General features: G+C 47.6%; 5 protein-coding genes across 10 annotated transcripts; 4 read left to right on the top strand and 1 right to left on the bottom strand.

Annotated features, from left to right (window-relative positions):
• Positions 1–24,308: 24,308 nt before the first annotated feature.
• LOC100285112 (polygalacturonase) lies at positions 24,309–28,584 on the top strand. The gene is made up of 7 exons (NM_001158007.2): positions 24,309–24,928; positions 25,045–25,175; positions 25,832–26,149; positions 26,567–26,687; positions 26,780–26,954; positions 27,055–27,125; positions 27,641–28,584. The coding sequence occupies exons 2-7, from the start codon at positions 25,158–25,160 to the stop codon at positions 28,369–28,371; spliced, it is 1,434 nt and encodes a 477-aa protein (NP_001151479.2). The 5' UTR covers positions 24,309–24,928; positions 25,045–25,157; the 3' UTR covers positions 28,372–28,584.
• A 1,285-nt stretch (positions 28,585–29,869) lies between these two features.
• LOC100272576 (putative cytidine/deoxycytidylate deaminase family protein) lies at positions 29,870–32,576 on the bottom strand. Its single transcript, NM_001147041.1, has 5 exons — positions 32,481–32,576; positions 31,356–31,415; positions 30,997–31,187; positions 30,329–30,433; positions 29,870–30,241 (listed from the first exon to the last, which is right to left on the bottom strand). The coding sequence occupies exons 1-5, from the start codon at positions 32,494–32,496 to the stop codon at positions 30,053–30,055; spliced, it is 561 nt and encodes a 186-aa protein (NP_001140513.1). The 5' UTR covers positions 32,497–32,576; the 3' UTR covers positions 29,870–30,052.
• A 4,853-nt stretch (positions 32,577–37,429) lies between these two features.
• LOC100193647 (Haloacid dehalogenase-like hydrolase (HAD) superfamily protein) lies at positions 37,430–51,083 on the top strand. 4 transcript variants are annotated; one of them, XM_008655648.4, is made up of 8 exons: positions 37,430–37,831; positions 49,304–49,366; positions 49,447–49,512; positions 49,617–49,714; positions 49,818–49,943; positions 50,067–50,351; positions 50,437–50,502; positions 50,585–51,083. In XM_008655648.4, the coding sequence occupies exons 2-8, from the start codon at positions 49,321–49,323 to the stop codon at positions 50,738–50,740; spliced, it is 843 nt and encodes a 280-aa protein (XP_008653870.1). In that variant the 5' UTR covers positions 37,430–37,831; positions 49,304–49,320; the 3' UTR covers positions 50,741–51,083. The 4 variants fall into 4 exon arrangements, with proteins under 4 accessions (XP_008653870.1, XP_020398946.1, NP_001132215.2 ...); XM_020543357.3 differs by having other exon boundaries at positions 37,432–37,831; positions 49,295–49,346; positions 50,585–51,066; NM_001138743.2 differs by having other exon boundaries at positions 37,628–37,831; positions 49,295–49,366; positions 50,585–51,050.
• A 329-nt stretch (positions 51,084–51,412) lies between these two features.
• LOC100284921 (50S ribosomal protein L18) lies at positions 51,413–53,766 on the top strand. 2 transcript variants are annotated; one of them, NM_001157816.2, is made up of 3 exons: positions 51,413–51,692; positions 52,006–52,167; positions 53,318–53,766. In NM_001157816.2, exons 1-3 carry the CDS (start codon positions 51,507–51,509, stop codon positions 53,465–53,467), a joined length of 498 nt encoding a protein of 165 aa, NP_001151288.2. In that variant the 5' UTR covers positions 51,413–51,506; the 3' UTR covers positions 53,468–53,766. The 2 variants fall into 2 exon arrangements, with proteins under 2 accessions (NP_001151288.2, NP_001400149.1); NM_001413220.1 differs by lacking the exon at positions 52,006–52,167.
• A 5,863-nt stretch (positions 53,767–59,629) lies between these two features.
• On the top strand, positions 59,630–62,416 carry LOC103644285 (mannan endo-1,4-beta-mannosidase 3). Of its 2 annotated transcripts, XM_008667488.4 has the most exons (5): positions 59,630–59,719; positions 59,802–60,184; positions 60,302–60,496; positions 60,592–60,714; positions 61,056–62,416. In XM_008667488.4, the coding sequence occupies exons 2-5, from the start codon at positions 59,831–59,833 to the stop codon at positions 61,824–61,826; spliced, it is 1,443 nt and encodes a 480-aa protein (XP_008665710.1). In that variant the 5' UTR covers positions 59,630–59,719; positions 59,802–59,830; the 3' UTR covers positions 61,827–62,416. The 2 variants fall into 2 exon arrangements, with proteins under 2 accessions (XP_008665710.1, XP_008665709.2); XM_008667487.4 differs by lacking the exon at positions 59,630–59,719 and having other exon boundaries at positions 59,797–60,184.
• The last annotated feature ends 7,555 nt before the right edge of the window (positions 62,417–69,971 follow it).

The following is a 69,971-nucleotide window of genomic DNA, read 5'->3' as shown; positions in this document are numbered from 1 at the left end:
ATTGCCCAACACAAATTGATGAACTAACTAGTTTGCTCTAGATTATACGCTCTACAGGTGCCAAAGGTTCATCTATAACTATACTAAATCGACTGTCCGGAATACCGTAGATTATTCCGGACAGGAGAAGCTTTTTGGAAATACAGGCCAAGCGCGGACCGTCCGGGCCCTTGCGGCGGACCGTCCGCGACACAAGGATATCTCTCGGACAGAACCAATGCAAAAACACAAGTTTCCACTACAGACTGTCCGGAGGAAAAGCGAAGACCGTCCGAGCCCTCGCGCGGACCGTCCGGCCTCAGGCGCGGACCGTCCGGTCGGTAAGAAACCGAAAAACCCGAAGGTAACGGGTTCGGAAAAATGAATTATAGGGGGCCTCGCGGACCGTCCGGGGTGCACGACCGGACCGTCCGCGACTGACTCAGTCTGACATCTGACGACGCATTAAATGCAATATAGCCGTTGATATAGCCGTTACTGCTGACCGTTGCGTTTTCAGCCGTTGATCTACAGGGGCGGACCGTCCGGACCTGGCTCGCGGACCGTCCGCGCTCGGCAGAATGGCCCAACGGCTAGGAAGTGGTTGGTGGCTATAAATACAACCCCAACCACCTCCATTCACTTCATCCAAGCATTCCAACCTTCAACATTCAATACAAGAGCTAGCAATCCATTCCAAGACACATTCAAAGCCTCCATCTCTCCAAGTTTCACTATTGAGATAAGAGATCATTAGTGATTAGTGGCTTGAGAGAGAAAGTGATCCGTGTGTCATTTGTCGCTCTTGTTGCTTGGCTTTTTAATCGTGCTTTCTTGATTCTTTCATTGCGATCAAACTCACTTGTAATTGAGGCAAGAGACACCAATCTTGTGGTGATCCTTGTAGGAACTTTGTGTTCCAAGTGATTGAGAAAAGAAAGCTCACTCGATCCGTGGATCGTTTGAGAGAGGGAAGGGTTGAAAGAGACCCGGCCTTTGTGGCCTCCTCAACGGGGAGTAGGTTTGCAAGAACCGAACCTCGGTAAAACAAATCCGCGTGTCACACTCTCCATTTGGTTGCGATTTGTTTTCCACCCTCTCTCGCGGACTCATTTCTTTATTACTAACGCTAACCCGGCTTGTAGTTGTGTTTATATTTGTAAATTTCAGTTTCGCCCTATTCACCCCCCCCTCTAGGCGACTTTCAATTGGTATCAGAGCCCGGTGCTTCATTAGAGCCTAACCGCTCGAAGTGATGTCGGGAGATCACGCCAAGAAGGAGATGGAGACCGGCGAAAAGCCCACTACAAGCCAAGGGAGCACTTCATCGGAAGAGTCCCACACCAAGAGGAAGGAGAAGAAGAAGGACTCCTCCAAACGGAAGGAGAAAAAGTCTTCCTCTTCACACCACAAAGAGAAGAAGGAAAAATCTTCTTCTCACAAGCCGCATCGGAGAGGAGACAAGCACAAAAGAATGAGGAAGGTGGTCTACTACGAGACCGACACTTCATCAACATCAACCTCCGACTCCGACGCGCCCTCCGTCACTTCTAAGCGCCAAGAGCGCAAGAAGTATAGTAAGATCCCCCTACGCTACCCTCGCATTTCCAAACATACACCTTTACTTTCCGTCCCACTAGGCAAACCACCAACTTTTGATGGTGAAGATTACGCTAGGTGGAGCGATTTAATGCGATTTCATCTAATCTCGCTCCACAAAAGTATATGGGATGTTGTTGAGTTTGGTGCACAGGTACCGTCGATAGGGGATGAGAACTATGATGAGGATGAGGTGGCCCAAATCGAGCACTTCAACTCACAAGCAACGACAATACTCCTCGCCTCTCTAAGTAGAGAGGAGTATAACAAAGTACAAGGGTTGAAGAGCGCTAAGGAGATTTGGGATGTGCTCAAAACCGCGCACGAAGGAGATGAGCTCACCAAGATCACCAAGCGGGAAACGATCGAGGGGGAGCTCGGTCGGTTCCGGCTTCGCAAAGGGGAGGAGCCACAACACATGTACAACCGGCTCAAGACTTTGGTGAACCAAGTGCGCAACCTCGGGAGCAAGAAATGGGATGACCACGAAGTGGTAAATGTTATTTTAAGATCTCTCATTTTTCTTAATCCCACTCAAGTTCAATTGATTCGTGGTAATCCTAGATATACTAAAATGACTCCCGAGGAAGTTATCGGGCATTTTGTAAGTTTTGAGTGCATGATAGAAGGCTCGAGGAAAATCAACGAGCTTGGCGACCCATCCGAAGCCCAACCCGTTGCATTCAAGGCAACAGAGGAAAAGAAGGAGGAGTCTACACCAAGTAGACAACCAATAGACGCCTCCAAGCTCGACAATGAGGAAATGGCGCTCGTCATCAAGAGCTTCCGCCAAATCCTCAAGCAAAGGAGGGGGAAGGACTACAAGTCCCGCTCCAAGAAGGTTTGCTACAAGTGTGGTAAGCCCGGTCATTTTATTGCTAAATGTCCTATATCTAGTGACAGTGACCGAGGCGACGACAAGAAGGGGAGAAGAAAGGAGAAGAAAAGGTACTATAAGAAGAAGGGCGGCGATGCCCATGTTTGTCGGGAATGGGATTCCGACGAAAGCTCAAGCGACTCCTCCGACGACGAGGACGCCGCCAACATCGCCGTCACCAAGGGACTTCTCTTCCCCAACGTCGGCCACAAGTGCCTCATGGCAAAGGACGGCAAAAAGAAGAAGGTTAAATCCAACTCCTCCACTAAATATGAATCGTCTAGTGATGATAATGCTAGTGATGAGGAGGATAATTTGCATATTCTCTTTGCCAATCTTAACATGGAGCAAAAAGAAAAACTAAATGAATTGATTAGTGCTATTCATGAAAAGGATGACCTTTTGGACTCCCAAGAGGATTGTCTAATTAAAGAAAACAAGAAACATGTTAAGGTTAAAAAGGCTTATGCTCTAGAAGTAGAAAAATGTGAAAAATTGTCTAGTGAGCTAAGCACATGCCGTGAGATGATTGACAACCTTAGAAATGAAAATGCTATTTTAAATGCTAAGGTTGATTCACATGTTTATAATGTTTCGATTCCCAATCTTAGAGATGATAATATTGACTTGCTTGCTAAGATTGATGAATTGAATGTATCTCTTGCTTGCCTTAGATTAGAGAATGAAAATTTAATTGCTATGGCTAAAGATTTTGATGTTTGCAAAGTTACAATTTCCAATCTTAAAGATAAAAATGATATTCTTCATGCTAAGATTGTGGAACTTGATTCTTGCAAACCCTCTACATCTACCATTGAGCATGTCACTATTTGTGCTAGATGTAGAGATATTGATGTTAATGCTATTCATGATCACATGATCTTAATTAAGCAACAAAATGATCATATAGCTAAACTTGATGCTAAAATTGCCGAGCACAACTTAGAAAATGAGAAATTTAAATTTGCTCGTAGCATGCTCTATAATGGGAGACGCCCGGGCATTAAGGATGGCATTGGCTTCCAAAGGGGAGACAATGTCAAAATTAGTACCCCTCCTAAGAGATTGTCCAACTTTGTTAAGGGCAAGGCTCCCATGCCTCAGGATAACGAGGGTTACATTTTATACCCTGCCGGTTATCCCGAGAGCAAAATTAGGAGAATTCATTCTAGGAAGTCTCACTCTGGCCCTAATCATGCTTTCATGTATAAGGGTGAGACATCTAGCTCTAGGCAACCAACCCATGCTAAATTGCCTAGAAAGAAAACTCCTAGTGATCATAACATTTCATTTAAAACTTTTGATGCATCTTATGTGTTGACTAACAAATCCGGCAAAGTAGTTGCCAAATATGTTGGGGGCAAGCACAAGGGCTCCAAGACTTGTGTTTGGGTACCCAAAGTTCTTGTGTCTAATGCCAAAGGACCCAAAACCATTTGGGTACCTAAAGTCAAGAACTAAATTTGTTTTGTAGGTTTATGCATCCGGAGGCTCGAGTTGGATACTAGATAGCGGGTGCACAAACCACATGACCGGGGAGAAAAGGATGTTCTCCTCATATGAGAAAAACCAAGATCCCCAAAGAGCAATCACATTCGGGGATGGAAATCAAGGTTTGGTCAAAGGTTTGGGTAAAATTGCTATATCTCCTGACCATTCCATTTCCAATGTTTTTCTCGTTGATTCTTTAGATTACAATTTGCTTTCTGTATCTCAATTATGTCAAATGGGCTACAACTGTCTTTTCACTGATATAGGTGTCACTGTCTTTAGAAGAAGTGATGATTCAATAGCATTTAAGGGAGTGTTAGAGGGTCAGCTATACTTGGTAGACTTTGATAGAGCTGAACTCGACACTTGCTTAATTGCTAAGACTAACATGGGCTGGCTCTGGCATCGCCGACTAGCACATGTTGGGATGAAGAATCTTCATAAGCTTCTAAAGGGAGAACACATTTTAGGACTAACAAATGTTCATTTTGAGAAAGACAGAATTTGTAGCGCATGCCAAGCAGGAAAGCAAGTTGGCATTCATCATCCGCATAAGAACATAATGACGAACGACAGGCCACTGGAGCTCCTGCACATGGATCTATTCGGCCCGATCGCTTACATAAGCATCGGCGGGAGTAAGTACTGTCTAGTTATTGTGGATGATTATTCTCGCTTCACTTGGGTATTCTTTTTGCAGGAAAAATCTCAAACCCAAGAGACCTTAAAGGGATTCTTGAGACGGGCTCAAAATGAGTTCGGCTTAAGGATCAAGAAAATTAGAAGCGACAACGGGTCGGAGTTCAAGAACTCACAAATCGAAGGCTTCCTTGAGGAGGAGGGCATCAAGCATGAGTTCTCTTCTCCCTACACTCCACAACAAAATGGTGTAGTGGAGAGGAAGAATCGAACTCTATTGGACATGGCAAGGACCATGCTTGATGAGTACAAGACTTCGGATCGGTTTTGGGCGGAGGCAGTCAACACCGCCTGCTACGCCATCAACCGGTTGTATCTTCACCGAATCCTCAAGAAGACATCATATGAACTCCTAACCGGTAAAAAGCCCAACATTTCATATTTTAGAGTCTTTGGTAGCAAATGCTTTATTCTTGTTAAAAGAGGTAGAAAATCTAAATTTGCTCCTAAGACTGTAGAAGGCTTTTTACTTGGTTATGACTCAAACACAAGGGCATATAGGGTCTTTAACAAGTCCACTGGACTAGTTGAAGTCTCATGTGACGTTGTGTTTGATGAAACTAACGGCTCTCAAGTAGAGCAAGTTGATCTTGATGAGATAGGTGAAGAAGAGGCTCCATGCATCGCGCTAAGGAACATGTCCATTGGGGATGTGTGTCCTAAGGAATCCGAAGAGCCTCCAAATGCACAAGATCAACCATCCTCCTCAATGCAAGCATCTCCACCGACTCAAAATGAGGATGAAGCTCGAGTTGATGAAGTAGAAGATCAAGCAAATGAGCCACCTCAAGATGATGGCATTGATCAAGGGGGAGATGCAAATGAGGAAGACAAGGAGGAAGAAGAGCAAAGACCGTCACACCCAAGAGTCCACCAAGCAATCCAACGAGATCACCCCGTCGACACCATCCTCGGCGACATTCATAAGGGAGTAACTACTAGATCTCGGGTTGCTCATTTTTGTGAACATTACTCCTTTGTTTCCTCTATCGAGCCACACAGGGTAGAGGAAGCTCTCCAAGATTCGGATTGGGTGGTGGCGATGCAAGAGGAGCTCAACAACTTCACTAGAAATGAGGTATGGCATTTAGTTCCACGTCCTAATCAAAATGTTGTAGTAACCAAATGGGTCTTCCGCAACAAGCAAGACGAGCATGGTGTGGTGACAAGGAACAAAGCACGACTCGTAGCCAAAGGGTATTCACAAGTCGAAGGTTTGGATTTCGGTGAAACCTATGCACCCGTAGCTAGGCTTGAGTCAATTCGCATATTGTTAGCCTATGCTACTTACCATGGCTTTAAGCTTTATCAAATGGACGTGAAAAGTGCCTTCCTCAATGGACCAATCAAGGAAGAGGTCTATGTTGAGCAACCTCCCGGCTTTGAAGACAGTGAGTATCCTAACCATGTCTATAGGCTCTCTAAGGCGCTTTATGGGCTCAAGCAAGCCCCAAGAGCATGGTATGAATGCCTTAGAGATTTCCTTATTGCTAATGGCTTCAAGGTCGGAAAGGCCGATCCTACACTCTTTACCAAAACACTTGAAAATGATTTGTTCGTATGCCAAAATTATGTTGATGATATTATATTTGGGTCTACTAACGAATCTACATGTGAAGAGTTTAGTAGGATCATGACACAGAAATTCGAGATGTCTATGATGGGGGAGTTGAAGTATTTCTTAGGATTCCAAGTGAAGCAACTCCAAGAAGGCACCTTCATTAGCCAAACGAAGTACACTCAAGACATTCTAACCAAGTTTGGGATGAAGGATGCCAAACCCATCAAGACACCCATGGGAACTAATGGGCATCTCGACCTCGACACGGGAGGTAAGTCCGTGGATCAAAAGGTATACCGGTCGATGATAGGTTCTTTGCTTTATTTATGTGCATCTCGACCGGATATTATGCTTTCCGTATGCATGTGTGCAAGATTCCAAGCCGACCCTAAGGAAGCTCACCTTACGGCCGTAAAACGAATCTTGAGATATTTGGCTTATACTCCTAAGTTTGGGCTTTGGTATCCTAGGGGATCCACATTTGATTTGATTGGTTATTCGGATGCCGATTGGGCGGGGTGTAAAATCAATAGGAAGAGCACATCAGGGACTTGCCAGTTCTTGGGAAGATCCTTGGTGTCTTGGGCTTCAAAGAAGCAAAATTCGGTCGCTCTTTCCACCGCCGAAGCCGAGTACATTGCCGCAGGCCATTGTTGCGCGCAATTGCTTTGGATGAGGCAAACCCTGCGGGACTACGGTTACAAATTAACAAAAGTCCCTTTGCTATGTGATAATGAGAGTGCAATCAAAATGGCCGACAATCCCGTCGAGCATAGCCGCACTAAACACATAGCCATTCGGTATCACTTTTTGAGGGATCACCAACAAAAGGGGGATATCGAGATTTCTTACATTAATACTAAAGATCAATTAGCCGATATCTTTACCAAGCCTCTTGATGAACAAACCTTTAACAAACTTAGGCATGAGTTAAATATTCTTGATTCTAGGAATTTCTTTTGTTAACTTGCACGCATAGCTCATTTGTATACCTTTGATCATATCTCCTTCATATGCTATGACTAATGTGTTTTCAAGTCTATTTCAAACCAAGTCATAGGTGTATTGAAAGGGAATTGGAGTCTTCGGCGAAGACAAAGGCTTCCACTCCGTAACTAGTTCAATTCTTGGGAGAAAAGCATGAGCATCAAAGAAAAGGACTTTGTCTTTGGGGGAGAAAGAAAGAAGCCCAAAGCAAAAGGACCGGACTTCGTCTTTGGTATAATCTTAACTCATTTATTTATGACCAAAGAAGAAGATAGCACTTAGAGGGCTCTAATGATTCCGTTTTTGGCGATTCATGCCAAAGGGGGAGAAAGTAAGAGCCCAAAGCAAACGGACCGCACCACCACCAATTTCAAAAACTTCGTGTTTCCAAGAATATTATCAATTGGTTTTCCTACTGTGTTCAAAAGGGGGAGAAAGTAGTATTTCAAAAATATATCAAAACCCTCTTGAACACTAAGAGGAGGATCTCATTTAGGGGGAGTTTTGTTTAGTTAAAGGAAAAGCATTTGAAACAGGGGGAGAAAATTTCAATTCTTGAAAATGCTTCTCAAAATCTTATTCATTTGCCTTTGACTATTTGCAAAAGAACCTTGAAAAGGATTTACAAAAGAATTTGCAAAAACAAAACATGTGGTGCAAGCGTGGTCCAAAATGTTATATAAGAAAGAAACAATTCATGCATATTTTGTAAGTATTTATATTGACTCAATTCCAAGCAACCTTTGCACTTACATTATGCAAACTAGTTCAATTATGCACTTTTATATCTGCTTTGGTTTGTGTTGGCATCAATCACCAAAAAGGGGGAGATTGAAAGGGAATTAGGCTTACACCTAGTTCCTAAATTATTTTGGTGGTTGAATTGCCCAACACAAATTGATGAACTAACTAGTTTGCTCTAGATTATACGCTCTACAGGTGCCAAAGGTTCATCTATAACTATACTAAATCGACTGTCCGGAATACCGTAGATTATTCCGGACAGGAGAAGCTTTTTGGAAATACAGGCCAAGCGCGGACCGTCCGGGCCCTTGCGGCGGACCGTCCGCGACACAAGGATATCTCTCGGACAGAACCAATGCAAAAACACAAGTTTCCACTACAGACTGTCCGGAGGAAAAGCGAAGACCGTCCGAGCCCTCGCGCGGACCGTCCGGCCTCAGGCGCGGACCGTCCGGTCGGTAAGAAACCGAAAAACCCGAAGGTAACGGGTTCGGAAAAATGAATTATAGGGGGCCTCGCGGACCGTCCGGGGTGCACGACCGGACCGTCCGCGACTGACTCAGTCTGACATCTGACGACGCATTAAATGCAATATAGCCGTTGATATAGCCGTTACTGCTGACCGTTGCGTTTTCAGCCGTTGATCTACAGGGGCGGACCGTCCGGACCTGGCTCGCGGACCGTCCGCGCTCGGCAGAATGGCCCAACGGCTAGGAAGTGGTTGGTGGCTATAAATACAACCCCAACCACCTCCATTCACTTCATCCAAGCATTCCAACCTTCAACATTCAATACAAGAGCTAGCAATCCATTCCAAGACACATTCAAAGCCTCCATCTCTCCAAGTTTCACTATTGAGATAAGAGATCATTAGTGATTAGTGGCTTGAGAGAGAAAGTGATCCGTGTGTCATTTGTCGCTCTTGTTGCTTGGCTTTTTAATCGTGCTTTCTTGATTCTTTCATTGCGATCAAACTCACTTGTAATTGAGGCAAGAGACACCAATCTTGTGGTGATCCTTGTAGGAACTTTGTGTTCCAAGTGATTGAGAAAAGAAAGCTCACTCGATCCGTGGATCGTTTGAGAGAGGGAAGGGTTGAAAGAGACCCGGCCTTTGTGGCCTCCTCAACGGGGAGTAGGTTTGCAAGAACCGAACCTCGGTAAAACAAATCCGCGTGTCACACTCTCCATTTGGTTGCGATTTGTTTTCCACCCTCTCTCGCGGACTCATTTCTTTATTACTAACGCTAACCCGGCTTGTAGTTGTGTTTATATTTGTAAATTTCAGTTTCGCCCTATTCACCCCCCCTCTAGGCGACTTTCAGCGGCGCCGGTCTGCCTAGACTGGTCCGACAAGCCCATCACCTTCGACCAGGCCGACCACCCCGACCATGTGCCGAGCCCGGGGAAATACCCGCTCGTCGTCGACCCCGTGGTCGGCGATGTCAGGCTCACCAAGGTCCTGATGGATGGGGGCAGCTGCCTCAACATCATCTACGCCGAGACCCTCAAGCTCCTGCGCATCGATCTGTCCTCCGTCCGAGCAGGCGCTGCGCCCTTCCACGGGATCATCCCTGGGAAGCGCGTCCAGCCCCTCGGGCGACTCGACCTCCCCGTCTGCTTCGGGTCGCCCTCCAACTTCCGAAGGGAGACCCTGACGTTCGAGGTGGTCGGGTTCCGAGGAACCTACCACGCCGTACTAGGGAGGCCATGTTACGCGAAGTTCATGGCCGTCCCCAACTACACCTACCTGAAGCTCAAGATGCCGGGCCCCAACGGGGTCATCACCATCGGCCCCACGTACAAACACGCGTTCGAATGCGACGTGGAGTGCGTGGAGTACGCCGAGGCCCTCGCCGAGTCCGAGGCCCTCATCGCCGACCTGGAGAACCTCTCCAAGGAGGTGCCAGACGTGAAGCGCCACGCCGGCAACTTCGAGCCAGCAGAGACGGTTAAGGCCGTCCCTCTTGACCCCAGTGGCGACACCACCAAGCAGGTCCGGATCGGTTCCGGGCTCGACCCCAAATAGGAAGCAGTGCTCGTCGACTTTCTCCGCGCAAACGCTGACGTCTTCGCGTGGAGTCCCTCGGACATGCCCGGCATACCGAGGGATGTCGCCGAGCACTCGCTGGATATTCGGGCCGGAGCCCGACCCGTCAGGTAGTCTCTGCGCCGATTCGACGAGGAGAAGCGCAGAGTGATTGGCGAAGAGATCCACAAGCTAATGGCAGCAGGGTTCATCAAAGAGGTATTCCATCCCGAATGGCTCGCCAACCCTGTGCTTGTGAGGAAGAAAGGGGGGAAGTGGCGGATGTGTGTAGACTACACTGGTCTCAACAAAGCATGTCCGAAGGTTCCCTACCCTCTGCCCCGCATCGATCAAATCGTGGATTCCACCGCTGGGTGCGAAACCCTGTCCTTCCTCGATGCCTACTCAGGGTATCACCAGATCCGGATGAAAGAGTCCGACCAGCTCGCGACTTCTTTCATCACGCCGTTCGGCATGTACTGCTATGTCACCATGCCGTTCGGTTTGAGGAATGCGGGCGCGACGTACCAGCGGTGCATGAACCATGTGTTCGGCGAACACATCGGTCGCACAGTCGAGGCCTACGTCGATGACATCGTAGTCAAGACAAGGAAGGCTTCCGACCTCCTCTCCGACCTTGAAGTGACATTCCGATGTCTCAAGGCGAAAGGAGTCAAGCTCAACCCTGAGAAGTGTGTCTTCGGGGTGCCCGAGGCATGCTCCTAGGGTTCATTGTCTCCGAGCGAGGCATTGAAGCCAACCCGGAGAAGATCGCGGCCATCACCAGCATGGGGCCCATCAAGGACTTAAAAGGCGTACAGAGGGTCATGGGGTGCCTCGCGGCCCTGAGCCGCTTCATCTCACGCCTCGGCGAAAGAGGTCTGCCTCTGTACCGCCTCTTAAGGAAGGCCGAGTGTTTCGCTTGGACCCCTGAGGCCGAGGAAGCCCTCGGCAACCTGAAGGCGCTCCTTACGAAGGCGCCTGTCTTGGTGCCCCCGGCGGATGGAGAAGCCCTCTTGGTCTACGTCGCCACGACCACTCAGGTGGTTAGCGCCGCGATTGTGGTCGAGAGGCAAGAGGAAGGGCATGCATTGCCCGTTCAGAGGCCGGTCTACTTCGTCAGCGAAGTGCTGTCCGAGACCAAGATCCGCTACCCACAAGTTCAAAAGCTGCTATATGATGTGATCCTGACAAGGCGGAAGCTGCGACACTACTTCGAGTCTCATCCGGTAACTGTGGTGTCATCCTTCCCCCTGGGGGAGATCATCCAGTGCCGAGAGGCCTCGGGCAGGATCGCAAAGTGGGCGGTGGAAATCATGGGCGAAACGATCTCGTTCGCCCCTCGGAAGGCCATCAAGTCCCAGGTGTTGGCGGACTTCGTGGCCGAATGGGTTGACACCCAGTTGCCGACGGCCCCGATCCAACCGGAGCTCTGGACCATGTTTTTCGACGGGTCGCTGATGAAGACAGGAGCCGGCGCGGGCCTGCTCTTCATCTCGCCCCTTGGAAAGCACCTGCGCTACGTGCTGCGCCTCCATTTCCCGGCATCCAACAATGTGGCCGAGTACGAAGCTCTGGTCAACGGGTTGCGGATCGCCATCGAGCTAGGGGTCAGACGCCTCGACGCCCGTGGTGATTCGCAGCTCGTCATCGACCAAGTCATGAAGAACTCCCACTGCCGCGACCCGAAGATGGAGGCCTACTGCGACGAGGTTCGGCGCCTGGAAGACAAGTTCTTCGGGCTCGAGCTCAACCACATCGCTCGGCGCTACAACGAAACCGCAGACGAGCTGGCTAAAATAGCCTCGGGGCGAACGACGGTCCCCCCGGACGTCTTCTCCCGGGATCTGCATCGACCCTCTGTCAAGATCGACGACGTGCCCGAGCCCGAGGCACCCTCGGCTCAAGCCGAGGCACCCCCGACTCAGCCCGAGGTACCCTCGGCCCCCGAGGGCGAGGCACTGGACGTCGAGGAAGAACAGAGCGGGGCCACGCCTAATCGAGATTGGCAGGCCCCATACCTGCAATATCTCCGTCGAGGAGAGCTACCCCCCGACCAAGTCGAGGCTCGGCGGGTAGCGCGACGCGCCAAGTCGTTCGTCCTGCTGGGCAATGAAGAGGAGCTCTACCATCGCAGCCCCTCGGGCATCCTCCAGCGATGCATCTCCATCGCCGAAGGTCGGGAACTGCTGCAAGAAATACACTCGGGGGCTTGTGGCCACCACGCGGCGCCCCGAGCCCTTGTCGGGAATGCTTTCCGGCAAGGCTTCTACTGGCCAACGGCGGTGGCTGACGCCACTAGAATCGTCCGCACCTGCGAAGGGTGCCAATTCTATGCGAAGCAGACCCACCTGCCCGCTCAGGCTCTGCAGACGATACCCATCACCTGGCCCTTCGCCGTATGGGGTCTGGACCTCGTCGGTCCCTTGCAGAAGGCGCCCGGGGGCTACACGCACCTGCTGGTCGCCATCGACAAATTCTCCAAGTGGATCGAGGTCCGACCTCTGAACAGCATCAGGTCCGAGCAGGCGGTGGCGTTCTTCACCAACATCATCCATCGCTTCGGGGTCCCGAACTCCATCATCACCGACAACGGCACCCAGTTCACCGGCAAAAAATTCTTGGATTTTTGCGAGGATCACCATATCCGGGTGGACTGGGCCGCCGTGGCTCATCCCATGTCGAATGGGCAAGTAGAGCGTGCCAACGGCATGATTCTACAAGGGCTCAAGCCTCGGATCTACAACGACCTCAACAAGTTCGACAAGCGGTGGATGAAGGAACTCCCCTCGGTGGTCTGGAGCCTAAGGACGACGCCGAGTCGCGCCACGGGTTTCACGCCGTTTTTCCTGGTCTACGGGGCTGAAGCTATCTTGCCCACTGACCTGGAATACGGCTCCCCGAGGACGAGGGCCTACACCGATCAAAGCAACCAAGCTAGCCGAGAAGAATCGCTGGACCAGCTGGAGGAGGCTCGGGACAGGGCCTTACTACACTCGGCGCGGTACCAGCAGTCCCTGCGACGCTACCACGCCCGAGGGGTCCGGTCCCGAGACCTCCAGGTGGGCGATCTGGTGCTTCGGCTGCGGCAAGACGCCCGAGGGAGGCACAAGCTCACGCCCCCCTGGGAAGGGCCATTCGTCATCGCCAAAGTTCTGAAGCCCGGAACATACAAGCTGGCCAACAATCAAGGCGAGATCTACGGCAACGCCTGGAACATCAAACAGCTACGTCGCTTCTACCCTTATGATGTTTCCGAGTTGTTCATATACCTCGCACCTGCGCAAAGTTTAGTCATCAAGGAAGGGTCGGCCTAGCCTCGGCAAAGCCCGACCCTCCCTCGGGGGCTAAAAGGGGGGAGACCCCCTCTGCGTCGAATTTTTCCTCGAAAAAAGATCTCTTTCTAGCAGGATTACTCTCGTGCTTCTTGACTACTTCGGAAAGCGGATCCTGGAAACGACGGAGTACACGTAAGCAGCCAAGGCTGACCGAGCCGAGGGACTCCTACGCCTCCGGGATACGGATACCTCACTCATCACCTTCTGCGATAAGTAACTCACGCTCGGATAAAGCGACTCCGTGGACCGAACAAGTATTCACGCTCGGAAGCTCTCCTGCCGAAGCAGTCCCTCAAGCTCTCTCGACTAAGTCGGGGACAGGGCCTCATGGACGGGTGAAAGTACATGTAAGCGGCAAGGCCGACCGAGCCGAGGGATTCCCACGCCTCTGGGATACGGATACCTCACTTGTCCCTTCCGCGAGAAGTAACTCTCGCTCACACAAACATCCCTGTTACCGACGGAGTCCAGATGCTCGAAACAAGAGGAAAAAAGACGCAGCTTCGCAAGCACGGCGAGGGTGTGTCTTCTGGCCTCGGCGGCCGCAGAAGGCACACGCCACAAGACGATCTGGTCCTGCAGGCTCGGGTCTTCACGCTGAAGGGAGCCGTAGCACCCTCGGCATCGACGGCGTCTTCAGCTACATCCGACCCAGCCTCGGACGGTGGCGCGGTCCAGGGACCCCTCCGGGAATCCGGCCCGAGCAGGCGGCTCGGCCGGTTACCCCTGGGGCCTCGGCCAACCGACTTCCAAGGGCGCCAGCCCGACCCGAGGCCTCGGCGGATCGACTTTGGCGTCGGCTCCGCTGACGGACAACACGACTAGGCTTCGGCCAACCAGGTTCCCATTCTCGAGCCAACTCCGCCTCTGTTCATACTGGTATCGCTACCCCTGGCCTCGGCTCATCGAAGGGCGGCCGAGAGGTCTCTTTAACTAAGCTAGAGGAGCCCCAGACAACGAGGCCGATCGGGCCGAGGGATTCCTACGCCTCCGAGATACGGATACCTCACTCGTCACCTTGACACGGGGCGACTCATGCTTGGTAAAGCGGTTCAGATAATCAACAGGCGAGACTTAGCGCTCGAAAATGAGGAAAAAACACGGCTCCGTGCCGAAATTACATACATGTTCAGGCCCCGACAGCCACAATGAACAAAAAACATTGGCATTCGAAATGCCATTACAAACGGAACTCCGGTTCCCCCTCCGCAGGTACGAACAACCCCACTCCGAGGGGGAAGGCCTGCGGAGAAACGGAAGGCCGACGAATGGCGCGCCGTCACCTGCCCCAGCAGCGGCGACGACGACGACGACTTCTGCTCCGGGGGGTCGAACAGCGGCAGCACTGACCCTAGGGCGGATGCTGCTGCCAGAAGGCCCCCGCCCACGACAAAACTCGTGAGGCAAGGACGGGCAGAAGGCCGTAGAGTTGGAGGTCAGTCCGTGGCCGGCCCCGGCTATCGCGCCGGCGGAAGAACCTCTTCCAGCTGCCGTGGCGGACGCCGGCGCCGCGAGCGGCTCCGAAGCCGCTCGCGTCTGAAGACCGGACACGCTGCAGCTGCCAGCGCCACGGACAACAACCGCTCCTCCCCCCCCATCACTGAGTGAAGGAGCGGGCCGCCGCCCACGCGGGGGCCGACCTCAACTCGGCGCACTCCCCTCCCCAGCCCTGGTGATGAAAATCCTTGAGGCTGAGGGAGGGGCAGAGGCCGCAGCCCGGCTCGCTTTCCCCCACCATCAAGCCGGAGGTCACCATCTCGGGTGACCGCCGGTGGAGGGGTGCAGCCGGGCTGCATGATGAAAATCCTTGAAGCCGAACGATGGCTGAAAGGTACCAACTCCCGTGGAATTGCGTTCCTCCAACGACGAGGCGGAAAGGCGGCGGATACCCCCCATCCGGGGGCTTGGAAGATGGAAAGACACGACACATAAGGGAGGAAGAAGACATGGTTGCCTTCTGAAAGGAGTCTCCCTCCTTTTAAAGGCAACTCTCCCTACGTGCGCCCCCAGACGCCGCGGGCTGAATCTTCTCCAACACACTCCAAGGCCCCCCCTGCGACTCGGGGGCTGGGTCCCGCATGTCATGCAAGCCAGCTCAGGGCAGAAGAAGCCAAACCGCCGCGCGTGGTGCGCACGACTGTCCAGCGGTTACAAGCGACCCCCCACTTTTGCCCAGACCAACGGGCGGAAGGGGCGGGCAGCCATGCAGACGGCATGCAACCGCGCCAGGTGGACGCGCCTCTCCGACTTCTGACACGCCAGCTTAGAAGCCTAGGCCCACGCGTCAAGCAACCGGCGCGCCAGTTGCTGCATGCAAGCAACCGCACCGCCACTTGCGCCACCGTCACGCCTCTTCGGTTGCGGAGCCTATGCCGCGACTCGAGGCGACCCAACAGCGCTAGCCTGGCGCGTTGGTCAAAGCGACCGAAAGTGGGCCAGCAGTAATGGCGGTGGCAGGCGGGCGGGCGCAGCAGTCACGTCGTCAGCCAGGCTCACGTCTCATCCTGGGGCAGCGAGAGGGCCTCCTCCCACGGCGTGAAGACGGTGCGCCCGTGGCCCGTTCCTCAAGCGGCTCGCGCACGCGTAACAGCCACCCCGCCAACCACTCGCCCCGTCGCATTAACTCCGCGGCGGGACACGCGGCGCCTCTGGCGGGAGAAGCGCGCGACGCTTCACCTTCGCCGTAATAACCGCGTCAAAAAGAGGTACGCCACGTCGTTCGATTTCGTTTCCTTTTCCTTTTTCCTCTTTCTCTATCTCTTGCAACAGGGACCGGGAAAGGGGGATACCCCGAAAAGGATCCTTTTCCGCAAAGGATCCTTTTCCGCAAAGGAACCGGGCTCCGAGCCCCCCCTACTGATCAGGGGTTCGAAGACTGGCCCCCCGAAGGGTTCAACAGTCGCCTCAGATCGCGTGGGCCCGACACCCACTACTGGTCAGGGGTTCGAAGGCCAGCCCCCCGAAGGGCTCCATGGCCGCCTCAGGCTACTCGGGCTCCGCGCCCATTACTGATCAGGGGTTCGAAGGCTGGCCCCCGAAGGGTTCACAGTCGCCTCAGACACCGAGCGAGGGATGACCAGGGGTACGTTCGATACATAACCGAGGCTCGGGCTGCGCTCCCAAGGTACCCTAGGACATTTCCGAGACCAGCGGGAACGATCTTGTAACGGAATCCCATCGGAGGGAGGCATCGAGCCCTCGGACCCCGTTGCCAGGGGACCGGGTCCGGCAAATCACCCGCAGGTACTTTTGGGCGAGCCTCTGGGCCCCTAGCCGACCCCCAACGAACGGGGCACGGACGTCCACTCGGATTACCCGCTTGCAGCTCACCGGAGACACCATGTTCGGTGCCCATCGAGGGTAACATGGCGCACTCCCCCCCTCCTCCTTGCGGAAAGGCGACGTAGGGGCGTATGTAAAAAGTCGAGTCTGTCCCTGATCGTCCTCTCGCCCTGTGCAGAGGCTCGGGGGCTGCTCTCGCAAAAACCGGCTCCGGCCAAACCGTTGACAGCGTCAACATACCAGCCCGAGAGCTTGGGCCCCGACCGTGCACCTGGGCTACGGCCAGTTCGCATGAGGGAACGACCAGACCAGCCGAAACATTACGCAAGGTATTAAGACCTCGAAGGAGTGTAACCACTCCTCCGAGGCCTCGGGGGCTACACCCGGCGGGTGCGCTCGCGCGCACCCACCCGAACAAAAATGCAACCGAGAAAGGCTGGTCCCCTTGCAAATAAGTGCGACGAAAGCCTCCAAGCGAGTGCTAACACTCCCTTCGAGGCTCGGGGGCTACTGTCGGGGACCATAATTAGGGGTACCCTCAAGACGCCTAATTCTCAGCTGGTAACCCCCATCAGCATAAAGCTGCAAAGGCCTGATGGGTACGATTAAGTCAGGGATCAGTCCACACGAGTGACTCGATCGCGCTTCACCCGAGCCTAGCCTCGGGCAAGGGCAGCCGACCTCGAGAGACTTCCGTCTCGCCCGAGGCCCCCCTTTTTACGGCGGACACATCACCGGCTCGCCCGAGGCCTTGGCTTCGCTCAGAAGCGACCCTGACTAAATCGCCACACCGACTGACCGAGTTGCAGGAGCATTTAACGCAAAGGGTGAGTCAGACAGACAGTCAGGCCTTGCCAAAGGCGCCACGGCGAACTCCGCTCCGCCCGACCCCAGAGCTCGGACTCGGGCTAAGACCCGGAAGACGGCGAACTCCGCTCCGCCCGACCCCAGGGCTCGGACTCGGGCTAAGACCCGGAAGACGGCGAACTCCGCTCCGCCCGACCCCAGGGCTCGGACTCGGGCTAAAGACCCGGAAGACGGCGAACTCCGCTCCGCCCGACCCCAGGGCTCGGACTCGGGCTAAAGACCCGGAAGACGGCGAACTCCGCTCCGCCCGACCCCAGGGCTCGGACTCGGGCTAAGACCCGGAAGACGACGAAACTCCGCCTCGCCCGACCCTAGGGCTCGGACTCTGCCCTGGCCTCGGCCAAACGGCCTCCGCCTCGCCCGACCCCATGGCTCGGACTCGGCCTCAGCAACAGAAGACAGACTCAACCTCGACTTCGGAGGAGCCCCCACGTCACCCCGCCTAGGCACAGACCCGCCATGTCAACAGGAAGCGTCATCATCGTCCTGCCCCGAATCGACTCGGGTCACGGAGAACAAGACCGGCGTCCCATCCGGCCAGCTCCGCCGGATGGGCAATGATGGCGCTCCACAAGCTCTGTGACGACGGCGGCCCCCAGCTCTCTTACGGAAGCAGGGCGACGTCAGCAAGGACTCGACCGCTCCAACAGCTGTCCCTCCGCCAGGCACCGTCGCACCTCCGACAGCCACGACATCACGCCAGCAAGGTGCCAAGACCTCTCCGGCTGCCACATTGGCATGTACCTAGGGCGCTAGCTCTCTCTCCGCTAGACACGTAGCACTCTGCTACACCCCCCATTGTACACCTGGATCCTCTCCTTATGACTATAAAAGGGAGGACCAGGGCCTTCTTAAAGAGGGTTGGCCGCGCGGGACCGAGGACGGGACAGGCGCTCTCTTGGGGCCGCTCGCTTCCCTCACCCGCGTGGACGCTTGTAACCCCCCTACTGCAAGCGCACCTGACCTGGGCGCGGGACGAACACGAAGGCCGCGGGACTTCCACCTCTCTCACGCTCGACTCCGGCCACCTCGCCTCTCCCCCCTTCGCGCTCGCCCACGCGCTCGACCCATCTGGGCTGGGGCACGCAGCACACTCACTCGTCGGCTTTGGGACCCCCCTGTCTCGAAACGCCGACAAACATAATTACTAATTTATTTCTATTCATTTTTCTTATATAAATGATGATAAATTGCAAATGTACCTTCGGCTTGAAGGAAAGTAAGGGTACAAGCGAGATGCCAATGCCAGATCAGCGTGAACAGTACATGACTACTGTTCATCTATTTATAGGCACGGGACGCAGCCCATGTAAAATTACATTAATGCCCTTTAATTTTATCAATAACCTTATAGTAATTCTTCGGGGGCTGATTTGGCTTTTCATTTTTAAGTCGGTTTCCCCTTTCTGTTGTCATGCCGAAGCTCCTCTGCACATAGCTTCGTGATAGTTTCATCCTTTGTCATGATCTGTTGTAGTATTAGAGAAATAAGTGACATGTTTCCTTCATATTTAAATAAATTAAATATTCTAATTCCGAATAAAACAAGCATATAACTCAGACAAATGCCATATGTAATTATAGCAGCAATGAACAGTAGCAATTCTAAGACATGTAAACATGTAAAATAGCTACACAGGTCCATTTGGAAATTAAACATGGCTTGCAGATGAAGAAGGCAGATTAAACAAATAAACATAATTGTTTATCTTAAAATATTGCTCTCAAAATAGCGGGTTGCTGTAATAAACAGCCCTCCAACGCTAATAGGTGATCAGAGATCCTCGACTAACGTGACAGTCCTATCTTACCAAATAAGGGTTTTAGATCAGATGTAATAAGCCTAATAATCAAATATAAATACTGATAGAAAGGAGTTGTTTACTTAATAAATTAACAAAATTTAACACAGGTAAACAGCCTTAACAAAGAGAGATTTAATTAGGCAAAAATAATATCAATGCTGAAAATGATAATACACTAAAACCCAGACTGTCACGTTGTCTCACTACACCGCTATCATCATCGAGCACACAAATCCGCCCACAACAGTGCAATCACACCCAAGTATTTAATACTAGCAGATTGCACAAAATTAAACAGTAAATAAAGTGAGGCAACGAATAACTCACAGCACGTAGATTGTCTACGTGGGAAGATCAGCTCAGCGAACACGAAGTTCTGTCCCAGAAAACCAATTCCGCCGCCCACGTCCGGGCCTGCACGGCGGGAGGTTGACGGAGATACTAGAGCCGCTGTCGGAGCCGAGGGAGACGTCCACAGCACCAGCCCGAGAAGTAGAACACCGCGCGGCAGGGAGCCCAAGCACCAGGCCACGGTGGACAATAACCAGATCAAACAGTGCACCAGTAGAGCACGCAGCACAAGCGCGGAGCCAACTCCACTCTCTCCCAATCGCCACCAGAGAGACGCACAGAATGCCAGGACCGATTGAATCGATCGAATGTGTGATTGGAATAGAGAGCAGGAGAGAGGAGCCAAGATTTCCAGTCTCTGGAACTCTAGCCTATACCGAGGAAGGGGAATCACCTCACATTTGTAAAGGAGACGAGCAGGAGCTTTTACCAGAGGCCGATCCATCGTGGGCGCAAGATTCGGTCGCCAGTTACACGGAGGAAGCGGATCGGCAGTTGGGCGCCGCCGCCGCCCGAGTCGCGGCTGAGCCTGCGCTCGTCCGCTCAGCCTTGCGGTCACCCAGGCACACTCGCTTGTGTGACCCCTGCCCATGCCCTACGGCCGCCCAGGCCTATGCTGGCTGCCCTGCTGGGCTGCTCGGCCCAACAGGCCTGGTAGCGGCCCAGCGGGTGGCCTTTTCCTTCCTTTTTTTTAATTTCATTTCTCATATTTTCCATAACGAAAATAAAGGGAAAATCCCTACAAAATGAACAGCATGATCGTCTTCCATTTCAGTCAAACTTCGTCTTGACCATGCCTCTGTATACCCGCAACCTGATTCCGAAGATACCTACTCGCATACTTAGAAAACATTGTCAAATCACGTTTTCGATGACCTTCGGAAGCTGAAAGCCCCCAACATATAATAACGACACTAGAGCACCATATGCTTTTAACTACAAACATAAAGTCCACGACCCTTCCAAAAAAGCAACCAGTAACAAAAAGCATCGAAAACCACAGGCCATCGTCATCCACATGCCAAAACAGAACAGCGGCTCTCTCTGCCTCCTCCCATGTACTACAAACAGTTCCTCTTCCTCCGACCGGTTTGGCCTCGGAGTTGGAGCACCAACTAGAAACCTACCTCGTACATGTACACATACAGTGCGACGGCGTTCCTCGTCCTCGGGCAGTCGGCATCGGATCCTTTCAGCGTCTGTGAATCTGGACGGAACAATGACATGGCACGCGTACGTACCATTTTTTGGTCACCTGAAATCGCCATCACGACGAGTGGAGAACACAGCAGCTGTCTGTCTGTTTGGGTGGCATCACTCCACAGTGAAAGCCTGCGGAGTGCAGTGCAGCAGTGCACGATGATCTCTCTCTCTCCCTCCCGGGCTCCCGCCCTACCGAACCATCATGGACAAAGCGTCACCTTGCCGGACTCTCGGTGTTAAGACTAACAGCTCTATCTTCCTCAGCTTGAACTGAAGACTACCATTATTAGGCGGTGACCATGATGGGCATGCGCTGCCTCAGCTTATTAGGTGCATGCTTTTCTGCCTCATTCGAAGACACGCGTGCGGTGCGCTCACCCCGGTGGCCGGCCGGCGCGCGGGCTGTGGTGGACAGTGGAAATGGTGGTGCCCGCCGCCTGCCTGCCTGCCTCCAGTGGCAAAAGTTTCAGCGCATTTGGCCTGCTGAGAGCCTGATGTGCAGCCCTCTGCAGTGCACGCAGGCCGTTTGGTTTGGCTCAACTATAAGAGAAGAGAACCCAGACGTCACGTACGCGATGGAAATGAGCGTCTTTTGGAGCCTGCCTGACATACACTCAGCCAGACAGCGACTTGTTGGGAACTGGACGGAGGGAGGACCAGAGGCCGGCCGGCCGGCCGGGCGGCGGCGTCTGTTTTCGTTCGCCTTTGCAGCTCGCAGTGCGAGACGAGGCGGCACTGGCGCCGGCCGCCGGGCAGCATGCACGAGCTAGCACGGCCGGGTGGCGAGTCCTTTCGCTCTTGTTGCATCGCATCGCAGAGCCAATTCTGAGAGAACGGGACAGGACATGCCCATACAAACACAGCAAGACAGAAAACGCCGTTTGGTCGTTTCCTTGGATGTTGATGTTCAGGAAAGAGAAGACTATGGCCTCTCCAGCTACAGCTACGACTACGAGCGAACCCGGCCGTTTTTTGGACGGTCCTGCCGTTGGAATCCGAACTGAAGATTCCTCGGCCAGTCACCAGTAGTATCAGCAGGCCACTCTTCCGTCCCTGTTTTCTTTTCTTTAAAAATAAAGTGCAAACCTGACGACGCGTTCACGTCTGAAATTAACATCGTTACCTTATACTCCCTCTATTTTAAAATATAATTCCTTTGATTTTTCTTCAACCCTCTGATCACTCGCCTTATTTAAGAAATTCATGAAAAATAAAAAAAAGTAAGTCATATGCAAATTTGCATATGTGATAATAAACAAAACCACAACAATTTTTTTTTGTTTTTTCTAATTTTTTGAATAAGATGAGTTTGTCAAACTTGTGATAAAAAGTCAAACGAATTATAAATTAAGACGGATAGAGTAGATCCAAATAGGGGTGTAACATGTCGGGTACCGGATACAGGTGGTTAAAATACCCTTTTCGGATACAAATTCAGGTTTTTTTTATATTTGGGACGGATACGGATAGTGCCTGGATAGTGCACCTTCGGATTTGGGTCGGATACGGAGTAAGAACTATTCAGTAAATACCCTAGATATTCGGATCAGATACGAATACTCATATTTCGGATACCTATTTTTCCTTTTTCTACACAATATTGTTATTGTTGTCAAATCATAACTTTTACCTATGAAATCGGATGGAGATAAAGTTTATATGAAAATCGAAGAGCTCAATGAGATCTACAACTTTGTAGTATATCACAAATTTTTGAACAAATCGTTACTTAGAAAATATTAAAATAATGTCCAGATTTATATCAAACTAATAGATCGTTTGTCATTTTCATGTGAAGACTTGATGTTATCTTCATGTGAAAACTTAAGATTATCTTATTGATCTTGTAACTTATTTGCAATTTTCAGTCGATAATAAAATATTTTATAAATTTAATTGCATTTTGATGATTTTCCTCAAAAAATAATAATGCACAAATAGCCTAAAAATCATAAAATCTTATGGAGGTGCAACATATGTTTTGGACCACAAAATCCACACTATACACACGTTTCTTCCATTTCAACTCCACTTATTTGCATAAGTTACACATGAAATCAATTTATCATTTTTACGTTGGTACTTGAGGTTGTCTTCGTATAGAATGTTTATTAGTTTTGGTTAATTATTTGCAATTTTTTGTCGAAACTAGAATATTTTATGAATTTAATTCTATTGTTATGATATTCTTAAAAAATTAATAATACACAAATAACATAGATTTTTACGGAGGCGTAACATATGTCCATATATAATCTTAAAAAATATTTGGACCATAAAATCTATAAGATGCACGCGTTTTTTCCATTTCACTTTCACTTGTTGTGTGAGGTGCACGTGAAATCACTTTAAGTATCCAATTTTTATCATATTCATCACTTAACTTTATCATTTTCACATGGGGACTTGAGGTTATCTTTGTATAGACTGTTTATTAGTTTTGGAAATATTTTTGTAATTTTTTATCGAAACTAGAATATTTTATGAATTCAATTGTATTTTGATGATTCTCTATAAAAATAAATTAATAATGCACAGATAGTCTCGAAAAATCATGAAATTTTACGAACAACATATGTCCACATATAATTCTAAAAGATGTTTAGACCATAAAATACACAATATGGCCATGTTTCTTCTATTTCACTTCCACTTAATGCGTGAATTACACGTAAAATTGCTCTAAGTATCCAAGTTTCAACATAATATATACTTCTCTTTATCATTTTCATGTGCGGTCTTGAAGTTATCTTCTTATAGAATGTTTTCTAGTGTTAGTAACTTATTTGTAATTTTTGGTTGAAAACTAGAATATTGTATCAATCTTATTATATGTTGATGATTTTCTGCAGAAAAAATTTAATAATACACAAATATCCAGTTCAGTTATAAAGGCGCAACATATGTTCACATATAATCCTAAAAAACTATATTTTGTTGTATATAGACTATTATGTGATTCCAATCTTGTCATTATGTGTGAAATATTGTGTTGGACTAATATGATCTTAACGTATTGATATAATATATTGTTATATTGATCTATGTTCTATGTATTGCTCATTTATAACTGTTTTATAGGTGAACATAACTATAGTGAACGATAATTAAGTCACTTATCTGATCGAAAAATATCGAGTCCCTGTATCCATCCCGTTTCTCACTATTCGTATTCGACTCCGAATTTAATTAAAATACATTAGTATAGGTCTATAGGATACATAATGATCTACCATCCATCCGTATCCGTCCCATAGATTTAAGGGAAATTTGGATCATACCATTAAAAGATCACCACTTTAGATCCATACCATTACTATCTCACTTACATGTGGGTCCACATTAGTCAATGACATGTGGGGTCCATGGTATATATCTAAAGTTTGGATCTTTTAATGGTATAGATCCAATTGTTCCTAGATTTAAATCTAATTAGGTTTATGAAGCATAATACAAACGTTTGTATCTTTAAATATATTTTTGATTGAAAAAATATTAGGTTTATGATTCGGCGGCCGTTGTGAGGAGCGCGGCTGTGCGGGCATGCCACCGGGGCCGGCCGGTCCCTCCCTCCTCCGCTGGGCTCGCGCGGGAGGAGAGGGGGAGGCCCTGCTCCTCCGGTCGTGGTCCTGGTCCTGGTCCTCCTTCACGGCCGGGCGGGCGCCACCCACCATCACGCACACTCATTCACGGCGGCGGCAGCAGTAGCAGCAGCAGCCAACCACCGTCCCGTCCAGTCCAGGTGCAGCAGTGGCAGGAGCAGGGGGTGCCGCGACGGGGGCGCAGCCGGGCCCCAGCGCGGTCAGACAGCCACGCCGCCTCTGCGCTGCACTGCACAGCGTGGCATGATTGGGTCCCTGGCCCCCCCTTTCCCCCCGCACTGCTCTCTGCCTCAATGCCCGCCCCAGCCTCCCACCCTCTCACTCCAGTCAGTCCCTCCCAGCGGCTCGCCAGCCACCTGCTCCTCCAGTCCTCTCTCCATCCCTCTCCGGCTCTCCGCCTCTCCCCCTCGTGAGGAGGTGAGGAGAGGAGAAGCAACAGAGGGGGCCGCGGCGACCGACCGACCGACCGACGTGTCCTGAGTCCTGGTGCTGGTGGTGGGTGCTTCTCGTTCCTGGTACGTTCCTGCCCTCGCGCCACTGTTCGTTACAGTTACATTTACAGCCCCCGCTCTTTCTCTTCCTGATTGATTAACTGGTTGATGGGCCTGCTGCCGGCTCGTCGGTGTTGCAGGCGGGTCCATACACGGCGGGGTGCTAGCTAAGGGAGAGGTGCCGGCGTCGGCGTCGGCTGCGAGGAGCAGGAGCAGCAGGCCACCGACGGATTCGGAGATCTCGCCGGAGAAGATGAAGAGATCTGCATCTGTGAGTGCCCCTCCCTACTGTCCGTGCCCGTGCCGCGCTCCTCGTCTCCCGGGATCGCGGGAGGCCCAAGGGACGATGGATCGTGCCGTTACCCGTCACGGGGTTCCGGTGAGCAGTGCCCGACCGACCCGTTGCCCTTTCTGCTGCATCTCAATACCGCCGTTGGCCCGAGGAGATTGGCGGACGGCCTCACGCGCTGCTGCCGTCCTAGATCGATCCTGCATTCCTGCGTGGCGCCTGCTGGCATTGCCGCGTGATCTGCCGTTTGTTTTCCCCTGTCACTTGATCGAATATACATATTTATTTCTTTTTGCAAAACCGGTCCGTGTTCCAAACAATTGGTATATCGCCTTAGTTGAAGGTGTCACATTGATCCACAATTCAATAAAGCAATTTTGAAGATAGGTAACACGAGAGGAAACTAAATGCGTTGGCCCTCTCCAGCTTTGTGTGCCATGTTCAGATGCTATAAAAACCATCTCGACGAAGATTCAGTGAAACTTTTTTTCCAGATGGATATAATTCCGTTCAGTTTCATTGCAAAGTTCTTCACGTTACATGTTTTGCTGGTGACGCAAATTACAAGCACAGATATACTACATGTGATTGTTACTGAATCTCCATTTTCTTTTTTTTTCCTTTGGAGTTTCTGCCAGCTGTTTCAAGTCCTTCTGGTTTTCACAGCCGTGATTGAGATCCAATGGTCCACTGTATCCAGCATTTACTGCAAGGACATGCCGCCGAACGTGTATCGGCCTCACAGTGTCACAATAACTGAATTTGGTGCCGTTGGGGATGGTGTCACCCTCAATACAAAGGCATTCCAGAATGCAATCTTCTATCTCAATTCATTTGCGGACAAGGGTGGCGCGCAGCTTTTCGTGCCTGCGGGAAGGTGGTTGACGGGGAGTTTTCATCTTATCAGCCATCTCACTTTATCACTGGACAAGGATGCAATAATAATTGGATCTCCGGTAAGATGATTTGCAGAGTTTGCACTATGATAATCTGTACTCCAATATATTCTTTGGATCGTATGCTTGTTATGTTATGCCCATGAACTAGTCAAACTTATATTGCTGAATCATGTTATCAATCTAGCTTTCTTCTAGGAAACAATACAAAGCCAACTGCATATGTTATATCTATTACTAAAAGGACAGATCCAGTGCTGACAGCTCCCACACTTGTGGTCTGGGAAAGGGATAACCTAGTCAAACCTTGCTCCTGCATTTTGCGGAGAGGCTGCATCGAACCCAAGACCTTTTTAGCTCAGTGGGAAGTCTTTAGATGCTAAAAAAACCACATTCCTTAAAGGTTCAAAACCCTTTTGTTTTTCCGCGTTGATCCTGGTTATACTTCCATGGTAATGCCTTGAATGCATCCTGCAGGATTCATCTCATTGGCCAGTTATCGATCCTCTTCCATCCTATGGTCGAGGTAGAGACCTTCCTGGAAAAAGACATCAGAGTCTGATTTTTGGATTAAATCTGACGGATGTAATTATAACTGGTTAGTAAATACTATAGTTGTGTCGCCCCCATCTTCTTCAAGTATCATTTAGTTAGCTTGTAAGTATTCTAAATGTTGCTACTCTTGGGCAGGTGCTAATGGTTCAATTGATGGTCAAGGAGCTATTTGGTGGGGCTGGTTCCACAACCACACATTGAATTATACTAGACCACATCTTGTGGAGTTGATGTATTCTACCAATGTCGTCATATCTAATCTAACCTTCAAGAACTCGCCGTTTTGGAATATCCACCCTGTGTACTGCAGGTTGGTTTTCTAGATAGCCACTTGCTTTCTGTTCAAACATAAAAAAAAATTCATTCACAATACAAATATATTATCTGGAGTGCTTTTGCTACATAAACAGCCAAGTGCTTGTCCGGCATGTCACAATCCTAGCGCCTTTGAATTCGCCAAACACCGACGGCGTTACTCCAGGTAAGATGCCACTTTTAATTATTCGAGATTTCTAAGCTTTCTTAATGTTTTACATGCTTGCTCCTTTCCCTCCATTTTGTTCTGCACTAGGGAACTTTTGTTATTAAACACACTAGGGAAACATTGGTGGCTGATATAATTTGGCATGTTTTCCCTCCAAGAATTTTTACTCTTTGTGCTTTCCAGATTCATTTACTTTTGATTTGTGTAGTGTAGCTGAAATATCTGAAATATGCAATGCAAGCAATTCTTTTGTGAGGTGACGGCATACTTTTAGGTTTCCGATTGCTGTTACGCAATGTTAAAAATAGTAATAACATAAGCATGAACTATCATAAGATGTGACTGGTCTTTGCTTGAAATGTGACCTTATCCCAGTCCTCCAAATCTATGGTACACCAATAGTTAAGAGGTTCATTGAAAAACATGTTTGTTTTTTTTAACTTATGTTGGAATTGCATAGCCATCAATCATATTTGCATCTATGGTGCTAATACAACTCCAAACCCATCCAGACTCTTCCACGAATGTGTGTATCAATCATTGCTATGTAAGAAATGGCGGTGATGTTATTGTCATTAAAAGTGGCTGGGATGAATATGGCATTTCATTTGCTCAACCAAGCTCCAATATCAGCATAAGCGACATCACAGGGGAGACAAGGGGTGGTTCAGGGATTGCCTTTGGAAGTGAGATGTCAGGTGGCATATCGGAAGTACGGGCTGTGGGCCTCCGCATTGTCAACTCCCTTCACGGGATCAGAATCAAGACGGCCCCGGGGCGCGGAGGGTACGTGGAGAATGTGTACATAGCAGATGTGAGCATGGACAATGTTTCGATGGCCATCAGGATCACTGGAAACTATGGTGAACATCCTGATGACAAATATGACAGCACTGCTCTCCCTGTGATAAGCAATATTACAATCAAGGATGTTGTTGGCGTTAACATTGGGGTTGCTGGTATATTGGAAGGCATTCAGGGGGACAATTTCAGCAACATTTGTCTGTCCAATGTTTCCCTCAGTGTGCAATCTGCACATCCATGGAATTGTTCACTTATTGAAGGGTATTCGAACTCGGTGATCCCAGAATCATGCGAACAGCTCAGAAGCAATTGTAGACAGACATCCATTTGCTACGATGGAAGCAGTTCTTCAGTAATGAGTGTGCAGCAACCAAGACATACATCGCCCACCAGCCGGTTGCTAGATCTTTTTACTGGAGTTGGCTTCATTTTAGTGTAGGTAGAGCTGTGCTTGTTCTTGCTGCAAAGGGGGCTTGCTTCATGTAGTGAGAGCCCTATTAGTCATGTATATCTGATTCTTGCAATTATTTGTGATTAGAGTGCCACTTGCTTCATGTATATAGCTGTTGAGATGACTGTCGGTGTATCTTTGCCTGTTTTGTTCCAATTTTTGGTATGTGAATGCAATCTGCATAACTTTATGGTTTTGAACACACTCCCTCTGTTTCTTATCATCTGTCATTCTCATTTCCTAAGAAGTCAAATATATTTAACTTTGATTAAACATATGTATATAATGTTAATATTTATAGTATATAATAATATTATTAAATAGATCGTTGGATCTAATTTTATAATAAAATTATTTGGGATATAAATGTTGCCCATATTTTTTTATAAACATAGCAATTTTTTTAAAAAAATATCAACACGACTACCTGATGACACTTAAATAGGGATGAAGGGAGTAGTTTTTCTTTTTAATAAAAGATACAATAAATTAATTTCCTGCTAGAGTTATCCTTCCACAGCCAATATGTAACTATGCAGTAAGTTATTGCATTTGCACCTTAAGGGGGTGTTTGTCTGGAATTATAATTTACCCAGATTATATAATTCAACAACTTTTGAACTAAGCGTTACTTCAAAAGTTGTTGGACTATATGATCTGGACATATTATAATTTCAAACAAACACCCCCTAAATTGGCGTCGATCATTCATGAATCATACAATATTATGGAAATGATCAAGCTGTACTTTCTTTAGATTCCGGTCTAGAGTATGTTCCCATTCACTGGTTAAGAAAATGGCTATCAAGAACGAATTAACCCTTTATTCTTTTTTTAAGTACACCCCTCCTGAGGAAAGAAGAGTAGGACAAAAGATATGGAATACAATAAAAAAATGATCTTTATTTATTCTTTCCTTCCTTTATCCCTATTCATATAGAATTCCTCGTGAACTAATGCCAATTTCTTTCCATTTATTAATTGCTATAACGAGTGATTTATTCCAATATTAAGTTATTACCGAACAAAGAAAAATTATATTATATAAAGATGAGATCAATTCGGAAGCGTTTTTTTTTTGTTATTCTAGCAGACGTAATTGCTTTGGTCTAATTTTGGGCTTTCCAATAAATTTTATCTTATCTAATACTTTCCTCCGAGTTCACCACAGCAAAGTACATAATTAAAAACACTTTTTGAAAACTAAAAAGAGCCATAAATAACACTGCTACTCTCACTGCGCTATTGCTTGAGCGAACCATCAGCCTCTGATTGGGGGGCTTTCTCAACTGTCAATCCACCGTTCTCGCCTCAAAAAACAGTTTTAAAAACAATTCAGAAAATGAATATAATACAAACAACACATTTGAAGTGAATTCCTCAGGGTTGACCGAGTTCCTCGGTGCATTGCAAAAGGAATGACATCGTAGCAAAGGAAATGTCTGAATTCTGATACTACATACAGTGTGGAAGTCTACTATCAGGTAAGTTAAGAATCAACTGCTCATTGAAGAACAAGGAGTGACATCAATCTTGTTTTCATAAATGGAAGCACAATGACAATTTGTGGCCCGTCACAAATTACATAATACCAGAGGTTGTGTTATTCTTTTTTGAGAATCAGAGGGCTATCACAATGTTAAATCATCCCACCAAGTAATTCCACGGTTCAATACATTTGGAACTTCGCTTTAGTCTTCTCAAATACTTGTTCAGCAATCATGGCTCCATTTCCATCTGCCTGCTTTATCTCCATGTTGGCCTTCTGATAGTACCCAGTTCCTCTGAGAGCATCAGCAATGAAATCATCAAATCCAATGGCAATTGCAGCTTCTGCCTTGGCTCCATACACCAGCCTCTGCAGTACAGCATTGAACAAGATTGCTATCAGTAACATGCTCCATATATTCTATCATATGAAGAATATGTAAGTTAAGAAATCAACCTTAATCCGGGATAGATGAACAGCACCAAAACACATTGGGCATGGCTCACAAGATGCATAAATTTCACAATCCGACAGCTCAATTTTCCCAAGCTTTTTGCAAGCCTAGTTTACAAAAGATACATTGGTTATAAGAGATGAGTATTCTCTTGCCTTAACAATGAAAGGAAAACTAATGTAGAATGCAGCGAACACTGAATGAAAAATATTTCAGAACTATAATGCCAAAAGTTAGGCGGAACAAACACGATACTTTTTTTAGGTTCAGTGACCTTGAAAGCATCTAGTTCCATACAATCTACTGCTAATGAAAAAAAAATAAAAACAAAGTTAATGAAATATTAAAGACCAACCATCAGTTTTAACTTTTAACTCCTCACAGAAATATAAATAAATTTTGCCAGTTGTTGATTGGTTCGTTTTAACTGACTTCAGCTGCAGATAATCATCTTAACTTACTGGAACTAAATTTGAACCTTGCAAATTGAATGTTTAGATGGAATGAGTCATTCCACATCTGTAAAAGATGAATGTAACATTTGACTATTTACATGCTGAATGTGGTACTAACACCAAAGCATGGAAGGAGTAACCAACTGGATGGTCAAGGGTCCACATATTAAGATGCCCCGGTGCAAGCTAGAGAGGCAGTCAACAGAGCATCCTACCTCTCTTATCGCAGTTACTTCAGCATGCGCAGTTGGATCAGTGTTCTTCAAAACCATGTTATGGCAGCTAACTATTACTTCATCATTATGGACAACAACTGCACCAAATGGTCCTCCATCGCCGCAGTCAACTCCTCGGTATGCTTCCTCCACTGCCTTTGATAAAAATTTGTGGTCCCTGTCTTGCACAGCTGTTTGATAAACCAAAGCTCAAATAAGCAAGTCCTTTTTCACAGTAAGGAATAACAGTGTGTACAGGAATGCATAGGTTGTATTAGTTGAATCTTGAATGCCATGCATGCGATGAAATGGGGACAAGACAATATAGAGTTTAGTGGACGAGGAAGCAACAATGTCACCTTCCTGATGACCAGCAAATGCTGAAGCAACTGAGATCGTCCCGTCCTTGGACTCCACAACTACAAGAGGGGGAAATATCATACACGAGCCATCTAGATTAACTAATATTTAGCAAGTACAAATCCAAAAGGAAGAAAGATATAACTCCTTAGCTAGATTAATTGTACACTTCAGCTCATGTGAACATTCTATTCCCGAATGATGAAAAAATAGCAACCATATTATCACATATAAGCAGGCAAGATGCTTTTGGAGGTAAGAAGATCAAGGCCATGAAGGAAGATTGGTGTACACAGATTATTTTAGCACAGCATCCCACGGTTCCACAGCAGGAAAACTGGATTTCCAGCAGATGGATACCGTACAACTGCCACGTAGATGGTATAATTGATCGGTTTGTAGGCTTGTAGCAGAGAGGGAGCAGACAAGGCACTCCCTGCTTAGCTTCAGCTGCTCAATGGTGTCGAACAAGTTTTCATACAGAATTACAGATAATCCCGTGCAAACACACACACAACATTACTAGCACCACAATTCGTAAATTGGCAAGTTGTGTAGCCATCTTTTCCCACTCATTAGGATTTAGGATTTAGGAAATTACAAAACTAAGCTTCCGTGCTGCCTCTAGTAAGTTGGGAAAGGAGGCAAATTTCCCCCTTTCCAGTCCGAATATGCATTGGCTGCAGAATCGAGACACCGACGAACAGAACAGAACTGAACTGAACAGAGTATTGTCCTGACTAACGCAGACTGGTTTAAATCCCACTACTCCGATCCTGCTACAACACTCAGAATCTACTCCTCCCAGTCTGTCGCCGCCAAGTTCATCTTCAGCTAAAGCCACCGCGAGCCGCCACGCATCAAACGCCGCCACCACCAATTCTGCGAGTTCCTAGTTTAATCAGGATACGCAAAACCTGGAACCCGTCCTCTCCTTATGCCGAAGACCAAACCTGTCAGTCACCGCTCAGCGACCAAGACCGGGGGGCACCCCAGGATCTCCACACTTTCACTTCGTGGATCCCGAATTTATGCCTTAGCACACGGACCCGAGAAACCCGCAATCGCAGGCCGTGACATGTAGTACTAGTGGTAGCAACCATGAGATAGAGTAGTAGACCTACCCTTGGCCTCCTCCATGGCGATGGCGGGAGCGGAAACGGCCGAGATTGCACGGAGAACGGGGAGAAGGAAGGGAGAGAGATGCGTGGCCTGCCGCTGCGGCCCTTGGCGTATAGCAATAGCAATAGCAGTAGCAATATAGGAAGAGCTCCGAGTCCCTGCCACGTGGGCCAGGCGAGGGGCGGGGCCCGTTCCCGCGCGACCTTTATGCGGACGGGGAAAGCGGAAAGGCAAAAGGGAAAAGAGTGGTGGGCCGTGGGCGCCAGCCGCCAGGTGACGCGACTTGGACCGTTCGTGGCCGTGGCCCCTCGGGCTCGGAGGGAGCTGCCTCAGATGCGGTGAGTGGGCCGGGTTCACGGTCGTGGGCCGCGCCGTAGCGAGTGCTGTTGAACTGGACTGCATGCGCTGCCCTCTACTTTTCTCTGTACGTCGTCGATGCGTCACGGAAGCACGCGGCGCACGTGCGAGGAAGCGAACGTCCGGTCGTTAATTTCTTTTTCACCAAATATAACGTAAATGATAATAATAATAATTCTCATTCGATTATTAATGTTATAATATAATATTAATTTTTAGTATGATATCTCATTACGGTTAAATTTAACTAAACATAGTATAACATTATTGGTTATTATTAACGTTACAAATATGTGAACTAAACAACACCATATGCTTGATTGACTTGTCACCGCATCATGCATACCATTGTCATGCAAAGAAGCTTCCGCATGACTGCATGAGCTAGTCCACGGCCGTTCCTGCACAACACCAAAATATAAAACTTCCTACAACCACTTAACTTTCTAAGTGTCTCTGACCCGTCGAAAGTTAGGTAGTGTTTGGTTCGGTGTAAACGAGGGATGTGACGGGATCAACTCTGGGCTGACCCCGTCCCTTATTTTTTGAGGGATGACCTCATCCACCATTTTTGAAGAATATTTCTTAACCCTGACTCTGGACTTTCAAACCAAACGCAGGTTAAGTTAGAATGATCTCATCTCATCCCTCTTCATCCTTCCTCGTCCCTCCATCCAAACACTACCTAATAACTTCCAACAGCCAACAAGGCCCCCTCGTAAGTTATGAATAACTTTCTATGACCAGTTACTACTCTCGAGAGTTATCGATAACTTCCTACGGGCTGTTAAACCTCTCGAAAGTTATCAGTATCTTCCTACGACCTACAGTAGCCGTCAAAATGTAGTTAGTTCAACCTAACGGCGTGGGGGCATGTAGACGGAACCCCACGCTAGAAACACTCACTAGGGTCGATCTAAGGTGGCCTTCCATATAAGGACAGCCTCGGCGTCGACCTCGGTTGGCGATGGCAGGTCATCTCGACCAACTCCCTCTTCACCGGCTCCAGCCGCAGGGCATTGGAATAGTTGGAAGTTAAGCTAATTTTCGACTAGGTTGGGAAAAAGCTCGAGCTCGCAGCAGCTCTGCTCGGTTCGACACTTAGAACGAGTCTGAGTCGAGCATGTTTTTGTGGCTCGTGAGAAGAGCGGGATAGCTCGGCTCAACTCGCTGTAGCTCGCGAGCTGACTCGTGACTCGACCCAACAACAATTTGTTACATAAAATTCTAATTAACATACAATATTAGTATTGAGTAGACAATTAATTTATGTTATTTGAAATTACTATATAAAACTAATATATTTTCTATATTATATTAGTAATATATCTAATTTACTAATTTAAAATATGTTATTTAAAATATTTTTAAGATTTTATATAATAATTTAGAGAGTAAATTCATGTTTATGGATAGGCTCGTTGGCTCGGCAAGCCAACTCGCGAGTCAGGAGCGAGCCGAGCCGAGCCGAGTCGCTTTTTAAAGCTCATTAGATGTGCGAGCCACAACGAGCCAAATATTTTCACCCCTACTTCTGACCAAATATTTTCAAGAGTGTAACTTTCGACGGTATCGCTTAACTTCTAAAGGTTTAGCTAACTTCCAAGAGTTTACGGCTAGCTTTTCTATACTATACTTAAAGCACCAGTTTCAACAGTCGTCATACGTCATTTTTTTTCAAATAACCCCTCACAGCTATTTCAAATTAATCCGCTGCACGTCTATAGATCCCAAACGACGCCCGACACGGGCTAGATGCACGTGGGCCACAACTATGGCACATGCACGTCATGTCGGCCTGCTAACTGTGTCGGGCCAGCCTGTTAGCCCGTCGATCCATTTAATTAAATCAGCGTAACGACGCCCGACATGGGCTAGATGCACGCGGGCCACAACTATGGCACAGGCACGTCATGCCGGCCTGCTAATTGTGTCGAGCCAGCCCGTTACCCCATCGATCCATTTAATTAAATCAGCGTAAAATGTTAAAAAACGGTGCAGGAGGTGGGGTTCAAACCCATGCCCTGATGGAAGAAGGGCGGGAGACACTGGGTGAAACTGTTTAACGAGTAGAACATCACACTAAGATGTTTTTAATATTGAATATAAATTGTATAAAGGTATATATGTTTTTTTGTAAAATAAAAAAATAATCGTGTCGGGCCGGGCCAGCACTACGGGCCGAGGCTATAGGCCAAGCACGACACGACGTTTTTTTGCTCTTACAAGCATTATGTCGTTTCTGAGACCACATTAGCGCAATGGACTACATGGTGTTTGAGGTTGCTAAATTAGATGGAGCAACAATGATTTGTCACACTAACAGCAAAATGAAAGGTTATTTGTTGGTTTTAAACGTTAGTAATTGCTACGAAGTAGCGTAATTTATATGGAGTGCATCCAGTTTTTATTGATGTCTGACTTTAGCAATCACTCCATATTTTGATCTATTTTTTAAGTTTGATTTCATAGGACTTATTTTATAAACTTGATCTCACAAACTTTCTCTTATTTGGTCTTTGTATGATAGAATTATATCATTTTATAATCTCTGTTCATTCAGTCAATCGTTGTGAACTATCTTCTAATCACTCACTTCATTGGTCGTGTTGTACTAAGACATATTTGCATGGAGTAAACAATAACATCAGTTAGCCAAATCAGAAATTATATTATACAGAGAGCGGAGACAATCAATAAAAAATCTTGAATTTTTTTTGATGAATAGTTTACGTGGGTATTGTTGTAAGCCGTCGCAACGCACGGGCAATCGACTAGTAGAGTTTAAACTCTACTGAGTTAACCGATTTGATGTAGTGCTGACTTTTTTGGGCGTGGAGCAAAACTTGATATAGAGACTCATACACAGCATATTTATATATGTACGTATATTATATTTATCTGTATATTATATTTATCTACGTGTAAAATTATACACATATTATTAAAAATTTGTACTCAATGCTTAAAAGTTTATATGATGATAAATATAAAATAAAGCCACAAACATTTATTTATTACTTGATATCACGCTAAAAATATCTTCTAACATTTTATGATACAAAGTCGTCTATTATACCATTGAGATCAATCTTATGCAACAACCTTTTCTCCATACGTAGAATCGTCAAACTATTTAACCTCTCTTAAGTCATTGCTGACCTCAAATAGTTTCCAATAATTTCAATTTTAAAAAAGCTTCTCTTCACTAATGCAACCGTTACAGGTATAGTAAATAATACTCAATAAGTAATTGAGAAATTTTATTACAATCTAAAGGAGATAGGACGGTGACTCGGCGCTTTTTATGTATGTGTCTAAGACAAACAAATCTTACGGGAAAAAAATGCTAGCATCCAGCGGCTGGGACCCACTGTATTTGGGGGTGCGGACCCCTCAGGGGCGACCTTGTCCACTATGGAAGCGAGCATAGAGCCTAACAAAATATATCTACTTACGGTAGCATGTCATGTCAATGATGTTTGATAAACCACGTGATGTAACCACGGGACAACAGACAATACATACTTTTTTCAATTCTGTGCTGAGGCTGAATACCATGCTATTGCTAATAAGGCGAATGAGGTGAGCTAGCTGCGCACATCCCCTCACCAGGAGTACTCTGGTCTATTGCGACAACGTCAACAATGTCTACCTCTCTGTCAACCCTTTCGAACATCAGCTTACTAAGCATGTCGAGTTCGATCTTCACTTTATTCGTGAACGTGTTGTTGTCGGGACATCCGCATCCATCACGTCCCGACAAGCTCGCAGTTTGTCAACATCTTCACGAAGGGTCTTCTCTCCTTGCTGTTCTCGGAGTTTCAGTATATTCTCAACATCTGTCGCGTCTAGACTTTCGACTCCAGGTGGTGTTAGATGTTTGTGCTCTTTTTGTAATTACTCTAATGGGGCGTTTGGATCCCTTCATTTTAGAGAATTGAAATTCACTTAACAAAGTAACCTATTTAGCTTGGAATTTGACATTCCACCACTTTCCAAAGTTCCGATATAAGCTTATCTCAAATTCATGTGGTGGAGGATGATAAATGATTTTATGTATTACTAGAATTTGTTTCTACTCTATAATTTATAAGACGATCTTCGACTCACTTCTCTATAGTAAAAATGTAGCACATAAATATCTCCGATATTTTGCGAATAATAGTATACTGATATATTTTACATAAAATCGAATTAGTTTAATTAATACATGTCTAAATTATTATTATTAGAATGAAATTTAATTCCAACGATTCAAACGGAGCGTAAAGATTTTGGCAGTGGTCCAACTCATGTACTCCTTTTCTTCTAATATATACACACACGTAGCCCATCCTGATTAAAGTTAGGGTTTCTCATTCCAATAATAATATTCAATGAGTTGGAACATTCCTATGAAGGTGCCAATTCCAATCGAGTAACCATTGGACCACACAAATTATGCCAAATGGCGTATGTGCTAACATGGTGCCGTGGAAGTGTCTGATTTGCCATACCTTTAATTATTCGTTTTCTCTCCTATTCTCTATGAATTCAAAAGAGGCTGCTGGATAAACAACAGAGCTAGTACTGGCATCAAGTACTACCAAGTGGACCAATTTCTCAACTACCATGCCAGAGTCTAGGATTTTTCAACAAGATGCTTGTAATATTCCTTGGTCCTTCCAGTGGTTACAATTACAATGTATTCTCATGCAGTTCTGACTTGTGAGGATACGCGGGCCTTCAAGGTTGAACACCCGCTCCTGCTTTTTCTGCGAAAGGAAAGAGGCGTCCTCTTGCGTTGATGGAAAGCTACAGGCAAATTGGCTTCTGGATCATTCGAATGCTGAATACCATGCCAATATGCCATGAATCAATCTGCTCAGGCAGCTGCATAACTGTTCTGAGAGCTTTGGGCTGCTATAAGTACAGACAGAACGAGAAGCACCGGCTCTAACACCATTCATCTCAGATTCAGAAGCCTTCAACTTCAAATCCTTGCATTTTGAAGGTAACCTTCTTGTCTGCTCTGTTGGACTGTTTCTATCTGTGTAGATGCAATGACATAAGTCTCCTTATCCAAGGGAGACAAATAGAAGTAGCTTCAAATCGCATCTAGGAAGCGTGTCGGACAATGGAAAGCAGTGCACTTGCATCTAGAGATCATCTTCACTCCTGTAGCTGTAGACAACACCTACTGCTTCATTCTTCAGGCAGCCAGTAGGGTGCGGGGCTACATCTCTGTCAGAGACCTACAGGCGCCAGCACAAGGTGAAGAGGGCGCAGGAGGAAAGGAACCAAGGGATGGCGTTCAAGTGGTGGGCCGTCGCATTCGTAGGCCTAATCTCCGTGTCAAGGGAGCAGAATGGATAGAGTAATGGGCCTTAGGCCATAGCTATACAGGAATATAAAGCAAGCGTGTAATAGGAAGATGGACAGAAAAATATACCAGAACAGAGTCAGTCTGCTCCTTTGCCTATCTGTATTCTTCCCTTCCTGCCTGTCTTCTGCTTCTTCCTCGCCAAGGCGATAACAAGTGGTATCAGACTTGGTGTCCGATCTGGCGGCTCCGCTCCACTACACAAGGCGCGCGAAGATGGCAGGTGCACCCGATCCAAGCGTGACGTCGGCCCTGGAAGCGCAGTCCAAATCCATGGAGGCGCAATCAAGGACGCTGGCGACTCAATCCCAACTTCTTCAACAACTCTGTGATCGATTGGAGTCACAAGATCACCGATGGTCCCAGATGGAGGATGCGGTCAAGATGAACACCACCAATATCTCCAAGTTACAGGAGAAGCTGGGTGATGGAGAGATTGAAGCATTCCGAACGGATCTCACCCGTTCCTTGGGCGACCGCGTCGAAGCACAGATCGCACAATTGGAGGCAGCAACCTTGGGGCGTGTCGACGGATTGGTGACCGAGACCTCCAATCGGGTGGCGGTGCTGGAGAACGCCACCTCGGCGTTCGAGTCTTGGCGGCCACGAGTCGAACATTCCGTGGACGGCATCAGGAACTCCGTGGACACCTTGCGCTCGGACCTTGCTCGGCTGACCCAATTCCTCGAGCGCAACAACAACACCACAGGAGATCATCGCGGCCAAGACAGCATCCTTGGACCATATGTACCAGCGGGAGAGCACACATCTGCTTCCCCGACTTGTACTGGAAGGCCCGACGGGCACGGCACTGCAACTACTAACCGGGAGTATGGTTTTGGGAAACCACACCCAATCCAACTCCCGATCAATGGTATATGTTCTTCTCAACCTCGACGTGGTCAATCTGAGTTCCATTCTGTACCTTGCGGTCGCACTTTTGACATGAATGGGGTTGAGGGGCCAGGGCACTTTTCAGCCAAGAATTTAGGCAACCTACCCAAAATTCACTTCCCATCCTTTGATGGAGATAATCCTCGGTTGTGGCAAAAGCGCTGCGAGGATTATTTCATTATGTATGAGGTAGATCCTGCTGTTTGGATTCGAGTTTCATCTATGCAGTTCACTGGACCGGCTGCCCGTTGGTTGCAGTCAGTAGAGTCGAGAGTATCCACTATGTCCTGGGGAGAGTTTGGTAGGTTGATTTTAGAACGGTTCGGCAAGGACCAACACCAGCTGTTGCTCCGACAACTGTTTAGCATCCGACAAACACATTCTGTGGCTTCTTATGTAGATGAGTTCTCTCAACTAGTAGACAAATTAAATGCCTACCAAACCATGTCTGACCCCTTATATTACACGTTGAAATTTGTTGACGGTCTTCGTGACGAAGTCAAAGCTGTTGTTATGCTTCACCGCCCATCAGACCTCGATACTGCCATGGTTCTTGCACAATTGCAGGAGGAAGCTGGGGCTATGATGAAGAGAACCGGTTCCAAATGGGGTGATTCTACTACTGCATTCAAGCCTCGGCTAGGGGCTGCACCAGCTCAACCTGTTAAAGAACCCAAGCACATGACTGCTTTGTCCACAGGCGACAAATCCATTGGGGGTACTTTACCATCTACAGATGACCGTATTGCCTCATTATATGCCTATCGCAAAGCAAAAGGGCTCTGCTACAAGTGTGGTTTGCAATATAACCGTGGTCATCGGTGTTCAGACACAGTACAACTACAAGTAGTGGAGGAATTATGGCAAATGGTACAATGCACCAATACTGAAGCAATTCCAGAATGCGCCGAGGTGTCTGAAGACAATGTTGAGATTAATGTGTTGCAATTGTCACAAGCAGCTGTGGATGGGTCTGAGGCCCCTCGCACTATGAAATTTGTGGGTCACATAGCAGGCATGGATATCTTGGCACTGCTTGATTCTGGGAGTTCTCATTCTTTTTTGAGTATGGCTGTGGCTTCTTCTATTCCTACAATTTCTACAATGGACCAGCCAATGAAGGTTCAGGTGGCAAATGGGTCTTACATGAGCTGTGCAAAACATATTGTGGATGCTTCTTGGTCCATTAGTGGGGTTACATTTTCATCCACATTAAGAGTATTACCCTTGTCCACATATGATCTTATTGTGGGGATGGACTGGTTGGAGAGTCACAGTCCCATGCTCATACACTGGTCACAAAAATGGCTCAGTATTCCTCTTCAGGACACCACAGTAACCTTGCATGGAGTTAAGTCCTCAGTGTTACAGACAGCAGTGATACAGGTCTGTAGCTTACAAGGATTATCTGACAAAGAGCAGACTATGGTTGCTGATCTTCCTACTGATATCCAAGAACTTTTATCTCAATTTTCTTCAGTTTTTGACATACCCCATACCATGCCCCCAGTGAGAGAATGTGACCATCAGATTCCGCTCATTCAAGGAGCCAGACCAGTGCAAATGTTGAGTTTGTGATCCAAATTCTGAAGAAGGCGGCCAAGTTGGCGAGCGAAGCGGAGGCCCGTCGCCGGGAGGCTTGGGCCGGAGCGCAGCGAGGCCAACTGGCCTTCCCGCAGCCCAGGGACGCCTGGGGGGTGGGGGGGGCGGAGCCCCCCCCGGTACGGATCGTTTTAGGGTTTCACCTCTATAAATATCTTTGTAAGCCGCAGGAGATATCTATCTCAATTGTAAATCTCCTGCGATCTGTAACCACCCGAAAATAGTGAGAAGTTGCCTGCCGGCGCCCGTGGTTTTTTCCCCTTCACTTTGGAGGGGTTTTCCACGTTAAATCCGTGTCTTCTCTGTGATTGATCCTATTTTGTGTCGCATTTATTTCTAACAAGTGGTATCAGAGCTTTGGTTGTTTGGTGATCGGTGTGCTAGGGTTTCCTGCCGGCGCACGGATGTCGACGACAATGAAATACGATCTTCCGCTGCTGGATCTCGACACGCGTTTCTCGCTGTGGCAGGTGAAGATGCGGGCAATTCTCTCGCAATCTGATCGCGACCTGGATGATGCCCTAGATGGATTTGGCAACAAGGATGCCAGGACGTGGACAGATGAGGAGAGGCGCAAGGATCGTAAGGCGCTCGCACATATTCACCTTCATCTGTCTAACAATATTCTGCAGGAGGTTCTGGCAGAGAAGACAGCCGCTGCTCTCTGGTTGAAGCTGGAGTCGATCTGTATGTCAAAGGATCTGACCAGCAAGATGCATGTCAAAATGAAGTTGTTCTCCCACAAGTTGCAGGAAGGAGGATCCGTTCTGACGCACATATCGGTGTTTAAGGAGATCGTGGCCGATCTGACGTCTATGGAGGTAAAGTTTGATGATGAAGACCTAGCTCTTCTTCTCCTGTGTTCCCTCCCTGCATCGTTTAGCAATTTTCGAGATACCATCCTATACAGTCGTGATACTCTAACCGTGGCTGAAGTGTATGAAGCTTTGACTGCGAAAGAAAAAATGAGACAGATGGTTAACTCGGAAGATGCTGCTGGCTCGAGTGGAGAAGCTTTGTATGTCCGTGGCCGCACTGATCAGAAAAAGTCCAACTCAGGTGGCAAAGGAAAGGGGAAGAACCAGAGGGGTCGCTCCAAGTCAAGGGGGCCATCCGATGAATTATTTTGCAAATACTGCAAGAAGACGAACCATGTAATTGAGAACTGTTACAAACTGCAGAACAAGGAGAAGAGGAACAAGGAGAAGGGTAAGACTGGAGGTACTGTCTCTGTTGCATCCGAAAATAATTCTGATAATGGTGATGTTCTTATTGCCTTTGCTGGTTGTGCTGCTGATGATGCCCAATGGATCCTCGATTCTGCTTGCTCATATCATGTTTGCACTAAAAAATCTCTGTTTAGTACCTATGAAGCTGTGCAGAACGGAGGTACTCTTCGGATGGGTGATAATTCCCCTTGCACTGTTGTTGGCATGGGCACCGTGCAGATCAAGATGTTCGATGGGATTGTACGCACATTGACTGAAGTACGACATGTTCCATCCATGTCCAGGAACCTCATCTCTCTGAGTACTCTGGACACAAAGGGCTACAAGTATACCGCCGGTGACGGTGTCATGAAGGTAACAAAAGGCTCTCTTGTGGTTATTAAAGGTGATTTGAAAGCTGAAAACTTATATGTGCTTCGAGGTAGTTCTGGCTCTGCTAATGCTGTTGTTGCATCTGATTCTGAGACTACTAAAATTTGGCATATGCGCCTTGGCCATATGAGTGCACCTGGTTTGGCAGAATTGAGCAAGAGAGGCCTTCTTGATGGCTGCCATGCTGATACTCTTGATTTCTGTGAGCACTGTGTTTTCGGTAAGCATAAAAGGGTAAAATTCAGTTCTGCTGTTCATAATACCGAAAATATTCTTGATTATGTTCATGCTGATTTGTGGGGGCCGTCACGTATACCTTCACATGGTGGTGCTCGTTACATGTTGACTATCATTGATGATAATTCACGCAGAGTTTGGCCTTATTTTCTTAAGAAAAAATCAGATGCCTTTGAGTCTTTCAAGGTTTGGAAGACTATGGTTGAGAAGCAGACTGAGAGGAAGCTGAAGGTTCTGAGAACTGACAATGGTATGGAGTTTTGTTCTGGTGATTTTAACTCTTTCTGCAGGAAGGAGGGCATTGTGAGGCACCACACTATACCATATACACCTCAGCAGAACGGTGTGGCAGAGCGTATGAATAGAACAATAATCTCCAAGGCTCGGTGTATGCTGTCCAACTCAGGTTTGAGCCGCAAGTTTTGGGCTGAGGCCGCTTCCACTGCTTGTCATTTGATCAATTGTTCACCATCCACTGCTATCGATAAGAAAACTCCAATTGAGGTTTGGTCTGGTTCCCCCTATGATTATTCTCAGTTGAGAGTGTTTGGTTGTACTGCATATGCACATGTTGATAATGGTAAACTTGAGCCTAGAGCAATTAAGTGTGTTTTCTTGGGTTATGGATCTGGTGTTAAAGCATATAAATTGTGGAATCCTGATACACAGAAGGCATTTTTTAGTAGAAACGTTGTGTTCAATGAATCTGCCATGTTTCCTTCGGTTGTATCTACCAGTGCTACTAACCAGAATTCTGAGTCTATCAGTGTGCAGGTGGAGCACGGAGGGGATGTTGATGATCATGCTCCACCATCTGCTGAACCTGCTGAAAATTCTGTTTCTGAAATTTCATCACCTGTTGTGGAGTCTCATCCCCAGTCTCTTGCTGAAGGCCGAACTAGGAGGCAGATAGTTCGGCCCCAAAGACTGATTCAAGAGTGCAATGCTGCTTTTGCTTTGGCTGTTGCTGAAGAAGTTGATAATGTTCAGGAACCATTGAATTATTCAGAAGCTATATTGTGTACTGATAGTGAAAAGTGGATGGGTGCTATGCATGAAGAAATGGAGTCTCTTGATAAGAATGGCACTTGGGAACTAGCTCGGCTGCCTTCTGGTAAAAAGGCAATTAAGTGCAAATGGATCTTCAAAAGAAAAGAAGGTATGACTCCAAAAGAGCCTCTGCGCTTTAAAGCAAGGCTAGTTGCAAAAGGTTTTAGTCAGATTCCAGGAATTGATTACTCTGATGTCTATTCTCCTGTTGTCAAGCATAGTTCAATTCGTACCTTTCTTAGTCTTGTTGCTGTACATGACTATGAGCTTGAACAGTTAGATGTGAAAACTGCTTTCTTACATGGTGATTTGGAGGAGGACATTTATATGGACCAGCCAGAGGGGTTCATTGTTCCTGGAAAAGAAGACTATGTGTGCAGGTTGAAGAAGTCCTTATATGGTCTGAAACAATCTCCCAGACAATGGTATAAGAGGTTTGATTCATTTATGCTTTCTAAGGGCTTTCAGAGGTCTCAATATGATAGTTGTGTTTATCTAAAATTTGTTAATGGATCACCTACATATTTGCTGCTATATGTTGATGATATGTTGATTGCTGCCAAGAGCATGAAGGAAATCACTGCTTTAAAGGCACAACTTAGTAGCGAATTTGATATGAAGGATCTGGGTGCTGCAAAGAAAATCCTTGGCATAGAGATAGTCAGGGATAGGAAGTCTGGACTGCTGTACTTGAGCCAGAAGAATTATATTGAGAAGGTCCTTCGTCGTTTCAACATGCAAAATACTAAACCTGTGAGTACTCCGTTGGCTCCTCATTTTAAACTGTCTGCTAAACAGTGTGCTGAAACTGATGCTGAGCTTGAATATATGTCCAAAGTTCCATACTCTAGTGCTGTTGGGTCACTCATGTATGCTATGGTTTGTTCTCGTCCTGATTTGTCTCATGCTATGAGCGTTGTTGCTAGATACATGTCTAATCCTGGTAAAGAGCATTGGAAAGCTGTTCAGTGGATTTTCAGATATCTACGTGGTTCTTCTAGTGCTTGTTTATGTTTTGGTAAATCTGGAGATGGTCTGATTGGCTATGTTGATTCAGATTATGGTGGTGATTTAGACAGGAGGAGATCTCTTTCAGGTTATGTCTTTACTATTGGAGATTGTGCTGTGAGTTGGAAAGCTCGTTTACAGGATACTGTTGCTTTGTCTACCACAGAAGCTGAGTATATGGCAATTGCAGAAGTTACTAAGGAAGCCTTATGGTTGAAAGGTATATATTCAGAGTTATGTGGAATTAAGTCTTGCATTACCATCTATTGTGATAGCCAGAGTGCCATTCATCTCACCAAAGATCAGATGATTACTGAGAAATCCAAACATATTGATATCCGTTATCACTTCATTCGTGATATCATTGAAAAAGGGTTGGTGAAGGTATGCAAGATCAGTACTGATAATAATCCAGCTGATATGATGACAAAGCATGTTTCTGTTGCTAAGTTTGAGCTATGCTCAAACTTAGTTGGTATTATAAATTAGTCCTTAGTGGCTGTTGGCGTCGGCAAGATAATGATGCATTTGTTTAAGGTGGAGCTTGCTATTATGATGCTACAAGGAATTTGTCTCAAGGTGGAGTTTGTTGAGTTTGTGATCCAAATTCTGAAGAAGGCGGCCAAGTTGGCGAGAGAAGACACGGATCGTTTTAGGGTTTCACCTCTATAAATATCTTTGTAAGCCGCAGGAGATATCTATCTCAATTGTAAATCTCCTGCGATCTGTAACCACCCGAAAATAGTGAGAAGTTGCCTGCCGGCGCCCGTGGTTTTTTCCCCTTCACTTTGGAGGGGTTTTCCACGTTAAATCCGTGTCTTCTCTGTGATTGATCCTATTTTGTGTCGCATTTATTTCTAACAGCAAATGCGACCCTATAGATATGCTCCTGCATTGAAAACTGAGATAGAGAAACAAGTGGAAGAAATGTTACAATCAGGCATTGTCCAACCTAGCCAAAGTGAATTTTCCTCATCAGTTATCTTGGTGAAAAAGAAAGATCATACATATCGCTTTTGTGTTGACTACAGACATTTAAATGCTTTGACTCTCAAAACCAAATATCCAGTCCCTGTTATTGATGAATTCCTTGATGAGTTACATGGGGCTGCGTGGTTCTCTACCCTTGATTTAAGGGCAGGTTTTCACCAAATTCGCATGAGTCCAAAAGATCAACACAAGACTGCATTTCAAACTCATCACGGCCATTTTGAGTTTAGGGTGATGCCTTTTGGTCTTTCAGGAGCACCAGCAACTTTTCAGAGTGCAATGAACTCAACTCTTGCTCCTCTTCTCAGGAAATGTGTGCTGGTCTTTTTTGACGATATACTGATCTATAGCAAAACCTGGACAGACCACATTAATCACTTACAACAAGTTCTCCAAATTCTTCAGAAGGATCAATGGTTTATCAAGATGTCTAAATGTGCCTTTGCCCAACAGAAAATAGGCTATTTGGGACATGTCATTAGTCAGCAAGGGGTGGCTACTGACCCATCAAAAATAGAGGCAGTGTCTTCCTGGCCTACACCTTCAAACTGTAAAGACCTCAGAGGATTTCTTGGACTTGCGGGTTACTATAGGAAGTTTGTCAAAAATTTTGGGGTGATTGCTCGACCTCTCAATGATCTATTGAAAAAAGGGGTATTGTTCATATGGACACAAGTGCATGAAGAAGCTTTTCTCACCCTCAAACAGGGCCTCACTACAGCTCCTGTACTCATGCTTCCAGATTTTTCCAAACCATTTGCCATAGAAACAGATGCTTCTAGCAAAGGGATTGGGGCTGTTCTTCTACAAAACAGTCATCCTTTAGCATATGTGAGCAAGGCTCTTGGGGTTAAAAATCAAGGATTATCAACATATGAGAAGGAATATCTGGCCATCCTGTTAGCTGTGGATAAATGGCGTCAGTACCTCCAACATTCGGAATTTTTGATATATTCAGATCACAGAAGTCTGTCCCATCTCACTGAACAGAGGCTGAGTACACCTTGGCAGCAAAGAGTGTTCTCTAAACTTCTGGGCTTGCAATATAGAGTGGTATACAAAAAGGGGGCTGACAATGGGGCAGCTGATGCCCTATCTAGAAGACCACATCCTGATTCCTCACTATTTCATGTTACTTCAATAGTACCTCAGTGGATGGATCAGGTATTGGATAGCTATGCAGATGACACCTTCTCACAACAACTCATTACTAGTTTGGCTACTACCACAGATAACACAGGACCTTATACCTTACAATCAGGCATTCTCAGGTATAAAGGCCGTGTTTGGGTGGGGACTTGTGAAGCTCTTCAGATTCAGATTATATCCGCCTTGCACGACAGTCCAGTTGGGGGTCATTCAGGATTTCCTGTTACATATCGAAGAATCAAGCAATTGTTTGCATGGAAGAATATGAAATCTATGATCAAGTCATATGTGGCAGCTTGTACAGTTTGCCAACAGTCTAAACCCGATAGACACAAGTACCCCGGGTTACTTCAACCCCTACCCATACCAGAGGCTGCTTGGCAAATCATAAGTATGGATTTCATTGAAGGGCTTCCCAGATCTGCTCACGCTGACACCATCCTGGTGGTTGTGGACTTATTTTCTAAATATGCCCACTTCTTGCCATTGCTGCATCCCTACACAGCCTTGAAAGTGGCTCAACTCTTTATGGATTCGGTATACAAGTTGCATGGCTTGCCTCAGTCGATAGTATCAGATCGAGATAAAGTCTTCACTAGCAAGTTTTGGCAGGAACTATTCAAGCTGACTGGAACAACACTTCGCATGAGCACTTCCTACCATCCTCAAACGGATGGCCAAACCGAGCGTGTCAATCAATGCTTGGAAACCTTTCTACGCAGTTTTGTGCACGCTTGTCCTACAAAATGGTCTCATTGGTTGTCTCTGGCCGAATATTGGTATAATACCAGTTTTCATTCATCATTGGGGCGGTCCCCATTTGAAGTACTATATGGTCGAGCCCCAAGGCATTTGGGATTAACGTTGACTGATGCAGTTCCTTCATTAGACCTTCAGGCTTGGCTTGACCAGCGGGAACTCATGGTTAAACTGGTTCAACACCACCTTCACCGAGCACAACAGAGGATGAAATTCCAAGCAGATAAGAAGAGGACAGACCGAGAGTTCCAAGTTGGAGACATGGTTTACCTTAAGCTACAACCATATGTCCAATCTTCAGTGGCCACTAGAGCAAATCACAAACTCAGCTTCAAATACTTTGGGCCCTTTGCAATTATTCAACGCATTGGCAAGGTTGCCTACAAATTGCAGCTGCCTTCTTCATCCACTGTTCATCCAGTTTTTCATGTGTCCCAACTCAAGCACTCAGTGGGCTCCCAAAATGTTAGTTCAGTGTTGCCTAACATGTCCATTCCTCTCCAGATACCAGAACAGGTGCTTGATCGGCGTGTTATTGTTCGAGGAGGCAAGTCCATACAACAGGTCCTCGTTCACTGGTCATCTACAGATGAAGCACTATCGTCCTGGGAAGATGAAGCAGCTCTTCGACATCGATTTCCAGCAGCGCCAGCTTGGGGGCAAGCGGCTTCTCAAGGGGAGGAGAATGTCAGAGACCTACAGGCGCCAGCACAAGGTGAAGAGGGCGCAGGAGGAAAGGAACCAAGGGATGGCGTTCAAGTGGTGGGCCGTCGCATTCGTAGGCCTAATCTCCGTGTCAAGGGAGCAGAATGGATAGAGTAATGGGCCTTAGGCCATAGCTATACAGGAATATAAAGCAAGCGTGTAATAGGAAGATGGACAGAAAAATATACCAGAACAGAGTCAGTCTGCTCCTTTGCCTATCTGTATTCTTCCCTTCCTGCCTGTCTTCTGCTTCTTCCTCGCCAAGGCGATAACAATCTCCATTTCCGTTATGTCCTTCAGCCTCTCATCGCACATACTGGATCATCTGGGAAATGCTTGACAAAACCAAGAGTCAACAGAAGCATCTAAAATCCACATTTTTTAACAAACGCAGGAGAGGTACGTGTCATTTCAATTAAGAAGAAGAAACAGATAGGGAGACAAGAACTGTCCACCCCAATTACAAGGCCATTCAGGAGTAGCCTGGAAATGGCCAATCACACCTTAAACCAAAAAGAAGCAGACATACAACTACTAGGAACAACCAGGAGCTAGGAGCAGGCTCTAAAGGGCATCAGCTCCAGCTAAACACCAAGCATCTCCTTCCTCAACTAGAGCCAACATAACACTTTGAACACAAGACCTAGCCCCCTAAAAAAAACACAAAGATTACGTGTTTCCAGATCTCCCAGGCTACCAAGATAATTAGGGTGTTGATACCCTTCCTCGATTCCTTCCCAACATTTTTTGAACTTTGGCACCACCGGCTAGAAAAATGAGAACATCCGGGTCGAGGAGCTAGCTAGGGTGATCAGGCCCAGCTCTTGTTAAACTGCTAACCAGGATTGGGTGGAACAGCTGGTTTTTATAGGTGGAAATGTAGTGAATTATTACTAACATTTTCTTTATTTATTTATTTATTTATGAAACTGCGGTGGAGTTAGTGGATGTGTTTAATACATATAGCAGGAGTTAAACTATAATTAAGAAATCCTTGTTTGCGCAAATAAATCCATAGCCGTTTTATTTTTCTTCATTTTTTTGGCTGTTCTCAGACAATTACTATTCAGAAAACTGATCTCAGTTAATCTGGCAAAAGTTTTTGCAGTTTTCTGACTCTTGAGGATGGAGGCTATTCTTGAAAGACCGAAGTACGAGTGCTTGCTGTTTGGTGTGTCCCCTGTTTTAAAAAATCCACAGCGTTTATTTATTCATCAATCAAATAATGATGTTTTCTATTCCATTTTTAAGATCTTGATGACACTCTGTACCCCTTCAGTGCTGGCATCAATCTAGCTTGTCGCAAAAACATACAAGGTGAGTAATAATGATACGAATCACTTTCCACGGGTCCACGCTTTACGAAGCGTTTGTTGTCTGCAAATGTTGAAGAAACTGCAACTTCGAAATTTGGCCACCAGATTACATGCGGCACCACCTGCATATTGAAGAAAGGCAGGTTGCAGATATGTGCCTGGACCTGTACAAGGAATATGGCACCACAATGGCTGGCCTTAAGGTACAAACTCACGTTGCATTAGTTGCTTTTTGAATCTTTACAATGACTTGTCCTATATTTTCTTCTCCTTAATTTTTGATCATGCGATCGTTATTCCCTGCAGGCATTAGGCTACGAATTTGACAACGATGAGTTCCATGCAACTGTTCATGGTACCTTGCCATATCACAACCTGAGGCCTGACCCTGTTTTGAGGACCCTCCTACTTTCAATTCCACAGAGAAAAATAGTATGAATACCAACCAGCTAGTTTTGTTTTCTGTTTTCTTGCTGTATTCTGAGATGATATGCTTGAAAAAAAATGGTCACGGGAATCATTTTTATTTATCAACCTAAAATCTGGTTACTGCAGGTGTTCACAAATTCTGACAAAGCTCACGCGGAGGAAGCTCTGTGCAGACTTGGTTTACAGGGTTGCTTCGATGGCGTGATCTGCTTCGAGACACTGAATCCCTGCAATGGTCCGAGCGCGTTCCGAGACGGCAACGGCATGCTGTTCCCAGATGAAACGTTCCCCGACTCGGCTGATCTGAATGAATCCGATGGGTTCAGACCCATATCACCCATCCTCTGCAAGCCCTCCATTGAAGCCATGGAAGCTGTAACTCGGATTGCAAACGTTGATCCCAAGAAAACAGTAAGAACACAGCTTTTCTGAAGAAAAAATGGCAAGTAATTCTGCACTGAAGATTATACGTACGTCCTAATAATCTATGTTTCAGATATTTTTTGACGACAGCACTCGGAACATAGCTTCGGGAAAGGCAGCAGGCTTCCATACTGTGATTGTAAGACGCCCGCCCTGCACATTTGAGCCGTCATTCATGTTCGAAGGGAAAGACTGAACGCAAAACTTTCTGAACTCTGCAGGTTGGCAGGCCGACACTTGTTCCAGGGGCTGACCATGCTTTGGAGAGCATTCACAACATGAAGGAAGCTCTACCCGAGATATGGGACGGCCAGGATCGGTCTGAGTCTGATGCTCTTCTTTCTCCCACTGCTGTCGAGACTCCGGTGGCTGCTTGAATCTGGGGGCTATGTATCCTTCCTGCGCTACCATGAGACCTGCTACCAATAGTTTTGGGTTTGGATAGTGGATGCAGAAGGTGTACCCTAGTAGCTTCATTAATGAGAAATAGCATTGCACTCTTATGTTAGTTCCAAATATTAATGGAACTGTATCAGTTACATTACAGCAGCGTGAGCTCAAGTCGCTGAACAAGCAATATGCAGTCAGTATTCTGCAGATGTTCGCACCATTCTCTATGTACCATGATTGTACCTCAGAATAAACTGACAGTACTCCAATTCTACCAAGCTTCAAAGGCTTACGATTACATTGCCCTCTTTAAAAGGAACTCTAGTGCCGCCTATAATTCTTGTGTTCTTTGGACAGTGGGAGCTTTTATCAGTTGCTGTTTGGCTGCCAAGGCTGGCCTAATTTTGCGAGGCCTATGCCTAAATTTTGCTCATATTTTTTAGTTCATTTTTAGTAGTTGAATGTACTGAAGTACATATTACGACCATTTAAAATTCTACGCATTCTGTTTGGTTTCAGAGGTATTGTAATGAATTCAGTTATAGAAATGCATTCTTTTCTCTTCCTTTCCCTTTTTTTCCTTTTTCTAGATATTTTGTTCGGTTCTGCAATAACTAAAACGGAAGGGTCCTTGTTGTAATTTGGGTCAAGCCTTTAAACGCCGTACAGCGGATAGGATAAGGCCATCTCCCATAACGGAGAGAGACGAAGAGAGCGGAAGCGAAAGAGCAGCGGCGCAAAGGAAAGGGAGCCATGCTCGCGTCGCCGGCGCTCGCCGGCGCCCACTCCTTCGCGGCGTCCGTGTATGGAAGCCTCCTCGTCCCCTCGCCTCCCGTCCCCGCGCCGGCACGTCGCGCGGCGCTGTCCGTCGTCGCCAAGGTCAAGGTGGCCACGCCCCAGGACGACCGCATCGCCCGCCACGTCCGCCTCCGCAAGAAGGTAGGAATCTGCGCCAGAACCAACCAAGTTTTTAGAATCTTTCTCCTTCTCCTCCTTTCTTCGTACGAATGTGGGCGTCAATCAGTGTGCACGAATTCTGGCGAGGACATTTTTTCACTCTGCATTCGATTGTGCTAGTGGTGTGGGGGGCATTGGCAATGCCGTGCCACCTAGCTGTTCGACGAAGTGGTTCTCTTGGAGTGTAGCCTAAGAAGAACCTATCGGCTATAGAGTTTCCGATATGGATGCAACTACGACTACGAGTTTTACTGCTAGTTTATCCCAGTTGTCAGTCTTACATACCCCTTTCCAGGTAAGTGGCACCACTGAGAGGCCGAGGTTGAGTGTTTTCCGCTCAAACAAACATCTGTACGCTCAAGTCATCGACGACACAAAGCAATGTACTCTGGCTTCAGCTTCAACCATGCACAAATCTCTCTCCAAGGAATTTGAATACTCGGCTGGGCCAACGATCGTAAGTTATCAGCTCCTTTTACTTTGCTTGAGAAGCTCTGGTCTTGGTTGAAATGTCAATAGCACTTCAAAGACAGTCAGTAACAGAGAGTTTACTGGTTCCTTTGCTTATTGTATCATTCCGTTCCCCTATATAGAAGTGCAAGATTGCTCTAGTGAAAATGCATGTTCTTTCCACTTGTAGCATCATTGGAAACTAGGTGATAAATTATGTGGTAAGGGCTAAGGACTTCAATGTGCAATTAATTATCTATGACCCAATCAGATGTATATACTCTGTAACGACAATTTCAGATTACATGGTCTGAGGTACTCCTACTTTAAACACGGGGCTTGTTTCTTCTAGATTGTGTAATCACTACAAATATGCATGCATTCCTGATTTCTCCACAAGAATAGACACGACCTTATGCCTCTGATCATTGGCGAAACCCTGGTTGTAGTAAAAGTAAAACAGGGCACCGGAGTAGATAAGGTGAATAGACAATGCAGCCTTTGATATATTCATATTCATAACTGATAAGTCCAGTATTTCATCAGTCATTTGTGCACTTCAATATTTGCTTATATGTACATAAAACAGTACAGTTAAATCTAGGTTCAAAATCCCCTTTCTGAAAAACCAATGAGGTTTTAGGACATCATGTTTTTCCTAGTAAGATCACAATGGCTTGTACATGGTCTGGTTACCGGAACTTGAACAATCGCAGGGAACCATACACTGTTTTCTTCAGATGATTCTAGATATAAAAAGCACAAAGCAGTTTGAAGTTGTGCAAGTCCTAGGTTCAAAACTCCCCTTCTGAAAAATCAAATGAGGTTTTATGACAGCATGCTTTTCCTAGTAAGATCACAGTGGCTTGTAACATAGTCTGGTTACAGCAACTTGAGCAATCTCAGGGAACCATGCACTTCGTTTTCTTCAGATGGTTCTGCATCTTAAAACACACACACACACACACACACACAGAGAGAGCGGTTTGAAGTTGTGCAGACATTTTTATGACGACTCTGTTGATTTTTATCTCTAACGGTGCTGCATTGGTTATGAATCTTGTTTATACCTGATTCAAGATGACAAGCTGAGTGAGACATGCTCTTGCAGACAGGCTACGATTTGTTTCTGACAGGAGTTTGATATTGGCTTCCAGGAAATAGCACAAAAGATCGGTGAGGTGATTGCCAAGTCTTGTTTGGAGAAAGGGATCACCAAGGTTGTCTTCGACCGAGGTGGTTTCCTCTACCATGGCCGCATAAAGGCTCTCGCTGATTCTGCCAGAGAGCACGGGCTTGAATTCTGAGTCGTCCAGGCGTTTGTTCATATCTCCAGGATCACCTGTAATCTTCTCTTTTTTTTCTCTCTCCATATGCCAAACAGAGCTGTTTTGTAGTCACTCGCCTTGTTCTACAGGGTGCAAAGCCATGGCCCATGGCCACTCGTTGACCATGTCACGTTTTTTTCGTTTGGTAAGAGTCTTGTGTTCTGACGCTTCTCGAATTGATATTATAAGCTGATCGTGGTTGTTAGGGTGTGTTTGAATTTACTAGAGCTAATAATTAATTAGCTAAAAATATACCAGTAGAATTAGCTAGCTAACAAATAATTAGCTAACTAGTAGCTAATTTACTAAAAATAGCTAATAGCTAAACTATTAGCTAGGATGTTTGGATGTCTATAGCTAATTTTAGTCACTAACTATTATCTCTAGTGCATTCAAATACCCCTTAGACCAAGAGAATATTTTACTAGACTAAGGAGGTGTTTGAATGCGCTAGAGCTAATAGTGACTAAAATTAGTTAGACATCCAAACACCTTATCTAATAGTTTAACTATTACCTATTTTAAAGTAAATTAGTTAATAGTAAGCTATCTATTTGTTAGCTAGCTAATTTTACTAGTAATTTTTTAGCTAACTAACTATTAGCTCTAGTGCATTCAAACACCCTCTAAACTTTTTCATGGCTTTAATCCAATTGCGACTGCGGGTTCTACATTATTTTGTCTCTAAGCTCGTTCCTCCGATCATTAAACATTTCAGACCAATGTAAGTTCATTGCCCGTTACTTTTCTCTCTATCATTTCCAAGTTCCAGCTATATTGAAATCCCCCCCCCCCCCCCCCCCCCCCCACACCCCACCCACCCACACACAAAACTAAGATAGGGACGTGGGGCCAAAACAATCATCCAAAATATTATGTAATTCGTTAATAAACTTAGTTTTCCTTTCTTATAGGGTGAACCTTAAGCACAATTAGATTCCACCCAAAACAATCCCAGACATTTTTTTTTACCATAATAGAGATATAAAACCTGCCGATATTACAGTTGAAGATTTCAAATTTGTTAGACCTACTAAGGGGATGTTTGTTTGAGTATATAATAGTTTCCTGAAAACCCACAAAATCCAAATTTTGATCTCTAACAAAAATCGGTTATATATTGTAATACTATCTTCAGTAGACTCTCTATACCACTCCCTATCTTACTCACTATTTCAAACTCCACTCTGCAAAAGTGTAATCTATAGTACAAAATCATACTTTACACGGCTATATAGGTGGACTGATGGAGATGGCCTAACCTGCCTGATTTATTCATCTCCCTAACATTCTATAATGTTCCTATCATTAGTACTCCCTCCGTTTCTTTTTATTAGTCGCTGGATAGTGCAATTTTGCACTATCCAGCGACTAATAAAACGAAACAGAGGGAGTACATGATTTATTTGGTTCTTCTCTTACAGCCTTAAGGGCTTGTAGGTAAGATCTATTTCTTTTTTCAGATTGTCGATCAGTTGGTGACAGATTAATATCATTGATCTATCTCTTTTTTTTTCAGATCCGTCTGTACTCTATGGTGCACATGATATGTACTCATATAATACCATAGAATGATAATAGGGTCAGTACGCTGAATACTCTGCAGCTGCGGACTGCAGAGTGTCTCCTAGAAACGTCATGTTTGAACAACCAAAAGCCAAGCAGTCGCTGTTGGGCTACTGCTCACAGCGTCATCTGATGTATGTTCCTTCTGGGCACTGTTGTACGACTCGTTATACAAATGAGGGTGTTTGGTTCTAGGGAAAGGTCATATTTGAATGCACAAAAACTAATGATTAGTCGTTAAAATTAGCCGAAAGATATCCAAACAGTCTAGCTAATAGTTAGGTAGTTATTTAGTAGTCCGTTAATTTTACTAGCATTTTTTAGCCAAGTAGCTAGCTTTAGTGCATTTAAACAAACTCTAAAGTTTAGTCTATGTTATATCTATGTTATATCGTATGTTTTACGTTATTAAGGCCATGTTTGAATACGCTAGAGATAATAGTTAGCTGATAAAACTAACTGAGACATCCAAACACATCCAAACAGTGTAGCTAATAGTTCAACTATTAACTACTTTTAATAAATTAGCTTATAGTTAGCTAGCTATTTGTTTGTTAGCTAATTCAATTATCAATTTGTAGCCAATTAACTATTAGCTCTAGAGCATTTAAATACCTCTTAAATATAGTACGGTGAGTGTGACCCGTATTAAAATCTCGTACTTGTTACTCCTATATAAATGGTGCAAGAGCCTGCATGTATCTTTCGAGAATAGCAGTAAAATGTGAGCCTATAGTAACAGGAAAGGGATAGAGAGTGAATTGAATGGAGTAATATATTGGGCACGTGGTGACCCGAGTCATTGTTGTTGCATGAATTTGATCGTAACCCTGTCCCTTAAGTAACGATCCATTAATTCTTCCGGCACTGGATATATACACACACTCATGCTGTAAGAATACGATGGCCTACCAGCATCACGTCTGCCACTGCCATTGCCCTGTACACCTCACGTCCGCTCACATCCTCGGATTGTTTTGTTCTCGTCTCCTCTCGTCTCCAGTAAAAGATACGTATATACTCCAGTGTCGTGATGTGCCCCTGAACTGAAAGAGCTCCCTTTCTTCTTCTTCTCTCTCAATCGAGAAAAGATCCATGCCTATTCTGTCTAATCGAGAGCTCGGTAGATCGACCACAAGTCAACCATGTCTTACAATAAATCTGTAAAAATTATGATATAAGCAAAGTTGAGTATAAACATGGCTGCAACTACTGCTTTGGCATCTGAACGAAAGCCGACGATGACTGACAACTAGGCCCACGTGGCACAACGGTAAGACCTGGAGACGGAACCCAAGTGATAGGTAAATCATAGTATAAATCCACTATATTGTGATGTGTCGCTCCTCCCATGCATAGTTTAGTCTTCCTCTTGCGCTTGATCGCCCTATAGACTTAGTTGTCATGATACCTACTGGCACCCCGGACAGTGAGATGTGTAGCCTTAACTAGGTGTACTCAGAATCTGTTTCATTATACGTCTAGTAAGAAAATGTATCCATCCTTTAGAACAACTTCAGTGCGGGATCTAAGGGCATCTATCAATGCCTAGAGAAGGACATACTCTCGGCTACCGCCAAGATACATTCAAGGATCCTGATATAGAAAGCTTCTATATGGCCACCATACTAGAACCAGTGGCGTAAGAATATGATGGCCTACCCATCACGTCTGCCACTGCCAACCAGTGGCGTGTAGTGTGTCTGAAAAAGAAGAGGAAGGCCCGCGGATTGCCCTGTACACCTCACGTCCGCTCACATCCTCGGATTGTTCTGTTCTCGTCTCGTCTCCAGCTGTAAAAGATATATACTCCAGTGCCGTGATGTGCCCCTGAACTGAAAGAGCTCCCTTTCTTCTTCTTCTTCTTCTCTCTATCGATCGAGAAAAGATCCATGCCTATTCTGTCTAATCTATAGCTCGGTAGATTGACCACAAGTCAACCCTGTCTTGCAATAAATCTGTAAAAATTATGGTACAACACATTAAAGGAGCGATGTATGCCAGTACAGACTTGACAAGTGTGATATTGCCATGACTTGGGGTTTGATATTATTATATGGTATGTGTATCGATCTTACACATGCATGTGTAGTACTCGTTGTTCTTACACAGCAGCTATATATGTGATCTTACACAGCAGCTACCAGTTGACATGCATGTGTAGTACTCGTTGTTCTTGGTTTTTACTTCTTCCGTTTCGTTTTAGTTGTCGCTGAATAGTGCAAAATTGAACTATCAGCGACAACTAAAAAGAAACGGAGGTAGTATATATGTGATGTGAGTGGTTAGATGCTGAGTTAGAAAGTAGGCTAAAATTATTAAACAAAAAAAATATTGGCTACCATTTACGTGGCCTGCTCGATGCCTCGATCCTTCATCGAGTGAGAAAAAAAATACTAGTGAAAAAGACGGAGCAAAGGGCTGTGAGTCAGAGAAGCGGAGACAGACGGGTCTCAAACTCTCAATGGGGGTGGTGCACGTACGTGTTAAGTGAGACACAGGGCCGCCTAACAAATGTCTGGGTCTGGCGATGCCGTCTGTGGCGGCAGTCGGCACGGCCGTACGTGTCGTGTCGTGTCGTGTGTGCCAAACTTGCATTGTGTGCGGTGCAAACGACGGAAGTGCAAGCCGTTCCTGGCCGGCCCCGCGCGCGCCGTGGCAGACGACGACACGGCAAGCACCACGCACGGATGACGGCTGTGGCGCAAATGGCGCGCGCGCAGGAAGAAACGTAGGGAAACATCCCGCATGCAGGACGGGACGGCACGGCAGGCCGAAAGCAACGAGATCTGGACTGGACCGTTCGTAATGAGCTTTGCGCCGGCTTTAGACTTGTGGCGTGACTTGACTCCGTGCGGAAGATTGTTGGTTTAGGATGTGTTTGTTTGATGTCAAAGTGAGATGAGACGAAGGTGACACCGTCTTCTCGACTTTTTTGAATCATATCGCCACCAAAAGTTACTCCGTAATTTATCTTACCCTAACACAACTCTCATCCAAACACTTTAAAAACTGGTCTGTTTGAGAGAGCTTTACTTCAGAGTTTATTCGTTTTATGACTGTTTTCTAGTCATTAATCATCCGCTAATCATCAAGGATAATTAAAGAAATCCACGCAAATTAATTGTATTACAGAAGTTGTAATCTATATGCAAACCAAACACTCTTAAACCCTATGTCACCAATCTGTTAAAGTCGTTTAATGATGAAGGTGGAAAACCGAAACAATAATTATTAAAATAAAGCCATCCCAAAAATAGCCTTAATCTACCCATTTATTTCGAAACTGGCTTCATATTTACGATGAAGCAAACACAAACAGTACTGCAGCAGTCGGCATCGGTGGTTTCGTTCTCAAAGTTAAAACAAGATGGCAAGTGGCGTCCTCTAGTCTAGAGAAAGAAAGGGTTAGGAAGCTCCGGTTTTCACCAATGGGCAAGAGCGGGACCAAGCGTGGATGGTAGAAAAACTTTGGTTGAGATCAAATTTTATAAAGCTACAAACAAGTGCAATTTAGTATACAGAGATTTCAGATGATTTTCTAAACATTTTAAAGCATATAATACCACAATATTGCTCATACTGCAGTATTGCTTCAATCCCGCAGAAAAAAAACTTTGTTCCCAAACACACTACTATTGTTTTTATATACTAGACGTTGCTACGATTTCCATTTTATATTTGAGTATACTCTCTTCGCTCCAAAACCGTGGTCGTTTTACCTTCTAAAATTTTATGTCTATATTGAAATGAATGATGACAAATCTAGACATATATATATAATAAATACATTAATTATTTTATGAATCAACTAAAAAGGTAAACAAATTTTATTTTGTAACGGAATGAAGGAGTACAAAAACACAAATGATGACACGTATGCCACCATCGCGCTCGCGCCCTTGTCCGGCCTTTGGATCAAGTCCATCCATCCGTGACTCAGCAGACACGTAGCGGCAGCCGACCACGGACGGGATCACCAACACTGTTACACAGCCTACACTGCTGTCGGCGCGGCGGCGGCGTATGGGAAACAAAGACCGGTAAAAATCGAGTGGACGATCAACCCAGCACGTACAGACGTTACGCCTTGATGCTGATGCGGCACTGTGACGTGGCCGTGGGCCCGTGTCGTGTCCTGCACCCTGGGCCGGCGGCATCTCGTAGTCCATCATCACCACATCCATACAGAGTACAGACCCACCGCAACACGACACCGCGCCGGGCGGTAGCTACGTCGAGCGGCCGTCCGAAGCCCAAGCGAAGACACCGCCACCCATCCCGCCGTACGAGTGCCGGCCCCTGCCCTGCCGGCTGTACCCCATTGCCCTGCGTCCAAGTCCAACCGAGCCCGGACGAGCGTCTCATTCTGCCGGTGCCCGGATGGCCGGATCTCATATTGCGGATCCGCGCGCGCAGGAACGCGACGCCTTGCCACTGCCACCTTTCCGTCCCGCTCGTCCTCCGTGTTCCACCAGTCGTGGCGCTTGCCCGCCCGCTCGACACGTGGACACAGGCAACGGTGGAGTGGAGCTCGGTGAAGAAGAAGCTGGACCTCGTCGCACGCGGCAAGGTATTTCTTCAAACGGAGGCGTCGCGTTCAAGGGCCACGCGCGCCGTCGACGCTGGCCTAGAGCTAGCTGCGCAGCTCGTACACGACTACACGTACGTACGAATGGCAGTGCTAAACACTGGTGGGGGCTCTATTAATAGAGATCCCCTGTTAATATATATATGCGCTTGGCAGGTGTACCGGAGGGAGAGTTCGAGCCAGCAATGGCGAGGCCACGGCCGGCGGCGGCCACCCTCCTCCTGGTCACCTTCCTCCTGGCCGCGGCCGCCGCCGAGACCACGGACGTCATCAGCGGCGGCGGCGGCATGGTGGGCGTGGACGGCACGCGGTTCGTGGTGGGCGGCGCCGCCGGAGGCAGGCCCGTCTACTTCAGCGGGTTCAACGCGTACTGGCTCATGCTGGTGGCGTCGGAGCCGGCGCGGAGGGACAAGGTGGTGGCGGCGTTCCGCCAGGCGGCCGACCACGGGCTCAACCTCGCGCGGACCTGGGCCTTCAGCGACGGCGGGGACACGCCGCTGCAGGCGGCGCCGGGCGTCTACGACGAGGCCATGTTCCAGGTCATCATCTATCTATCTCTCGCTCGACCGCTCACCGACGTGCAAACCCAAGCGTGGTAAGAAGAAACAACGAAAGAAAGAACACGTCGCAACTGGTTGGTTTTGTTGCTCTTGCAGGGTCTGGACTTCGTGGTCGCCGAGGCCAGGCGGCACGGCATCTACCTCCTCCTCTGCCTCGCCAACAACTTCCACGACTTCGGCGGCAAGCGGCAGTACGTGCAGTGGGCCAGGGACGCCGGCCACCGCCTCGCCACCGACGACGACTTCTTCAACAGCACCGTCGTCAAGGGATACTACAAGAACCACGTCAAGGTACTAGTGTGTAGTGTTAGTATCCCACATCCAGAGCCAGAGGCAACTAAAAGACATGCACCAGGGCTTAATTCCTTTCGTGTTTTGTTCTGCAGACGGTGCTGACGCGGGTGAACACCCTCACCGGCGTGGCGTACAAGGACGACCCCGCCATCCTCGGCTGGGAGCTCATGAACGAGCCCCGCTGCGACGCCGAGCCCACCGGCGCCATGGTGCAGGTGAGCTGCATCCACTACATAGTGTACCAATCAATCAGCTAGCTCGTGCACCACGCGCTGCCTGAACTATCCAGCACCAGTCGAGCACTGCTTGCTCTGCCTGCCCTCACATCACATGCATGCAACCTGATCAAATCAAATGAAAAAAAAAAGAAATGGAGGAGACCTGGCCGGCAGGCGGCAGCAATTAACTGCCGGCCCGTCAGTCAACCGACCGACGACCGATCCATCACCTTCTACGAGCCACATGCTCCACCGACCACCACGCCCACGCACGAAGATTCATTTGGATCTGTGTGACTGACCTTGACCGCGCCGGCCGCGCGCGCGCGTGCGTGCAGGCGTGGGTGGAGGAGATGGCGCCGTACGTGAAGTCCGTGGACGGCGGGCACCTGGTGACGGCGGGGCTGGAGGGCTTCTACGGCGCGGGCGCGCACGAGAGCAAGGACCTCAACCCCTGGCGCATCTACTACGGCACCAACTTCGTGGAGACGCACCGCGCGCGCGGGGTGGACTTCGCCACCATCCACCTGTACCCGGACGCCTGGCTCTGGGGCTGCGCCGCCGACGCGCAGCGCGCCTTCCTCCGCAACTGGACGCGCGCCCACGCCCGCGACGCCGCGCTCTACCTGCGCAAGCCGCTGCTCGTCACCGAGTACGGCAAGTTCCTGTGGGAGGGCGTCGCCGGCGCCAACCGCACCCAGCGGGACGCCTTCCTCCGCCTCGTGCTCGACTCCATCTACGCCTCCGCCGCGCGGGGAGGCCCGCTCGTCGGCGGCGCCTTCTGGCAGCTGCTCGACGACGGCATGGACACGCTCAGGGACGGCTACGAGATCATACTCCCCGACGACCAGCTCGCCGCCACCATCATCGCCACCCACTCCCGCCAGCTGGCCGACCTCAGCCTCGTCACCGCCGAGGACGTCCGGGAAGAGGAGGCGGCGCCGCTTCGCCGGAGGAGGAGGAAGAGCGCGCATGGCAAGATACACCACGTACTCAGCGTGGGTGGTGGTACTAGTAGTGATGATAGTTATTATACGCAACGGTTGCTGCACATATTCTTGCTTCGTCTCATCTCTTTGTTCGAATCAATCTCTTCATTGTTTCAGTAGTGTATAGGTTACGTGTAGAATTTTTTTTTCTCTATCGCCACCAGGAAAAAAAAACCTGGTTAGGTGTGTGTGCGCGTGTGCAGGTTGTTCTAGAAAGTTAGGCATAGCCAGTGTGTGTAGAGTATACAGTTTCTCTTTTTTTTTTGTCTTTTTTCTTTTCTTTGAGGGCAAAAAAGACAGGTGCTCTGATCCTTTCATTCAAAAGGAAGCAACAGAGTTTACAAGAAGATTACAAGAGGCCAGGCCAAGAGCCGGTGGTCAAAATGAAAGAGAACAGGGACAGGCAGAGCCAAACACTTTACACCAAAAGTTTTGCATAATGGTGTGTTAAGCCTTCGAATACATTAAGATAGAAGTTACCGTGTCTTACATATCAAAGTGTATTGTATCTTGTTTAGATTAGATAACATAGTGTATAACTCATAGCTTGTTTTTCCTAAACTTTTAATTCATGAGATCTTTGATCACAAAGGGTTGGATTGTCGAAGTGTACAACTTAGGTAGGTCTTAGACCGCCTCCAACAAGCACTTGTAAATGGTCATGTCTTGTATATTAAGCGTCTCTAACAGATTCTATATCCCCTCCCGTATCTCATCTACTATTTTAAATTTCACTCTGCAAATAGTGTCATTTACAGTTTTGTGTCACATATTTTACACGACTCACTGAAAACAACCTTAAAAGTCATCTTCTTTGATACATTATCTATCAAATTTTGATATAGACTTTTCGTAAATGGGTCTATTAGATTTTTGTATTTATATAGTCAATAGGTACCACTTTCGAGTTTCTTAGTTTTCTATCACACTTCAATCATCGTGTCGGCGTTTCGAGACCGGGGGTCCCTAAGCCGATGAGTGAGTGCCGCGTGCCCCAGCCCAGATGGGTCGAGCGCGTGGGCGAGCACGAAGGGGGGAAGCGAGGTGGCCGGAGACGGGCGTGAGAGAGGTGGAAATCCCGCGGCCTTCGTGTTCGTCCCACGCCCAGGTCGGGTGCGCTTGCAGTAGGGGGTTACAAGCGTCCACGCGGGTGAGGGAAGCGAGCGGCCCCAAGAGAGCGCCTGTCCCGTCCTCGTCCCCGCGTGGCCCACCTTCTCTAAGAAGGCCCTGGTCCTTCCTTTTATAGGCGTAAGGAGAGGATCCAGGTGTACAATGGGGGTGTAGCAGAGTGCTACGTGTCTAGCGGGGGAAGAGCTAGCGCCCTAGGTACATGCCAATGTGGCAGCTGGAGAGATCTTGGCACCCTGCTGGTGTGATGTCGTGGCTGTCGGAGGAGCAACGGAGCCTGGCGGAGGGACAGCTGTCGGAGCGGTTGGGTCCTTGCTGACGTCCCCTTGCTTCCGTAAGGGAGCTGAGAGCCGCCGCCGTCACAGGGCTAGCGGGGCGCCATCATTGCCTATCTGGCGGAGCTAGCCGGATGGGACACCGGTCTTGTTCTCTGTGGCCCGAGTCGGCTCGGGGTAGGGTGATGATGGCGCTTCCAGTTGACGTGGCGAGCCTGTGCCCTAGGTCGGTCGACGTGGAGGCTCCTCCGAAGCCAAGGTCGAGTCTGTCTTCCATGGCCGAGGCCGAGCCCGAGCTCCTGAGTCGGACGAGGCGGAGGTCGTTCGGCAGAGGCCAGGGCGGAGTCCGAGCCCTAGGGTCGGGCGAAGCAGAGTCCGTCATCTTCTGGGGCTGAGCCCTGGGTCGGGCGAAGCGGAGTTCGTCGTCTTCTGGGGCCTAGCCCGAGTCCGAGCCCTGAGTCGGGCGGAGCGGAGTTCGCCGTCTTCCGGGGCTGAGCCCGAGTCCGAGCCCTGGGTCGGGCGAAGCGGAGTTCGTCGTCTTCTGGGGCCTAGCCCGAGTCCGAGCCCTGGGTCGGGCGGAGCGGAGTTCGCCGTCTTCTGGGGCCTAGCCCGAGTCCGAACCCTGGGTCGGGCGGAGCGGAGTTCGCCGTCTTCCGGGGCCTAGCCCGAGTCCGAGCCCTGGGTCGGGCGGAGCGGAGTTCGCCGTCTTCCGGGGCCTAGCCCGAGTCCGAGCCCTGGGTCGGGCGGAGCGGAGTTTCCTATGGCGCCTTTGGCAAGGCCTGACTGTCTGTCAGTCTCACTCTGTCAAGTGGCACTGCAGTCGGAGTGGTGCAGGCGGCGTTGTCCTTCTGTCGGACCAGTCAGTGGAGCGGCGAAGTGACGGCGGTCACTTCGGCTCTGCCGGGGGGCGCGCGTCAGGATAAAGGTGTCAGGCCACCTTTGCATTAAATGCTCCTGCGACTCGGTCGGTCGGCGCGGCGATTTAGTCAGGGTTGCTTCTTAGCGAAGGCAAAGCCTCGGGCGAGCCGGAGATGTGTCCGCCGTTAAAAAAGGGGGGCATCAGGCGAGACAGAAACCCCTCGGGGTCGGCTGCCCTTGCCCGAGGCTAGGCTCGGGCGAGGCGTGATCGAGTCGCTCGTATGGACTGATCCCTGACTTAATCGCACCCATCAGGCCTCTGCAGCTTTATGCTGGTGGGGGTTACCAGCTGAGAATTAGGCGTCTTGAGGGTACCCCTAATTATGGTCCCCGACAGTAGCCCCCGAGCCTCGAAGGGAGTGTTAGCACTCGCTTGGAGGCTTTCGTCGCACTCTTTTGCAAGGGGACCAGCCTTTCTCGGTTGCATTTTGTTCCGGTGGGTGCGCGCGAGCGCACCGCCGGGTGTAGCCCCCGAGGCCTCGGAGGAGTGGTTTCACTCCTTCGAGGTCTTAATGCCTTGCGTAATGCTTCGGCTGGTCTGGTGGTTCCCTCATGCGAACTGGCCGTAGCCCGGGTGCACGATCGGGGCCCAAGTTCTCGGGCTGGTATGTTGACGCTGTCAACGGTTCGACCGGAGCCGGGTTTGCGAGAGCAGCCCCCGAGCCTCCGCACAGGGCGAGAGGGTGATCAGGGACAAACCCGGCTTTTTTACATATGCCCCTATGTCGCCTTTCCGCAAGGAGGAGGGGGGAGAGCGCCATGTTACCCTCGATGGGCACCGAACATGGTGTCTCCGGTGAGCTGCAAGCGGGTGATCCGAGTGGACGTCCGTGCCCCGTTCGTTAGGGGTCGGCTAGGGGCCCAGAGGCACGCCCAAAAGTACCTGCGGGTGATCTGCCGGACCCGGTCCCCTGGCGACGGGGTCCGAGGGCTCGATGCCTCCCTCCGATGGGATTCCGTTACAAGATCGCTCCCGCTGGTCTCGGAAATGTCCTAGGGTACCTCGGGAGCGCAGCCCGAGCCTTGGTTATGTATCGAACGTACCCCTGGTCATCCCTCGCTCGGCGTCTGAGGCGGCTGTGAACCCTTCGGGGGCCAGCCTTCAAACCCCTGATCAGTAATGGGCACGGAGCCCGAGTAGCCTGAGGCGGCCGTGGAACCCTTCGGGGGGCCGGCCTTCGAACCTCTGACCAGTAGTGGGTGTAGGGCCCACGCGATCTGAGGCGGCTGTTGAACCCTTCGGGGGGCCAGCCTTCGAACCCCTGATCAGTAAGGAGGCTCGGAGCCTGGTTCCTTCACGGGGAAGGATCCCTTTCGGGGTATCTGAGAGCACCTAGAGGGGGGGTGAATAGGTGATCCTGTGAAACTTAAACTTATAGCCACAAAAACTTGTTAAGTGTTAGCACAATAATCGCCAAGTGGCTAGAGAGAAGGTCTTGCACAATACGATAATCACAAAGAATTCAACGCAGAGAAGACACAGTGATTTATCCCGTGGTTCGGCCAAGTACAAAACTTGCCTACTCCACGTTGTGGCGTCCCAACGGACGAGAGTTGCACTCAACTCCTCTCAAGTGATCCAATGATCAACTTGAATACCACAGTGTTATGCTTTTCTTTTCTTATCCCGTTCGCGAGGAATCTCCACAACTTGGAGCCTCTCGCCCTTACACTTTTGATGTTCACAAAGAATCACGGAGTAAGGAAGGGAAGCAACACACACAAATCCACAGCAAAATGCGCACACACACGGCCAAGAATCGAGCTCAAAGACTATCTCAAAGTTCTCACTAGAACGGAGCTCGAATCACTGAGAATGACAAACGAATGCGCAGAGACTGAGTGTGGATGATCAAGAATGCTCTAAGGTTGCTTGGTCTCCTCCTCCATGCGCCTAGGGGTCCCTTTTATAGCCCCAAGGCAGCTAGGAGCCGTTGAGAACAAATCTGGAAGGCCATCCTTGCCTTCTGTCGTCGGGCGCACCGGACAGTCCGGTGCACACCGGACAATGTCCGGTGCCCGATTTCCTTCCTTAAATAGCGAAGCCGACCGTTGCAGATGCGGGAGCCGTTGGCGCACCGGACATGTCCGGTGCACACCGGACAGTCCGGTGCCCCCTTCTAGCCGTTGGCTCGGCCACGTGTCCCGCGCAGATCGCGCGACCGACCGTTGGCCCGGCCGACCGTTGGCTCACCGGACAGTCCGGTGCACACCGGACAGTCCGGTGCACACCGGACAGTCCGGTGCACACCGGACAGTCCGGTGAATTTTAGCCGTACGCCGTCGGCAAATTCCCGAGAGCGGCCACTTCGCCCGAGGCAGCCTGGCGCACCGGACACTGTCCGGTGCACCACCGGACAGTCCGGTGCCCCAGACCGAAACAGCCTCTTGGCTGTACACAGCCAACTCTTCTCTTTTCTTCTTCATTCTGTTTCTGATACTTAGACAAGTATATTAGTACACAAAACCAATGTACTAAGACTTAGAAACATACCTTTGCTCTTGATTTGCACTTTGTTCATCCATGGGCATAGATTCACATTTAAGCACTTGTGTTGGCACTCAATCACCAAAATACTTTAGAAATGGCCCAAGGGCACATTTCCCTTTCAATCTCCCCCTTTTTGGTGATTTATGCCAACACAACATAAAGCAACTAAAACAAGTGCAATATCACTTCAAATAAAAACTCAAATTTATTTTGATTCAATTTGGCATATATGGATCATCCTTTGCCACCACTTGGTTTGTTTTTGCAAATCAAACACAAAATCCTATCTCTAAGTCAAATCCACTTGTAGAGACATAAAGAGAGGTTTTCCAAAGAAAATTGATTCAAGATTCCAAAAACTCCCCCTTTTTCCCATAATCAACACTTCTCCCCACAAGAGACCAACTTTTGACAAAAGAGACAATGCAAGAGTTTTGACAACACAAAAGCTCTAATCTACTATTTTCAAAATTTCTCAAGTGGTAGTTGATCCATCTATTGCTTTGGCCTTTATTTTCTCCCCCTTTGGCATCAAGCACCAAAACGGGATCAATCTTGGCCCTTTAACCCCATTGCCTCACCAAAATCTTCAATTAAGAGCAAATAGGCAACAAGAGTCTAAAGATGAACTTGGAATAAGTTACCCTCTCATCGGAGTGCAGTGGAAGTCTTTCATGGTCCAAGTCCACCTTTTTCCCTTTCAATCCATCTTCGAGACTAAATCATCAAACTCAAACACATGGTTAGTCTTCAAAGGGTCAAGTTGTAACATATCTCCCCCTAAACATGTGCATCACTTTGCAACGGACTTGTGAGGTCCAGGGAGTGTTTGTACAACTTGAGCATCATAATAAACAACAAAATGCAAAAAGGAACATGATCAAAGGCATAAACACATGTATGCTACAATTCAATCCAAGTTCCGCGAATCTAAGACATTTAGCTCACTACGCAGCCTACAAAAGGTCTTCTCATCTAGAGGCTTGGTAAAGATATCGGCTAGCTGGTTCTCGGTGCTAACATGAAACACTTCGATATCTCCCTTTTGCTGGTGGTCTCTCAGAAAGTGATGCCGGATGTCAATGTGCTTTGTGCGGCTGTGTTCAACAGGATTTTCCGCCATGCGGATGGCACTCTCATTATCACATAGGAGTGGGACTTTGCTCAGATTGTAGCCAAAGTCCCGGAGGGTTTGCCTCATCCAAAGCAGTTGCGCGCAACACTGTCCTGCGGCAACGTACTCGGCCTCAGCGGTGGATAGGGCAACGGAGGTTTGTTTCTTAGAGTTCCATGACACCAGGGACCTTCCTAAGAATTGGCACGTCCCCGATGTACTCTTCCTATCGACCTTACATCCATAGTCGGAGTCTGAGTATCCAACTAAGTCAAAGGTAGACCCCTTTGGATACCAGAGCCCGAAGCAAGGCGTAGCAACCAAATATCTAAGAATTCGCTTCACCGCTACTAAGTGACACTCCTTAGGATCGGATTGAAATCTAGCACACATGCATACGCTAAGCATAATATCCGGTCTACTAGCACATAAGTAAAGCAAAGAACCTATCATTGACCGGTATGCTTTTTGATCAACGGACTTACCTCCTTTGTTGAGGTCGGTGTGTCCGTCGGTCCCCATCGGAGTCTTTGCGGGCTTGGCGTCCTTCATCCCAAACCGCTTCAGCAAGTCTTGCGTGTACTTTGTTTGGGAGATGAAGGTGCCGTCCTTGAGTTGCTTCACTTGAAACCCAAGGAAGTAGTTCAACTCGCCCATCATCGACATCTCGAATTTCTGTGTCATCACCCTGCTAAACTCTTCACAAGACTTTTGGTTAGTAGAACCAAATATTATGTCATCGACATAAATTTGGCACACAAACAAATCACCATCACATGTCTTAGTAAAAAGAGTTGGATCGGCTTTCCCAACCTTGAAAGCATTAACAATTAGAAAGTCTCTAAGGCATTCATACCATGCTCTTGGGGCTTGCTTAAGTCCATAGAGCGCCTTAGAGAGCTTACACACGTGGTCGGGGTACCGTTCATCCTCGAAGCCAGGGGGTTGCTCCACGTACACCTCCTCCTTGATTGGCCCGTTGAGGAAAGCGCTCTTCACATCCATTTGGTACAACCTGAAAGAATGGTGAGCGGCATATGCTAGCAAGATACGAATTGATTCTAGCCTAGCCACAGGAGCAAACGTCTCCTCAAAGTCCAAACCTGCGACTTGGGCATAACCTTTTGCCACAAGTCGAGCCTTGTTCCTCGTCACCACCCCGTGCTCGTCTTGTTTGTTGCGGAACACCCACTTGGTTCCCACAACATTTTGCTTGGGACGAGGCACCAGTGTCCAAACTTCATTGCGCTTGAAATTGTTGAGTTCCTCCTGCATGGCCAACACCCAGTCCGGATCTAGCAAGGCCTCTTCTACCCTGAAAGGCTCAATAGAAGAGACAAAGGAGTAATGCTCACAAAAATTAACTAATCGAGATCGAGTAGTTACTCCCTTGCTAATATCACCCAGAATTTGGTCGACGGGATGATCCCTTTGAATCATCGCTCGAACTTGGGTTGGAGGTGCCAGTCGCGCTTCTTCCTCCATCACTTGATCATCTTGTGCTCCCCCTTGATCAAGCGCCTCCACTTGAGGTACCTGTTCGTCATCTTCGGTTGGGGGATGCACCATAGTTGAGGAAGAAGGTTGATCTCGTTCATCTTGTTCCTGTGGCCGTACTTCTCCAATCGCCATGGTTCGTATAGCGGCCGTCGGAACATCTTCTTCATCTACATCATCACAATCAACAACTTGCTCTCTTGGAGAGCCATTAGTCTCATCAAATACAACGTCGCTAGAGACTTCAACCAAACCCGATGATTTGTTGAAGACTCTATACGCCTTTGTATTTGAGTCATAACCTAACAAAAACCCTTCTACAGCTTTGGGAGCAAATTTAGAATTTCTACCCTTCTTCACTAGAATGTAGCACTTGCTCCCAAATACACGAAAGTAAGATACATTGGGTTTGTTACCGGTTAGTAGCTCATACGAAGTCTTCTTGAGGAGGCGATGAAGGTAGACCCTGTTGATGGCGTGGCAAGCCGTGTTCACGACTTCCGACCAGAAACACTCGGGGGTCTTGAATTCTCCAAGCATCGTCCTCGCCATATCGATTAGCGTCCTATTCTTCCTCTCTACCACACCATTTTGCTGTGGTGTGTAGGGAGCGGAGAACTCGTGCTTGATCCCTTCCTCCTCAAGGAACTCCTCCATTTGAAGGTTCTTGAACTCGGACCCGTTGTCGCTCCTTATCTTCTTCACCTTGAGCTCAAACTCATTTTGAGCTCTCCTGATGAAGCGCTTGAGGGTCCCTTGGGTTTCAGACTTATCCTGCAAAAAGAACACCCAAGTGAAGCGGGAAAAGTCATCAACGATAACTAGACCATACTTACTTCCTC

Source organism: Zea mays, chromosome 1 (genome assembly GCF_902167145.1).
Source record: "Zea mays cultivar B73 chromosome 1, Zm-B73-REFERENCE-NAM-5.0, whole genome shotgun sequence".
Classification (NCBI taxonomy): Eukaryota; Viridiplantae; Streptophyta; class Magnoliopsida; order Poales; family Poaceae; genus Zea; species Zea mays.
The sequence above is the reverse complement of the archived record's forward strand: the minus strand, read 5'-3'. Positions and strand labels throughout refer to the sequence as shown.

What these genes read in the sequence shown, in the direction of transcription:
- LOC100272576 (NM_001147041.1), bottom strand. An exon ending in AAGTAACTGCGATAAGAGAG is followed by an intron (nt 30,434 to 30,996) that starts GTAGGATGCTCT and finishes TTTGTAAACTAG; the next exon opens with GCTTGCAAAAAGCTTGGGAA. An exon ending in TTCATCTATCCCGGATTAAG is followed by an intron (nt 30,242 to 30,328) that starts GTTGATTTCTTA and finishes GCTGTACTGCAG; the next exon opens with AGGCTGGTGTATGGAGCCAA.
- LOC100284921 (NM_001157816.2), top strand. Translation starts at nt 51,507, where the DNA reads ATGCTCGCGTCGCCGGCGCTCGCCGGCGCCCACTCCTTCGCGGCGTCC. An exon ending in ACGTCCGCCTCCGCAAGAAG is followed by an intron (nt 51,693 to 52,005) that starts GTAGGAATCTGC and finishes ACCCCTTTCCAG; the next exon opens with GTAAGTGGCACCACTGAGAG. An exon ending in ACTCGGCTGGGCCAACGATC is followed by an intron (nt 52,168 to 53,317) that starts GTAAGTTATCAG and finishes ATTGGCTTCCAG; the next exon opens with GAAATAGCACAAAAGATCGG.
- LOC100285112 (NM_001158007.2), top strand. An exon ending in CAATAATAATTGGATCTCCG is followed by an intron (nt 26,150 to 26,566) that starts GTAAGATGATTT and finishes TGCATCCTGCAG; the next exon opens with GATTCATCTCATTGGCCAGT. An exon ending in GACGGATGTAATTATAACTG is followed by an intron (nt 26,688 to 26,779) that starts GTTAGTAAATAC and finishes ACTCTTGGGCAG; the next exon opens with GTGCTAATGGTTCAATTGAT.
- LOC100193647 (XM_035962242.1), top strand. Translation starts at nt 38,417, where the DNA reads ATGGCAGGTGCACCCGATCCAAGCGTGACGTCGGCCCTGGAAGCGCAG.
- LOC103644285 (XM_008667488.4), top strand. Translation starts at nt 59,831, where the DNA reads ATGGCGAGGCCACGGCCGGCGGCGGCCACCCTCCTCCTGGTCACCTTC. An exon ending in ACGACGAGGCCATGTTCCAG is followed by an intron (nt 60,185 to 60,301) that starts GTCATCATCTAT and finishes TTGCTCTTGCAG; the next exon opens with GGTCTGGACTTCGTGGTCGC. An exon ending in CCACCGGCGCCATGGTGCAG is followed by an intron (nt 60,715 to 61,055) that starts GTGAGCTGCATC and finishes GCGTGCGTGCAG; the next exon opens with GCGTGGGTGGAGGAGATGGC.